The 68,891-nt window shown below is 39.9% G+C and overlaps 10 protein-coding genes across 18 annotated transcripts in view; 1 reads left to right on the top strand and 9 right to left on the bottom strand.

The window, feature by feature from the left end:
• Positions 1-7,974, bottom strand: part of si:ch211-207e14.4 (interleukin-17 receptor D) — a 12,908-nt gene extending 4,934 nt beyond the window's left edge. For 2 of the 3 annotated variants that reach the window (XM_048241326.1, XM_048241327.1), the window contains exon 1: positions 7,451-7,974. In XM_048241326.1, coding sequence (XP_048097283.1) covers positions 7,451-7,657 — 207 coding nt within the window. In that variant the 5' untranslated portion in view covers positions 7,658-7,974. The remainder of the gene's footprint in view (positions 1-7,450) is intronic. The other variant, XM_048241328.1, reaches the window with a different exon arrangement.
• Positions 7,975-8,168: 194 nt separating this feature from the next.
• Positions 8,169-18,958, bottom strand: fam50a (family with sequence similarity 50 member A). 2 transcript variants are annotated; one of them, XM_048241316.1, is made up of 14 exons: positions 18,928-18,958; positions 18,705-18,833; positions 16,965-17,049; positions 16,767-16,866; positions 16,022-16,173; positions 15,845-15,921; positions 15,450-15,516; positions 15,287-15,348; positions 10,010-10,086; positions 9,666-9,720; positions 9,501-9,549; positions 9,307-9,377; positions 8,762-8,872; positions 8,169-8,414 (listed from the first exon to the last, which is right to left on the bottom strand). In XM_048241316.1, the coding sequence occupies exons 2-14, from the start codon at positions 18,813-18,815 to the stop codon at positions 8,406-8,408; spliced, it is 1,026 nt and encodes a 341-aa protein (XP_048097273.1). In that variant the 5' UTR covers positions 18,816-18,833; positions 18,928-18,958; the 3' UTR covers positions 8,169-8,405. The 2 variants fall into 2 exon arrangements, with proteins under 2 accessions (XP_048097273.1, XP_048097272.1); XM_048241315.1 differs by lacking the exon at positions 18,928-18,958 and having other exon boundaries at positions 18,705-18,921.
• Positions 18,959-21,731: 2,773 nt separating this feature from the next.
• Positions 21,732-25,346, top strand: tmed4 (transmembrane p24 trafficking protein 4). The gene is made up of 5 exons (XM_048241780.1): positions 21,732-21,930; positions 22,606-22,706; positions 23,390-23,515; positions 23,629-23,775; positions 23,966-25,346. Exons 1-5 carry the CDS (start codon positions 21,792-21,794, stop codon positions 24,113-24,115), a joined length of 663 nt encoding a protein of 220 aa, XP_048097737.1. The 5' UTR covers positions 21,732-21,791; the 3' UTR covers positions 24,116-25,346.
• A 1,582-nt stretch (positions 25,347-26,928) lies between these two features.
• LOC125293705 (pyridoxal phosphate binding protein) lies at positions 26,929-30,817 on the bottom strand. The gene is made up of 8 exons (XM_048241779.1): positions 30,669-30,817; positions 29,752-29,859; positions 29,603-29,638; positions 29,085-29,160; positions 28,780-28,920; positions 28,506-28,648; positions 27,654-27,752; positions 26,929-27,250 (listed from the first exon to the last, which is right to left on the bottom strand). The coding sequence occupies exons 1-8, from the start codon at positions 30,756-30,758 to the stop codon at positions 27,101-27,103; spliced, it is 843 nt and encodes a 280-aa protein (XP_048097736.1). The 5' UTR covers positions 30,759-30,817; the 3' UTR covers positions 26,929-27,100.
• Positions 30,818-31,744: 927 nt separating this feature from the next.
• Positions 31,745-33,630, bottom strand: snrpg (small nuclear ribonucleoprotein polypeptide G). Its single transcript, XM_048241786.1, has 4 exons — positions 33,498-33,630; positions 33,129-33,151; positions 32,663-32,787; positions 31,745-31,990 (listed from the first exon to the last, which is right to left on the bottom strand). The coding sequence occupies exons 1-4, from the start codon at positions 33,527-33,529 to the stop codon at positions 31,940-31,942; spliced, it is 231 nt and encodes a 76-aa protein (XP_048097743.1). The 5' UTR covers positions 33,530-33,630; the 3' UTR covers positions 31,745-31,939.
• Positions 33,631-33,825: 195 nt separating this feature from the next.
• On the bottom strand, positions 33,826-37,369 carry si:ch211-148l7.4 (uncharacterized protein LOC563603 homolog). Its single transcript, XM_048241785.1, has 2 exons — positions 37,171-37,369; positions 33,826-36,525 (listed from the first exon to the last, which is right to left on the bottom strand). The coding sequence occupies exon 2, from the start codon at positions 36,463-36,465 to the stop codon at positions 34,951-34,953; it is 1,515 nt and encodes a 504-aa protein (XP_048097742.1). The 5' UTR covers positions 36,466-36,525; positions 37,171-37,369; the 3' UTR covers positions 33,826-34,950.
• Positions 37,370-37,614: 245 nt separating this feature from the next.
• On the bottom strand, positions 37,615-46,515 carry mylk2 (myosin light chain kinase 2). 2 transcript variants are annotated; one of them, XM_048241782.1, is made up of 18 exons: positions 46,382-46,515; positions 45,875-46,205; positions 45,417-45,514; positions 45,203-45,293; positions 44,769-45,051; positions 44,551-44,661; positions 43,482-43,684; positions 43,213-43,336; positions 42,839-43,035; positions 42,309-42,414; positions 41,330-41,423; positions 41,056-41,165; positions 40,811-40,952; positions 40,630-40,700; positions 39,751-39,879; positions 39,282-39,434; positions 39,020-39,152; positions 37,615-38,068 (listed from the first exon to the last, which is right to left on the bottom strand). In XM_048241782.1, the coding sequence occupies exons 2-18, from the start codon at positions 46,188-46,190 to the stop codon at positions 37,988-37,990; spliced, it is 2,442 nt and encodes an 813-aa protein (XP_048097739.1). In that variant the 5' UTR covers positions 46,191-46,205; positions 46,382-46,515; the 3' UTR covers positions 37,615-37,987. The 2 variants fall into 2 exon arrangements, with proteins under 2 accessions (XP_048097739.1, XP_048097740.1); XM_048241783.1 differs by having other exon boundaries at positions 43,482-43,681; positions 45,875-46,515.
• Positions 46,516-47,220: 705 nt separating this feature from the next.
• tpx2 (TPX2 microtubule nucleation factor) lies at positions 47,221-61,448 on the bottom strand. 4 transcript variants are annotated; one of them, XM_048241249.1, is made up of 18 exons: positions 61,362-61,448; positions 60,410-60,562; positions 60,214-60,315; positions 59,281-59,383; positions 59,053-59,115; positions 58,927-58,965; positions 58,532-58,654; positions 58,242-58,348; positions 57,767-57,921; positions 57,443-57,620; positions 57,186-57,324; positions 55,866-56,082; positions 55,173-55,268; positions 54,919-55,086; positions 54,654-54,800; positions 54,447-54,558; positions 53,035-53,222; positions 47,221-47,649 (listed from the first exon to the last, which is right to left on the bottom strand). In XM_048241249.1, the coding sequence occupies exons 2-18, from the start codon at positions 60,516-60,518 to the stop codon at positions 47,539-47,541; spliced, it is 2,157 nt and encodes a 718-aa protein (XP_048097206.1). In that variant the 5' UTR covers positions 60,519-60,562; positions 61,362-61,448; the 3' UTR covers positions 47,221-47,538. The 4 variants fall into 4 exon arrangements, with proteins under 4 accessions (XP_048097206.1, XP_048097204.1, XP_048097207.1 ...); XM_048241247.1 differs by having other exon boundaries at positions 53,035-53,201; XM_048241250.1 differs by having other exon boundaries at positions 60,410-60,526; positions 61,362-61,425.
• A 670-nt stretch (positions 61,449-62,118) lies between these two features.
• trappc6b (trafficking protein particle complex subunit 6B) lies at positions 62,119-66,710 on the bottom strand. The gene is made up of 6 exons (XM_048241282.1): positions 66,260-66,710; positions 66,032-66,099; positions 65,630-65,747; positions 65,444-65,527; positions 62,943-63,036; positions 62,119-62,714 (listed from the first exon to the last, which is right to left on the bottom strand). The coding sequence occupies exons 1-6, from the start codon at positions 66,338-66,340 to the stop codon at positions 62,686-62,688; spliced, it is 474 nt and encodes a 157-aa protein (XP_048097239.1). The 5' UTR covers positions 66,341-66,710; the 3' UTR covers positions 62,119-62,685.
• Positions 66,711-67,979: 1,269 nt separating this feature from the next.
• The window catches only part of plagx (pleiomorphic adenoma gene X), a 5,030-nt gene continuing 4,118 nt past the window's right edge, over positions 67,980-68,891 (bottom strand). For both annotated transcript variants that reach the window (XM_048242427.1, XM_048242428.1), the window contains exon 3: positions 67,980-68,891. This exon is cut by the window's right edge and continues 2,429 nt beyond it. The gene's annotated coding sequence lies outside the window, so the exon portion shown is untranslated.

Genomic DNA, 68,891 nt, shown 5'->3' with positions numbered 1-68,891 from the left:
TTGCCATGACGAGATTAAACTCAACATGTCGACATTAAACTTTTCGAGAATAAAGTTAAAATATAATATTGATTTTAATCGACATTTCATCTTGACATGTCTATCAAAACTAGTTGCAGAGAGAACGACCGCTCCAAAGTAGGCCTAGGTTATAGAACAACCGCGACGATTGAAACAGGGACGAATTAAACATTCCAGTTTCCTACGAGTGCAACGACGATAGACAGACATCATTTGGACAAAACAAAGAACATATTAACCTCCGTTGCTCAGCCAAATACTTTCCTGTTACGCCCTTTTATCACGGAGTTACAGGCAATATATTCGATGGTCAAAAATAAACTTCATTAGCAGTTTATTTATTTTTTATTATTAAAGAGTGTTTTTCATCTAAAGGTTCAACTTCATGCTTAGGCCTATTCAGTAGACTATGAAGTGCTCTCCCCAATCCCAGACTTTCACATTGCATGTTTGTTTGTAATGGATGCAAAACAGCCTATGCTGAATGTCTAGGGATGATTGTTTCATTCGTCCCGAGCAGGCAATAAACTCCATGTATTCTAAGTAAATGCACACATAGCTGTGTTTATACTATATTTTATGCAGGTGAGGCATGGAAAAGCAGTTTTAGAAAGATGTTAATATATTTGGGGCTATCAGGTAGGGGGGTCGAGTTTTGCCGTGTTAACCTATGGAGACTAACGGCCTGTGGGTCATGAAGGGCACTTATTTGGATGTGCGGCCTTACCCGTAAAACATTTTGTATAATAGAAAAATTAGTACATTTACTTGATTACTGTACTTAAGTATGATTTTTGAGTATCTGTACTTTATTTGAGGGGAAGATCACGCGGCAACATCAGCAAACATGCGGTTCTCAAAATATAACATTAAAAAAAACTCATATAGAAGTGTTTCTACACTTGTTTCCTATAATATGACCAATGGTCGCACTCCAAAAATCTTTTCTTGCTTTTAATCCATTTTAGCACAGGGGTTAATTGACAAACGTTTCGGCCTGATGGCCTTCGTCAGTGTGTTTCCGTGTGAGAGGAGAGAAGGGTCACCCCATTTGCCCTTGAACTTTAGGGCCCCTATCATGCACTCAAGCGCAATTGACTTTGTATACTGGCGCTTGTGTCTTTCCTATTTTGCATTCAACGCATATTAGAATTTTCCCTCCACAGGCACACGTTGCTAAATTATGAAATGCAATTGCGCCCACGGGGGCGGTTCAGCGAAAAGAGGAGGTGTGTTTCGGCGCAAATGTTCTCTGTTTATATGTTGCAGTTTCAGAAAACAACTCTGCCACAGACCAGGGTCAAAAGTCAGTGGCGCAAATTCAGATGCTATTTTAAGGGGGCATGCATGGCCACAGGGGCGCCTGCAGGAATTAATGCTATGCACACCGATCTACAGACACCCCAATGCACACACAGAAACATTCAAAGCCTTGATAATAAACCGTTTCCCAGTTTTGCATTGGTCACCTAAAAAGTAGCCAGAAACCTAGGAACGCTCTAAATGTGGACTGGACATCCTACTAAATATGAATAAGCTTTTGACTAGTGACCATGCGCTTTAGACTGTCATGATAGGGCCCTTAGAGTGTTGGGCAGAACTTTGGCCTTTAATCTCGAAAAAAAATATGTTCCACTCCATCTATGGCGGTAGACTTTTAGTATATGATTCAGGAGGGTATTAGGACAAATAAAAACTGAGACATTTCTTTTGCAAATGTTTTGTCTTTTTGGGCTAGACTGACTGGCCTATATTGTTAAAACAAGATTTAATTGTGTAAATTATTCCCAAAATGATCATGTATTCATTAGTTATAGTATGTTTTATCATAATGAAAGAAAAAAAAAAGATAAGTAGATGTATCGCATAGTGGTACAAAATATAACCGGTGCTCAGTCCAGCACATTCTCTCCGTAGAAATAGATCAGGTCAATTTGTCTCTATCCTCTACTCTTGCAACTCATGCTGTGTATATAAGTGTGTGTGTGTGTGTGGGGGTAATGGTGCCTGTGTGTGTGAGAGTGAGTGAGTACTGTGCGTCACCATCACCTACCGGCAACCCTTCACTAAACACCACCATCTACAAGCTGATGGGTGTACAGTCACTAGATGTACAGAATTTCACGAAACTTGGCATGTTCAAGACGAACTCTGCTGACACAAATGAGTTTACTGAAGTATCATTGAGTTACATCAATATGCTAACTGATTCCATCATCCCAACTGTAAAGATCCGAAGCTTCCCTAACCAGAAGCCATGGGTGGATAGAGAAGTGAGAACGACATTAAAGACACGCACCATGATTTATAATGCTGGGCTTATTTCAGGGGATATGACGGATTACAAAGCAGCATCTTATAGTTTACGTAGAGCTATTAAAAGATGCTAAGCGGCGCTATAGAGACAAAGTTGAAGCTGATTTCTTGGAGGGTGATCCAGCACGAGTGTGGAAAGGACTCCGAACCATCACTGGCTGTGAAAGAAAGTCCCCTCCTATGATGAATGTGAGTAAAGCCCTCCCTGATGAACTTAATGCTTTTTATGCTCGCTTTGACATGAAAAACACAGACTATCTTGCACTAGCTGCAGCATGTGAAGCAAATGAGGATGCACCTTTCTGCGTCTCTGAGGTCGATGTGAGCAATGCCTTTAGGAGGGTTAATTGTAGAAAAGCTGCTGGACCGGATGGAATTCGTAACAGAGTTTTGAAATCCTGCGCTGCTCAGTTAGCTCCTGTGTTCACTTATATCTTTAACACATCATTGGCTCAAGAGACAGTTCCTACTTGCCTCAAGCAGTGTTATTGTTCCAGTACCGAAAAACAAAAGTCCAAGTGTTCACAAGTGGTTAGAGTGGGGGTCTGACATCTGACTCATTAACCATCAGCACTGGTGCTCCCACCATCAGCACTGGTGTTTTGAGTCCACTGCTGTACAACATCTACACACATGACTGCAAAGCCAACAGTAGTCATACCTCCATCATAAAGTTTGCAGATGACACAGTGATCTTGGGCCTGATTAGACACACACGCATCATCACCTGGTATGGGAACTCCACAGTTAGAGATTGTAGTACTCTGCAGAGAGTAGTGCGCTCAGCTGAACGTACTACAAGAACTCAACTCCCTGCTCTACAAGATATCTATTCCAGAAGAGTACTCCTAAGAGCCCAAAAGATTCTAAAGGACTCTTCTCATCCCAACAATGGATTATTCCTACCGCTGAAATCAAGAAGATGCCTATGTAGTCACAAAGCCAGAACTGAGAGACTCAGGAGAAGTTTTTATCCCCAGGCCATCCGAACTCTGAACTCACACTATACTGACTTTGCACATTCACTCCTCAGCACTCTCAAACATTTCCCAACTCTGAATTCACACTATACTGAATTTGCACTCATTCACTCCTCAGCACTCATGACCCCCACACACACACACACACACACACACACACACACCTACATGACTTTTAGCACTTTTACATCCCTCTCCCTATGATACAGACCTTTTATTTATTTTCTTATTTCATCACACGTCAAAACACACACACACACACACATCTGACTTTCTCCAACTTTTGCACATCTCCATAGAACTTTTTATTTATTATTTTTGATTTCTCCTGCATCTATCTACCCATGTCCTTGATTGCCTAGCCTTTCTGCCCCCCCCCCCCACCCCCAACACACACACACACACACTTACATCATCACTGTCATCACCTCACATACATACAGCACACTGCTTGCTACAGTAAGCCTCCTCTACATACTTGCTGCACACTGCCCCCCCCTACATACACAGCACATTGTCTTCTGGGATCTTCTCCAACACACATCCTCTACATACTTACAGCACACTGCCCCCACCTACCCACACACACACTACACACACACACACACACACACACAGTCACTGCTCCACTCACCTCCCGCCCAGACACACATCTTCACTGTCATCACTCACATACATCATACATACAGTACTCTGCTTGCAATAGTAAGTCCCTTCACCATACTTGCAGTACACTGCCCCCCTCCCCCTCTCCCTACATACACAGCACATTATTTCATCAGGAAGCTTCTCCAACACACATCCCCAACATACTTACAGCACACTGCCCCCCCCCCCCATACACAGCACATTGTCTCATGAGGAAGCTTCACCAACACACATATTGCACACTGCCCTCTCCCCACATACACAGCACACTAACCCATCTCCCCTGTCATCCCCCAACACACACACCAAGACCCTGGCAGTTGGTTAGCCCCTTGAGCCGTGGATCTGCCCAAGGTTTCTTCCTTGGTAAGGGAGTTTTTCCTTGCCCCTGTTGCTCTTGGGTGCTCCTTGTTGGTGCCCCCCTCTTCTACTGCACTTTTTACCCCCCCCCTCCCATAAATGCACAAATAGGCTGACACCAGACATAATTTCACTGCATTTCTTACTTCCAGTAACTATGTGCATGTGACAAACTTCCTTGTAAACTTCCTTGTATCCTTGTAATATATAAATGAAATATACTAAATCAAGTGTCCTACTATGTCCTACTAATAATTTCTTTTGGAAATTATTTTCATCTTTTCGGGATTCATTTTTGGGATTAATGCCATTGAGGGAGTGGGGAAAAACAGCATTTTATGGTAACGGAGTTACAGAGTCTCCTAAAACCCCTTTAGATATTTTTTCTTAATTTCTATGTCAAAACTATATAAAGGGCAATGTGTGCAACATAAAACAAGAATAGAATGAGCAAAAAGTTGGCAATATCTTTCACAATTACTTTCAGATAAATGAGCTTTTCAAGAGCACAAATACTGCCTGACACTCCACTCGTCATTATCTTGCTGTAAGGCACATACAAACAAACTTTAACCTGTTTTGTAAACTCTAAGTGATTGGTAATCATACCAGATGTGTTTTGTAGAGATGTTTAAAGCTTTATTTTTTACCTTAGATGTTAACATGCTGGTGATCTTCCCCCTTGAGTAGGCCTATACTATTTTTGGAAACTTGTGACTTTGACTCCACTACATTTGAAATATGAGCATGAAGTAGGCCTTTGTTACTTTTAACCAGATTTGATTCTAAATACAATAATGCAATAGACCATCTTGAAGTTATTTTTTTCAATAGTTCAATTTTAACTTGGCTGAATTGGCTGTAGTTTTGATGGTGACAACAGATTCTTCATCAGAACATCCTCCATGTAACCTGGGAGAACCCAGACGAACCTGATAGCCCCTGATAGATAAGTGGGTGTTAGGCTATCCTGCATGATCATTGTGAAATTGGGAATGAAATAAGACAATAACCTGACATTCACCACATAGCCTAGCTCAGTGTTTTTCAACCACTGTGCCGGGGCACACTAGTGTGCCGTGAGAGATCATCAGGTGTGCCGCAGAAAATTACCCAAATCTCACTCACTGGTCCAGAAAAGCTGTTGCATCAAATAATTTATAACCACATGCTCTCATTGGGGGCCAAGCAGCGAAGCTGCGAAGGCACCCATTGTGCTTCTACGTTTTCCTATTATTATTATTATTCCGTCATGGAAGTCTATGGCAGCCCATAGAACCGTCTGGTAAAAAAGTTGTAAAATTTGGCACACAAATTAGGCACAGTCCCATGATTAATTTCACCAAGTTTCAAGTTGGCACCTCGAGCACTCTAGCGCCACCAACAGGCCAAAGTTGGACGTGCGTTCATACAAGTAACTTTTGACCCGTTGGCTCGATTGTCAAATATGAGGTATCGTTGGAATCCTTGGACCAAGCCGAGTTCAATGCACCCTATGACGTCATTTTCCGCCATGATGGATTTTCCGCCATATTGGATTTAATCAAAAACACCTAAACATTTTCACAGGTCACAAAGTTTGTCCGATTGATACCAAACTTGACACACATAATCTTTAATCCAAGCCTTAAAAAAGTTATCCCTTTTTGTCTTCAAACCTAAAACCGTTCGCCTGTAACAGCCAATCAAACTTGAACCCGATCCTGAGGACGCACAATACATTTGGTGTACTTTGACCACTAGGGGGCGCTATAATTAGGAAGACTTTCTCGAATTGACACAAAACTTGGTACAATGATTCGTGAACACATCCTAAGGACCCACAATAGATTTGGTGACGTTTGACCACTAGGGGCTCTATGATTAGCAACACTTTCACCTATCGCAACCAAACTTGGTATGTGGACTTGGGACTACATCCTGAGGATGCACAATTAATTTGGTGTGCTTTCACCACTAGGGGTGCTATAATTATCAACATTTTCACCACTTTAAACCAAACCAACAAGTCCAATGCAATCCAATCTAACACATCACAGTCAAGTCCAGTTCAGTCCAATCCAATCCAATCCCAACTCAACTCCTGCTTAACTGCTTGGCCCCCACATTGCTGCTTGCAGCTATTTGATTGTATGATTGCACTATTTGTGGTATGCAGGCATTGTACAACGGGGGCCCCATATCCAGTATTCACAGAATCATCACATATACAGTTCATAACAACAATTAAATTAGATATAGTCACCTACAAATGAAACAGAGGGCGCTTGTTTTATTGAGCAGGTCTTGCATAGAAGCCCTAATAAGGCCATATCTTTGTACTATTTGAAATTTTAGGCTATGGTATGTTTATTTTTTCTTCACACAAGTGTGCAGTGGGACATTTTAAGTGTCAAAAGTGTGCCGTGGCACAAAAAAGGTTGAAAAACACTGGCCTAGCTAGATCTTTAGCATAGATCAAAATAACCTACTCATAATTAAGTCATCTTTTGTATTCGGCAGTGAACATGTTTTAGATGTGTGAACAGAGAATGAATAATTATTTAAATTATAGTATTGCATCCATTTTAACAGTTGCAAAGTTATGAAAAAAGTCAAATGTTTTGGTGTAAGGACGGTCTGTCCATGTCCTATGACCAACCAAAGGATGGCATTGGCTACTTCGTCCACCTGTCCTGGCCAGGATCCGAATCATGAAACTCAACAAAATGTCTTAAGTTAGATGATTTGTTGAAATTGTAGCCCTGAATTGGGTTTCACATCAAATAGGCCTGTAGCCTAACCTAAGAATGTCGAGATTAAAGTCGACATGACATTTCAACTTCATTCTCGACATAGCAAAAACAAAATCTTCATGTGTGGCCCGAATACTCCGTCGTAGTAGCCTAGTCTATACAGAATTTGTGGGAATGGGGACTATTTCTGCTTAGCCTTGACATCTGCGCAGGTCACAATTTAAAAAAAATCCAGAATCAGTTACGAAAACATGAAAACAAACCACACTTGTTATTTAAAGCACTGATAAATATAGCCTAAACGACATGAGCTGGTGAGTTCAGACAGCTGCTCTCTGATCAGCTAGATAAAGTTTAAATAGAAGGATATCTGCTGTAATATTGGCTTACCTTCCGAATGCAGTTCTGTGGGTATATTTGCTCCTGGAGAGATCCAGAATGAAGGAGCAAAGACACATAAAATATTAGTGTGTTCCGCCACATTAGGATTTGCCTCAGTGCCAAGGTGGCGAACAAGGTAAGGCTTCCAAACAAATTCTCAAGGTCACTCCCGCAGCGCATACCATTGAAGTTCACCGTTGTTGGGCGTGTTTGCATGAAAAACGGCAGCGCGCGCCACAAACGGTGAGTTCAGGGAGTGGTGCCTCTGGGCAGTGCGTTCACCGACACTGAAAATGGTGTAGGCTACCTCAAAGCAGCGGAGAAAAAAAGGTGCAGAAAAACAAGCCAGCAGGACGTGGATTGAACTATGAATATTGGTCACACTGACAATTTACTGATGGCATTGCATAATCTCGGCTATTCTACTGGTGTTTTTGCGAAGGCTACACCACAAAATCATCTACATTTCTCAACAGGCTCCGCAGGTATTTTACCTACTTGTAGTGACGTCTAGCCTACTCGACCGAAGAGCCTTGTGGTAGGACTGGTTCGTTACCACGTGGCATATAACCATTTTCGCAACACTGGATAGAATAACTTTGATTTGATAGTCTAGTCAACAACTCAGTTTGACCAGTTCTACAAGATGATCTACATGAAAATTATCTGAATATTAGCCTATCTGTATTTGCAAAGTTATAGATAGAAAGGAAAGAGGACAAATAAACAGCTTGTAATATTTTATTGACAACACCATCAGCTGCAACTAAATACAGTTCAATTAATATAAGAACTCAAAAACTTGGTACTCTGGTTAATGATTATATACATTTTAAAAACAATTCAAGGTCCCCTCAAGAGAAGGCCCCCCTTCTCTGAGCACTGGAGATGGAAAATAAAATGTTTTGATATTGTGAATATGAAATATGCATGTAACACAATGTTGATACTGGAGGGAGATTTATCACCGGATCTGCAAACATAAAAAACATATAATGTCACAATGGGCTTGATATGGTTCCTTTACCCATCAACATTATGGAAATCAATGATTCCCCATGCTCTCACTGCATATTTCAGGGTTATGGAACATATGTCTGAACTAGAATGACCCAGAATCACTGCCAATGACAGCAAGCAGGCACATGCACCGTTTATCAGTATAGTACTACATTCCTGGCCTGAAGCATGGACCAATGTGGTACTTTATCAAACCTCTTTCATCAACGGTCCACTACTATGTGGAGACATACTTTTCATGATACTAACAAAATACCACTTAGCAATTTGTACAACTGCCATGGAACAATAACTGTTTACCGTGTATTTATCCCATTTCTTCTCTGGGTCGTACGGCTCCCATCGACTGGCGGGAAAGATGTGCTTGTTTTTCTCATACCAGCTTCGCAGGACCACTTTACCTGCATGAGACTAATCACAATGGAGTGCAACATGACCCATCATGTTCCACAAATTAAGACAAACATTTGGTTTGGATGACTATATGCTAGGCCAAAGAATATAGAATAAAGAATATGGACATTTATTTGGCAACACTTCATTTTAGCAAACACATGTTAGTCATTAATACATATGTGTTAGTGCTCAATAAGGTCTATAGTACACATACACATGTATTAGGTCTTTATTAAACAACTTCTTATTCTTACTTAATAGGTGAATTATTCTTGGTAAATCCTGAGTAAGCAACTAGTTGGTCCTAATCTAAGGTTATTAATGCGTAGTATGGCTCAAAATAGAAATGTATAGCCAAGTTTATATTTTAGATATACTGTATGCATGGAACGAGCATTCATGAAGAGGACGTGGGCCCTGTTTTACTGCAACACTAAGAGGGACATTACCTCATCCTTCTCTACAGTGGCATCATTTATCAACCGGATGTCATCGTGAACATCAAAGCTGAATAAAGGTCCTGAGGGGGGAAAAATGAAAATGGGTTTGCTGTAACTTAGTATTCAAGACACACAAATTCCATTTTACAGTGAAAAGAGCACCCTCCATAACAAGCACATTTTAATTTCCTAAAGCTACTTACCACTTTTGCCTCTGGCTTTTGTCACTATGAAGTCATAGAAACTGTGGTGCTGTGAAAACATAGATTCATTTATTTGTCTGTTGTACGGAATTCGAACACTTAATGTGCATGTCAAGCACAGACAGCAATACGTGAGGAGAGGGAGGGAGGGCAACTTTCACTCACATGGGGAATGATCAGATCCTCTTTGATGTACATGAGCTGCTCCACTCCAGCTGACCTGAAGAAATCAGACACAAAAGTTAAATTTGTTTCATTTGTCTTAGCTCCAGGGGATACTGCACTTCATAGATTATCAACATTTGCCAAACCTATCCACACTTGCAGTTCTTGATAGTACAGAAAACAAATAATACAGCATACTTGAATGTAAACTATCACTAAAGAATCTGAGAGTTTCATTAAGGGAGTGCTTCATTAGAGACTTATGAATGACTAGATGGATACATTTATGCCTTAAGGCCCAATTCTGAGCAACAGTTGATGGCAACTCAACAGCAGTTATTTACCTTAACTCACTGAAATCTTTCCTCAAGATTTCCAGTGCCTTTTGTAAGAAGTTCTGAATGGTGTTGCCTTTCTTCATCTGTATAAACAAGATAAATTCAGCATGAATCACAACTCAACTCCTATTCTTATCAATGACATCGCTGTTAATCATAAAATATGCATAATGTAATAATTGATGGATGATGCATTAATATAAACACGGAACAGCAAATCACTAACATCAGAGTTTGCTATGGCACTCTGGAATAATGAAACTTCTGATTCCAGTTGCTAACAGTGAGTAACATAACCTAATGAAGAATCACCTCTATTACATGCATATATCTCAATGTACTGTACAATAGTGTCTGTATATTTTAGGGCTGTCAATCGATTAAAAAAATTAATCTAATTAATTACATACTCTGTGATTAATTAATCGCATATATATTTGTTGTGAAAGTATTTCAAAATTTTAAATTCAAATAAATCATTGAATAATCAGCATTAGTGACATTAAAGTTCAAAAACTCTTTTATTATTATTTTAATAATGGCTATAATAATCTATGATATGACCTAATATGCTGAGGAAATAAATTAAAAAGTGCTTCGGTAAGAAGTTGTTTTTCACATACAAGGTAGCTATTTCAGGCCACAGATAACCTAGGGGACACAATGAAAATAAATGAACACTTCCCTCAGTTTCAACACTATTTCTTTGCATTGATGTGTGACTTTAGACAGGGTACCCCCAGAATTGTCAGACCTAAATTTAAGACTTTTTAAGACCTTTTTAATACCACTTCAGATGAAATTTAATACCTACATCGCACCCATTCCGATAGAATAAATAATATTAAAAGGTAAGATTAAACCTCAAATAATTACTATTTACAAGTGTTTGAACATGCCAACATGAACATGACAGCAGTGCAGTGGCAACGCAAAGATTTGTCGCGGTAGTAACGTGAATGAGGCTACGTTTATACGGTGACGATGAAAAGAGAAGACGCAGAAGTGGCGTCTCGTCTTTTTTATCCGCGTTTAGACGAGCATTCTCAGGGGGAAATCTTTGTTTATATGATTGGATATGCATTCCAGACCACTGGGTGGTGGTGTGATAGAACCCCGGTATGTCACGCGCAGACATTCTAATTTGACAGTTTAGCCAGAGAGGGTTCAAGCGGAGCCTGCTAGTAATCAAGGATCTTTGGTTTAGCCAGAGAGGTAATCAAGGATCTTTGGTTTAGCCGTTTAGACGGAGACGCAACCCGGGTCGTCTTCAAAACTCTACACTCTGGAAGGAGTCTTCAGATTTTTGCGTCTTCAAGCCCCGATGGCGGGGTCGCCGTGTAAACGAAAGGCACTTATGATAAAATATTTTGTCGTCTTCCTTCGCAATCGTTCTTGTATAAACGGCCCCTGAATGTCCTGCTTCATGGACAAATTTAGACGGAATAGAACCTAGTTGATTTCAGGGATTAAAGTGAAAAAAAAAAAAAAAAACTTTTTTCAGGCCATAAGTCATACATTGTTCATATCTACCTATAGAGATAGCACCCTATTGGTTTTTAATTAAAAGATGCAAACAGCAAAGTAAAGCACCAAATAAACACCAAAACGAGGCTACAGGGTCTTAAGTTACTATATAATTAATGCCACCTACAGGTGAATGCATAGAACATAACAATCCTATGGTTTATGTACCCTGTAGCCTCGTTTTAGCCGCCAATGGCCGCCATGTGAATAAGGCGAATTGAGAGTGTTCTTGATTGAGATTGAGTTTTCCTGATGAACAAAACAATATTTCAATACCATCCCTGACCATTGCTGATTAGCCATTGCTGTTCTTTTCTACTGCTGCAATATTGTAGCAAGGCTTTAACTTGCACTCTTATTTAATTAGGCTACTTCAGGCCAAAAGTATTTAAAGGGGAGATTTTTTTTTCTTGTTAATATGCAATTCAACACCAAGTAAAATCTATAAAATCAAAGTTTGCAAGACTTCACATTTCCTCATCAAAGTAACGAATCAGAACAGTCTAGACATTGTTCATATTTCCATTTGTTGCCTCATCTGCATTTAATGAAAACATGGTAATTTTGAGTTTTACAGACAACTCAGTTTTCCAATGAGCAGCAATACTGTGTGTGCTCATGCAACAGGTCTGGCGATCTGATAACGACAATCTGGAGAGGGGCTTTTGTCTTCAGCAACAGATTGTATAAGGTTGACAAGAGGTTGCGATATGGTGAGGGACAGGTCGTGGTTGCGCTATGAAAGAACATGCGAGCCTACTTAGCTAAAAAACGGTCAGCCATAGATAAACGTACACAAATCATGACGCTAATGTGCGAGGTTCTGGTAGGCCTACTGGTTATGGGTTTGTGCTATACATTAATAATAGCAAAGTTTTAAGTTGACTATTTTAATTGCATGGTTATTTTTTGTCAACATACGCTCACAACCTACTGTAAGAGGCCTAAGCAAAATAGACTAGGCTACAAGCTGTCTGCGTCATAAAAGACTGACCCCCTTACTCAACATAAAATAATAATGTCGCGAACTGTTCACGCTCTAAAGTGAACACGCTCAGTCAAAACCTTCCGTCTCAAATTGTGAAAAACATTGTTGTACATGTCATAACAGGCGGGAGGCATAGGCTACGGTTTATATTGCGTCGCTTTACACATAATGTTAGTTCCATTGATTAAAAACTGTAACAATAATAGTACATCGGGTGGCATAGCAGGCTATCTGTTCAAGTCATAGGTGACACCCAAAATGAATGACCTCCCCTGACAAGAGTTCGCGATAGTAGAAAATTGTCTACATTGATGCATGGAAAGAACACAGGCTCCGAGTTCGCACATAGAGCTCATCCAAAAAAGTTAAACGGATTGGGCAACCTCATCAGCTGTCTCGATTGTGTCACTATAACAAAGATTGTTAAGGCGGAGCAAGATATTTCATCAGGAGCCACTTCCGGGAACCCGGATCGCACGAGGGGGGGTCAAAATCCCCCTTTATGCAGAGCAGAGGCAGCGACTGCTCCATTGAAGTCTATGGGCATAGCTCAGAATTTCACCACATATGCTAAGGTCTTGGTTCTATAGAGTTAGGAATGTGAATTTCGGGCACATTTTCATGATCCTCAAACCCTTCTGAACATTTCAGGTACATTTTTAGCATTTTTGAGCAATCCAGTCTGGAGAAAATCAACCTTATATCAGGTGTGCGCCGGTTATTTCTGCCGCTGCTGTTGGCCGGTTGCAACTTACGCTCGTCAATACGTCATCGACACGCCTCTTTATGCAGACAGGATTCTATCCCCATTTCGCGCCCATAGACATGAACTACGACGAAGTATCTTGCTCCGCCTTAACAATCTTTGACTATAATCCAACTTTTAGACCGTCCCCCAGACGTGCTCTTTTTTTTTAAGCAACTGCCCCAGGCCAATGAGACAAGCGTGTAGCTACAACATAAACAAAGCTAAACTCATGGCTGACGTAGGCCTATCTTCTTGAGCGATCTCTGATTGAGACACAGAAAGTTCTCAAGAACACTATTAGGTCTTTAACCCTTAAAGGAGTACCGTCACACCGGTGTGACGGGAATGTTGGGAAATTAACATTCTAAAGAATATCTGGGTTCATTGAATTCAACATAGAATTTTAGAACCTTCAATTTAGACTGTTCAAAAACCTACACCTTTAAGGGTTAAACATCTACCATCACACACATTCATTCATCGGACCTAATATTTGTAGTTGCCTTAAAAAAGGAAAAGAAAAGGTGATAGACCCCCCCTCCTATTTTTTTTTCTCACCGGATCTGCATCGATCTCAAATATGACATTTCTAAAATCAAATTGACGGAAACCGTTGTAATGACGGAGAACTTTAATCCCTGTGATTTACGCCACGCGGAGGATATTAGACTAAATCTACTGATCATTTGAAAAATTAAGACCTCCGTGAAAAAATTCCAGACTTTGAGGTGAAATTCAATACTTTTTAAGGCCTTAATTTAGGAAAATGAAATTTAATACTTTTTAATACTTTTAAGACTCCGTGGGTACCCTGTTAGAGTTGATGAACTCCGGTGATATGCAAATTCCTTGCGGCAGACATTGCAAAGGACTTTATTTTAATTAACACTTTATTTTTATCAACACCATCAGGCCGTTGTTTAAAAGTAAATGTTCCAATCAACGATCTAGTCAGCACATTTTCTTCTCTCTCCTTCATTTTACAGTCTAATGGCTACTGACTACAATGGCTTGGGGTCAAAGGTCATACGGAATCGATTAATCTGCGTTTTTTTTTAATCAGTTATTTTTTTCTCAAATTAATTAATCAAAATTAATCAGTTATTTTGACAGCCCTAGTATATTTGTTGCGAGTTGCTCCTTAAGAAGCCATCACTGCTTTATGTATAAGTCATTACATTGGTTACCACCTAAATATAGATCTATAAATATATATATATATACACACACACACACACACATCACTAAAGTTCCCTCAAACTGGATGAAACGTTAATATGTTTGTTAGACACAGCCCAAATAAATTTGCAAAATTGAAATCAGTCCACCATATTATTTCGACTTGTGCACTACCTTCTTACCTTCAGGTATTTAAGATTTCAATTATGCCAGCCCATGTCGGTTACATTTATGTGTAAAACATGGTATATGTGTACATGTACTTTAGTATCAAAAGGGTAGCAGTGGGTGTGGATGCAGCTATGTCCGTTTGCCTGGGAAAGCTCTGTTTGTTTAAGAGAGAGCGTGCTGATTTGGTCCTCTCCATGATGGATTGTTTACATATTGCACTCAGTGTTATTGCGATAAAGACCCCCTTGAAAGTTGATCCTACTAATAAACTGTCAATTTTAACTAAGAGGGGCAAGCCTCCATTGGAGAACAAGGCTAAAATGTGTTCCATAAAACAGTTATTGTGTGCACATCCCACCTTCTGGCAGGTGCAGGACAAAAGAAAACTATACTCAATTGAAAAAATATAATGTCCACAACACTGCTTTTGACTCCCAATTATTTAATGCACAACAGGCAACGTTTCGACCCTGCTGGGTCTTCTTCAGGCAAAATGCCCGTTGCCTGTTGTGCATTAAATAATCAAAAGCAGTGTTGCGGACATTATATTTTTTCAATTAAAATGTGTTCCATCTCTTAAATAGTTTTCATTATATGTATTTACTCACCCTACCATATCTAAAGAGTTGAAATTGTGAGGCTGTTGGAATCTACCACTATAAATATTTACCTTGACAGTCTTTCTGTGACCTGAGCCATCCCAGTAGCTGAAGGTGATTTCAATTTCCTCATCTAAAAGGGAATAATGTACATTAATAGAGATGTGTTTTAGTTTGCATGGTCATGACGGGTCACAGAACTTTCAGCAAGGACACACTTTAAGATGTTTTTACTTTTGATCTTCTCCTGCTTCCCCTCCCACTCCTGTCGTAGTTCCTCTCTCAGACGATTCTCCTCTTCCTGTATGGGAGCACACACACCATACACACACACACACACACAACATACACACACAAACCATACACACACACAGAAGCACACACACACACAAACAAGCACACACACCATACACACACAAACAAGCACACACACCATACACACACACACACCATACACACACAAACAAGCACACACACCATACACACACAAACAAGCACACACACCATACACACACAAACAAGCACACACATAAAACACCTGTACAGCACAGAGACATGAAACAAACATACAAAGCCGAGGACTGCTTTGCACTAACCCCTGAGGGGGGAAAACATGCCTGGTTACTCACCTCTCTGTCTCTATCTGGTAGAAAGCTGGTGTCGACATCCGGATTCTTCCCCAGTTTCTTCTTCTTCACTGGAAAGTCTGACACAAAGCATTGGCAATCAGTGTTTGGTAATGGCCCTTCTAATCTTTGTTCATTTCAGCCTGTGGTACAGACTTTCAAAAAGACTGCTTTACTCACAGTCCTCCTCCTCTTCCCCATCCTCATTGTCGTTGTCGTTGTCATCCTCATCCTCATCCTCATCTTCTCCATCATCAGGGTTAAATGATAAACTAGCGATCTTTCTCTTCTGTTCTTCTTTCCGTTTCTTCTCTTTTTGCTTTTCTAGTTTCCTGGTTTAGGTGCAGAAACAAAGTAGCAATAGGGGTCATAAGTTTCTGTTCTACCATTCAAAATACCATCGGTCGATCAATCATGATTAGGTTCAACATTACGGTCAAAACTATGTTCGTTTAAAGGAGGTAAACTGAATTCAAAACTTGAATAGTAAATTCGTATTATAAAATGCAAACTACATAAGGTTGTGGTCCTATTTAAGTGATTAGGTAAAATCATGAATCAGTAAGAGATTAAAGGTAGGGTAAGCGATGCTGGATGACATCTTGTTTGTGTATGTTTATTTCTTATCAGACGCTTTTGTCCAAAGCAACTTACATTCTATTTGAACCAAAGAGCAAAAAAGCACACCAGAGAGGGAGCTTTGCCCTTCCTCTCAGTGCTCCCCGATAAACCCCAGTGTTGTTATTGTTTCGGGGACAGACTGCCCCCTATTTGTTTGTTTCTAGTTCATAAAGCCAGGGCTGTGTAAGATGATGGTGTACTCAGAGAATGAAATGCTAGCGGATCGTATTAAAAAAACGCTTAGCTTTGCTTACCCTACCTTTAAATAAAATATAGGAAACATGTGGGGGGGACATGCACTTACAGTTGCAATTCCTTGGATTGTTCCTTTTTAGCCAGCTGCTTTTCTCTCTCTTTGACTAAGGCCTCTTGTTTTGCCTTCATGTCATTAAGAGTCACTAGACCTTTAGGCAACAAAAAAAACAACATATTAAAGTTCTGACTTACTATATAATAAAATTGATGACTGTACATCCAAAGTAGTTTGACCAGAGTAACTTACCCACTGTGCTGGATTTGAGTTCTTGTTCCACTGCATCATAATGAGCTGAGAACTTTTTATCAATATTGGCTTTCACCATATTGTCCTGGAGAAAACAAAGCATCAATACAGTCACATTAACATACATTTCAGGCAAAGAACATGGGTCTGATTACTGAGAGTGTATAATTTTTTTTCCAGTTTATAAACAGTAACAGCACTGTCAAAATCACAAATCATTAAGCATGGGACAATCTCAAGGATGTATCTGTGACAAGTTGATTCTTTTGAGAGAATGTTCCCCTTAAAAATATTCAAAGAAGAAAATCAAATGACAAATCCATAAGCATTACAATGGCTTTCTGATTTATATTGAATATCTCATTCATACTAAACTCTGAGCATTCATTTTCAATCAGCAGTCAGTCAGTTTTTCCATCTTCACTTTCACTGTCAGCATGCCTACACTTGAACCACACACTACTGCCTATTTTTAAAATGGGCTATATGCGGTCAAGATCTACAGCATATATGCACCAGGTGAACCAGCACACACCACATTGACATGGCATGATAAACAATCAGCTTAGATACCTGAATTTTACAACTCTTGTTTTGTATTTTATCCTTCTTAATAGCTTAAAGTAATTAAGAAACTGTCAACGAATGTAGGCAAACACAGTAATATGTAATTATTTCCACAATAACGATTTAACTAAAAACAGTCTAGTCAAGTCCTCACATGCATAGGAATAATAAAAAAAAAGATTCCAAAAGGACCAGAGTATTATATTTCAAAAACATGCACAATTGCCCTGTAGGCTAATTGCTTTACAGACACCTGTTTAAGTAGGCTTTGTTTTCACTGCCTTTATCAAACATTCTCTGCAACACATTTTAGAGCATGTTTTGGCCAGATTTTAGACATTAAGATAGTCACAGATCAAAAGGTCAAGCACTTTTCTCTTACATTTTGGAATATCCTGCATAGTGCCTATGTGATTCATTTGTGCAGTGAACGGCCTTGGTCACGATCTTCAGATGTCATTGGCTATATAATCCATAGGTTGTTGATAAAACCCATTTAACCTCACTCGGCAGAAAAGAGACAATTTCTATGAGAAAAAATCTGTTTTAATCAAAAAGTTAAATCAAAATAAGTTTTGTTCATATTTTGAAACCTTTTGTTGAGAATTTTTATCTCCATGAATGTAAAAGGATCTGACGTGCCAAAAAGCCATAGTTACATAGGCCTAAAATCCTCTTTTTGAACATTTCTACACCCCTACTGGTTACTGTACTATTTGGTACTAAATATACTTACATACTCTGTACACTGAATTACTACTAGTAAAATATAGATTTCACTCAACTTACAAACCCATCATTAATCAATGTTCTGCCGCCCAGTAATATCTGCGCATTAAATAGACAAGCCAGAGTTTCATTCACTGCCATTTGAGTAGCCTAGGTTATTTTGTTAACTGCACACAACATGCATGCGAGCTTCTGGATACCCAGATTACCGGTACACACATGCTGCAATTATGATTCAAGATGCATGTTTCCCTAAGGACTCCAGAGGGCGCTGTCAACATTGACCAATCACATCCAGAATCACATCGCAGTCCAAATCATTCTCGTCTCTGCGAACAGCTAATCTTTCCCACTTATCTGCTGACACATTACATGAAGCTTGGTACAACAAGTGTTGTTATCATCAAACCACGGAATTCAACTATTTTGTAAAGAAATATATACCTCTGCAATTTTTTGCTTCAACTGCTCCAGTTGTTCTCGTTCTCTTTCACGCTTTTTCATCAGCTGCATGGCTCGTCCAGCCTCGCTGGCTGCTCCTTTGTATTGCGCCATGACTTTAAATTCAATAACCTTTAAAAAAAATATGTTATTACACGCAACTCACAAGAAGAAAAACGACAAAACGGCCAGACAATAATAAACACTATGGCGACTTCGCACTTACTACTGATGGTACACTTTCAATTCCGGGTCAATCGTTAGCGGAAGATGCCCTGCTTAGACTGATTATGTCTAAATAAAAGTCCATGATTTCAGCCGTGTCTACGGAGCACCAAAGGTAATTTAATGTAGAAAGTTCTAGCCTTAAGTTACCATTGGTTGCTGCTGACATAAAAAAAAAAAACAGTTGATACCTTGTTGTTAGCCTCCCTGTTTTTTGATTCTCCAGCACCAATTGATACCAACCCTCCTAATGCAAGACAAGCTGTTGCAGATGAGTTTGGACCCTGGTGTCCTGGAAGACTATCAGAAAGACTTCAGTTTGTCAGGAGGAGGGACTGCACATTTGAGACTGGTCACAGCAACCCCAAGAAACGGTGCCCTGTCTTGTTCACCCTGTACATTGCTGACTTTAGTTAGCATACACTCTTACATACTCTCTTACACAACATGCCACATGCAGAAGTTCTCTGACAACCCAGTTGTGGCATGTTATAAAGAGTGTAAGAGTAGCCTATAACTGAAGTCAGCAGTGTACAAGGTGAACAAGACAGGGGAACGTAATGTTGCTGCTACACTGCACATATCTGTAGGCCTACATGTTGTTCATACATGCATATCCATGTCTATTCTGCTCTGATGGTAATTTTGATACCACAGATGAAATAGAGACCCAGTCAGACCAATAGTATAAAAAAAATATGGAACAGAGTTTATTTACAATGATGCCCATCAAGGGAGAGACAGCATGACTTCACCTAAAGATCCATCAGCTGCTCTAACTAGACAAGGAAATAGTTAAGTATACTTCCAGGCTGACGGGAGATGGCGTTGGTCATCCCATCTCAAGTGGACTACACTGAATCAGACTCTGATTAGTGGCAACCTGGCAATCCGGAGCAGATAGCTACTGACGCAGCCATGGAGAACAGTGAAACACTGCAAAGTCATAATATTCCCGCTTATCTCTAAATACATAGTCACACACAGATATACACAGGGACAGTACAGATATCAACTTTCGTTGTCTCTCTACTCTGCACAATGACAATAAAGTTTAATGTAATCTAATCAAAAGCCCAGTTTTTTGTGGCTGCTGCTGACCAGAAGTATGCAAGGCGAATGGACAGGCTGGTAAGGAAAGCTGGCTCTGTAGTGGGAGCTGAACTGGAGTGCATCACTTCACTATCTGACAAGAGGACCCTGAACAAACTGATCAACATCTTGGACAATGACCCAAAGTCACCCACTCCACAGCACTATTGTTAAGCAGAAGAGCCTGATCAGCTGGAGACTTCGCTCACTGCCTTGCACAACAGACAGACTGAGAAAGTCATTTGTCCCTAGGGCCATTGAACTGTTCAATGCTTCACTTAAGGGAAGAGGAGAGATAGACTTCTCTGCATAGTCTGTCTGCCTCTTCACCCCCTCCATGTTTGGATACTGTCTGTCCACTAGCCACTTTTACCACTGTCTTTCTGCCTCACTGTTTGTGTGCTATATTAGCACATTAGCACATATGCATAACCCCTCCCTCCATGCCACAGCCGAACTGTGGCCACACTTATACCTTTTCTTAAAATAGTTAAATATATAGATATTAAGACTTTACTTTATTTCTGCATTGTTGCACTTTTGGACTTACTCATTTGCACTATCACCATGACCACTATCACCATTGCACTATCACCATGACACTCATTCACACAGAGCACCTTACCTTACCTTACTATGCACAGAGAATCACAGGCTCAGTCCCAGCCTCAGTCATTGCAAGCGCCTCTGATTGATTAATCACCACTATGTGGATAATGTTTTTAGAATTGATTTAGATTGAGTGTTAGTTTGTATAATTTGTATTTTAGTATATTTAGCATATTCTTTATCTTCTACAGTCTTTATTGCTTAGTTGTGTTTTTATATTATATACTTTAATTACTCTTTCTGCTGTTAAAGAATTTGTGTTGTCTGTATGCTGCTGAGACCTTGAATTTCCCCTGGGGATCAATAAAGTATCTATCTATCTATCTATCTATCTATCTATCTATCTACCAGTCTCCTCCCATCCAAATCTGAGACCAGCAGCAAACTGATGAGGAAAGAGGCTATGATTAGCATCAAGCTTGTCCTAACATCAGTGACAAAAAGAACCCTGAACAAACTGTTGTCAATCATTGACAATGACCACCACCCCTTACATATTCACTAGCCAGAGGAGCAGTGGCAGACTGCCTTCACTGTCATGCTCACAGGGGGTCCTTCCCTGGGCCATACAGTTAACTGTAATGGACTATTTTGTGCAGAGAGTTCTCTGTGTCACTACTATATCATGGCAAACCAGTCTTTCACCAGTTATAAGCCACACACGCACACACTTTTTTCCTTCAGTATTTGTTTATGAAGTGTCTACTTGGTTGGTTGTCACCGGGATGCAGAGCTAGAGTTCAGTAGGGTGACAGCCGCTGGTTGTTTGGTTGGTTGTCACCAGGATGCAGAGCTAGAGTTCAGTAGGGTGACAGCCGCAGGAAAGAAGCTTCCTCTGAACCAGGTTCGGGTGCGGAGAGATGCCACCCAGAGGGGAGTGGGGTGAACAGTCTGTGGTTGGGGCGAGAACAGTCTTTAATGATGCTGCACTCTATCACATCTGCATCACTTCACATCTACCCATCTATGCATCTTCACTCAGACAATGCTATTGGGAGTGGAAGATTTGTGGAATTGGCCTATATTATCGTTGTCGTGGATGAGTTGGTATTTAAGCGACGTTGCCTTTAAGATGACGTCGATCCCAGAAACTGTCCTAGGAATCAATTTTCACAACAGTATTGTTCCCTTAGCTCAGATGATTACAGTGAGGGTGAGTTTGAAATGACGCCTGTGGTGTCTTTCACCGGCTTTTTGGCAGCGTTTGCTTGGCTTTCACTAAGCAACGCTCTTTACTTCCATATTGGTGAAACAGAAAAAAAATGTTTCATAGAAGAAATACCGGATGAAACCATGGTTATAGGTAGGTTCTCTCTTTGGTGCTAGCGGTCTCTGCAACGCTAGCTAGCTTGCTACTTTGCTATTTGGTGTGACAAGATGTGGTCCAACTAGCTAGCTAGGTGGTTTAGGAAATTAACTCTGATCTCCAGGTGCTTTGTGTGTGTGATTGTCATTGTATTGTGAATGTGTCATGTACACCGTCGTCGTTTCAACTGGATGCGGCTAGGAATATGAGTGCCACTGATAAAGGCCATGGCAAATTATTAGCTAGATTATCAGCAGCAGTTGGTGAATGGTAAACAGCGTGCACCACCCAGTATCCTGCTATCCAGGATACTGTTCGTGAGGGACCGGTCTAACCTGTTCTGATGTTTCATAACTTAGTTCATAACTAAGTAATTCATAACTTTGGAGGAAACTGCTGCTTTTTGTGCACCACGATGTTATTATCTAATAGACGCGTGGAAGTCATAACTTAATGGCAATAAAAAAGAAACCAAATTATTCTGCTTTATGTAATACATGTCGTTGGTAGCCTATTAAGTTTAGGAAATATATTATGTGTCATGTGTGGTAGAGGTATGAATGGAATATTTATAATTAAGGTTTATTTTGAGAAGATCATGGTTGTAATATACAGCTAAACCTGTGTGAATTCAAGGTGTTAATATGACTTGCTTTTCTTGCTGCCAAACAGGGAAATACAGGACACAACTATGGGACAAGCAAACTGGATCATTCCTGCCCTCCACCCCAGGGCTTGGGATGCATGTGGAGATCAAGGATCCAGAAACCAAGGTTACTCCTGACTCTCATGAATCAATTTCACCTGTGTATTTTTGACATTGTCACTTATAGGAAGGTCTGTCCTTTACACAGACCTTTAAACCTGCGTTTCTCAAACTTTTTCAGACCAAGGACCACTTGACCAATAAAAACAAAAAAATAAACTGATGGACCACCTTGTTTAAAAAAAAAAAAAGAGTAGACCTACTTCAACAGTATATTACACAATAGGCCTACTCACTGAACCACCTTGCTTATTGTCTTTGCACCTTGCTTATTGTGTCCGAGGATTCATATGATTTAAACTGGCATAGCTTACATAGGCAGCGTTGCAGAACTGTTTGGATTTACATACAAATTGGTTCAATATGGCAAACAACTCATCTATATTATTTTTTACCACGTCTGCTTGCGGACCACTTGGGATAGCTTGCGGACCACACTTTGAAAAACACAGCTCTAAACTAATGGGATAGAATACAACTGGTAAATTCTCAGTAGAGGGCAAAGAGTATTAAATTTCGGTTTCTGTGTATTGTCTCTGTGTCTCAGATCCAGATGTAGGATTTTTCATTATTATTATTATTTTTCACTTTACTGGTCCTATATAGCGGTGAGGGTTTGCAGTTAACTGACTCCCCATGCTAACTGCTGTAACGTCATTCTAATGTCTGCACTCCCTTTGTCTTTTTAAGATCATTCTCTCCCGTCAGTACGGCTCTGAAGGTCGGTTCACTTTTACCTCCCACACTCCTGGAGAGCACCAAATCTGCTTACACTCCAACTCCTCCAAGATGGCTCTGTTTGCGGGGGGCAAATTGGTAAAGGGCATATTAATAAACATGCATATTGTCACATAGATAACAAGTGTGTTAATTGACGTGTCTTGCCTTTTGTTTACTTTAGCTAAACTATTCAAATATTTTCTTTACAGAGAGTTCATCTGGACATTCAAGTGGGTGAACACACTAACAACTACCCAGAGATTGCAGCCAAGGACAAGCTGACTGAACTGCAGTTACGGGTCAGGCAGCTTCTGGATCAGATTGAGCAGATCCAGAAAGAGCAAAATTATCAGAGGGTGAGTTAATTCAGTAAAAAGCAGTGAGCAATCATCCTGGAACATTCATAGGAAAACATAACCTTTTGATGAATACATTGCAGTGATAAGAGTGTAGATTTTGTGCAGCCTTCTGACTTTCAACCATAGATAAGTAACATCAAACTGTAGCCAAAATGTCATATCACAACGATTCCATTTTTCTCCTCAGTATCGCGAGGAGCGTTTCCGCATGACGAGCGAGAGCACCAACCAGCGTGTCCTGTGGTGGTCCATTGCCCAGACTCTCATACTCATCGTCACAGGCATCTGGCAGATGAGGCACTTGAAGAGTTTTTTCGAGGCCAAGAAGCTTGTGTAAAATTAACCACCCAGGACTGATGTGTGTACAAGTTTACAAATGAAGACATTTTCACTCGTTAACCCCCATATATATATACACAGAGGTCTGGCAAACTAATCATTCATAGAATACCCATACAAGTAGACACCTACACAATTAGTTAAATATCCACAATGTATTTCTTGCCCTATGTGTAGTACTTAGTCTTAATACAATGGCATACAAACTGATGTGTAAAGAGCCATGTTGTATGGCATCAGGTTTATACCATCACATTAAGAGTCACTGGCTCTACTAAAGCAGTCATTGGAATTATATGATTAATCATGTTACACTTCCATTACTTTGCAAAACCCAGAAAAAGATAGAATGAAGGATAGAAATACTATATCAAGGTGAAATATAAGAGGCTTATATAATTTTTTTGGTTTTCTTTTGCTGGATGTATGTGTATATATTGATTTCATAAATGCCCCGTCTACTTCTGAAAACATTGTAGTTGTCAAATATGACCTGACTTGTTTTATTTATTTCCTTAAGTATAAAGTAATGGCAACATAACCCAGTGCTATTTTTGGTCGTGTTGACAGTTTCAGGTACCTTCCCATTTGTTGTTTTGAAACTTAGGTAGAATTATGTTTCATATAGAAGTGTACTTACTGGCTATACATGTGATGGCCCATGTGTATATTCTACATGATTTATCAGTACTGCAGCTATTCAGAAAGCAACCTCTCAAAATGTATTCAGTTGTGACACATCTGGTGTGTTTGTGTGTGTGTAAAGTTAAGGCACCATGGTTGGATCAGCATTTTCCTTGCATTGCAGTTCAGCACATTCCTGAATACACCACATAGATGTACTTGGTAACTAAGAAGCTGAATAGCTTAATGTACAAGAACAGCTTCTCAGTCAGCCAGTGTCATACTATGTGAAAACAGTATACTGATGATAAGCATTTTCTATTTTAGTTAGCATGTCCATTTTAAATGAAGTTAGATATGACTTTCTGTTACGTAGTATAATTCAGTCTTGTCTTTGTGTGAGACTAAGCTTAAGGTGTTTCATGGAATCACATTAATCTTGACCCCCATTATGTTGGCCATGGACAAAAGTTAAAGATGACAGTTATAACTGCAGGATGAAAGATTTCATGTTCTTGATGTTTTCGTACAGACTACAAAGATGTGTTTATTTATAAATGTCAAATTGCCTCTCTTAATATGCTGATAATAAATAGCTCAAACTACATGAGTGAAGATAAAAGCATTTGTTTCTCATGTGTGCATCACTGCAACATTAAAGAAACAGCCGTAAAGTGGAATGTATAGTGGTATCTATGAAACACAAAATCAGACAACTTTGCACGGCTGTCTTTTTGTTTATATTCTGCAAATGTGGCTAATTTCATTTCACAATAGTTGGTATAATAAAAATACCAAGGTCATGGACTCAAGTTCAACACATTTAATTACTCAAATGAAGGAAAAGCTCACTCACATCTACAGTAAGTCCTTGTGGTGGTAGATATGTAAGGGATAATGGCTGCCGAGGTGTCCTGTTACCGAATTAATGGACGAGGCAAAGAACTCCCTGACATGAAATACAAGTTTTTAACAATAAATACATTGCTTAGCTTTAATGTTTGATCAATGAGTATTTCCAAAGACTGGAGAAATGTTTGTCATTTATTTTTCCTATGATGTATTTTAAACAGTAGGTAAAAGAACCCTACATGCATAAAAATAAATCCTAATACAAATCCATATGACACTGAATGATACAACTACATATCAGCCTTTTCTCTCACCTATTATGACGTTGCATAGGAAAGTGTTTCACTATGTTTACTATTAGGTTTTGAAAACCCCTGAGGCCCGTGTACATTCCCAAGTGCTTTTACTTGGATCTGTCCGGCCTCTACTTTTGAATCCACCCTCACTGAGCTGCATAGTTCAGTAGAGCTGAATTCAGTACCCCTCTATTTTACTTATTCTCTAAGGAATAGTTAGGGAAATTTGGTCTGCATTTATCCCAATCCGTGAATTAGTGAAACACACTCAGCACACAGTAAACACACAGTGAGGTGAAGCACACTAATCCCGGCGCAGTGAGCTGCCTGCTACAACAGCGGCACTCGGGGAGCAGTGAGGGGTTAGGTGCCTTGCTCAAGGGCACTTCAGCCGTTCCTACTGGTCGGGGTTCGAACCGGCAACCCTCCGGTTACAAGTCCGAAGCGCTAACCAGTAGGCCCCGGCTGCCCCTCATGGCAAGATGAAGACCAGTAGAGAAATGCATAATCTTATAAACTTGACATACAGTATACTGCTGCAGCTGGACTAGTCAGTTACTTTAATGACATTTAAATTCCAGACAAACACATACTATTTCATGTCCTTAACTCTCAAAGCAAAAATTTGTCTGTTTGACAGAACAGTATTATAGTATAAATTTTATATATAAATGTTGACATACATCTTATCAACACCACATATCTTTGACTCAGAAGAATCAAAGCATGTAAGCTGTGACTATCAACTCCTCAGTCAACTCACAGAGAGGACAGGATGCTTCAGAAGTTACCACCACCTGATATACTAGAGTGAATCCATATGTATTTTAAAGTCATTTCGAACAGAAACAGAAACTGAATAACACCTACATACGGTAACGGTAAGGATGTTAGAATTGCAACTATTACTGGCACAAAAGGGAAATTATTCAGAGGCAATTATGTTGTTATTTACAATGTATGGGGCATCATTTTTTTGAAGAATGCAACCTTCCTGTGGACCTCAGATGTTGCTGAGGTTTTTGAACAAATAAACTGGTTAAGTTGAAGGTTTAAGCTTTATTTGTTTTAAAGTTCAAAAATGGATTGTATAGTGAAATATAAATCAATTTTAAGACACAAGATGGGTGCATTTTGTTGGTGGTGGTTGTCTTTGTTTTTGATGAGTTTCAGTCTGTGTGTAAGTGTGTGTTGGGCTCTTTATGGCATGATCATTGCTCTGTCACTGTCAGGTGCTCCAACTTCTTGGCAGCTTCTTCCGTCACAGCCTTTGTCCTCTTCTCTGGACTTGGAGTGTTAGGGTATTCTCGATTACCGAAAATAATACTACCCACACGCACATTTGTGGAGCCCACTTCAATCTGTGAAACCAAAAGTGTTTCACCATAATTACTTAGCAATATGTAGTCAAAGAGGGAGGTAATTAGTGGATGATTACATAATTTGATGAGAGCATCATTTATGAGGGGTGAACCATAGCCAGAAATATACTGCTCATAAAAATTAAGGGAACACCTCAATCATACACTGGATTGGTACTCTTGACACTGTTTGGTTCTGAGCACAAGTAAAACTTTTGAGGCTAGTGTTTTATTTTGCAACAACTGTCAGACATTCTGTGAATGTAGTTTGAGAATGGAGAAAAGGGTGGAAGGTTTCAAAAAATGTTTTCTAACAATTGTGGAAAACTGTAAGTGTTCCCTTAATTTTTTTTGAGCAGTGTAGATTGTCCAATGTAGATAGGATTTCAAATGTTGAACTCACCGCATGTTCGAAATCAGTTGACATGCCCATACTAAGCTCTACTTCCTCAACTGGCATCTGAAGATTCTCACATATTTGCTGTCGACATTTCAGCAGCATCTACAGGTAAATAACAACTGCAAAATGTAATCCTGCGGGTGATCAAATCCTATCTGTCAATAGAATTCAATTCAAATATCAATACCTCTCAAACAAAACCATATGTTACCCAATCTGACAACATGTGTTGGAAGTTGTACATTCTAATTTTGAGATACAGGCCGATTACTTCAAAAAACATTTTCATTTTTGGAGTGATATGAAAGACGAGGCAGAGATTCATAGTTAAGATATTCAAGTAGGCTTATAACTTGCAAATCCTACCTGTACCTGCCTGTAACCTGTAACTTCAAACACTATTTCCTCAGTTTTTCAATTGGAAAAAGATGGCGGGAGGCCATATTTCAAAATGCTGTATCTTCACAACTATCCAAGACATGCTTTTAACCAGGATATCTCTCTTATATATATATATATATTTGGGGTTTTTTGCCTTTAATTGGACAGGACAGTGGAGAGTGACAGGAAGCAAGTGGGAGAGAGAGATGGCGTGGGATCAGGAAATGACCGCAGGTCGGATTCGAACCTGGGTCCCCATGGGCACTCGGACCCGTATACGGTACAAACGCTGTAGCCTGCTGCGCCACAGCGCTCCCCTAACCAGGATATCATTTTAAAGCTCATCGTGTCCTCCGTCCATTGATCATAAAATCTCAATTTAGAAATGTGGGTCACTGTGACTCATTTTGCCAGATCGGGTCACATATGATCTCAATTTGACCTGTGTGTTATGTGGAATGTGAAAAACTATACCTGAAAGTCTGGATTGGGGCCTTCACTTAGGTCATACCCATATCTCCCAATTGTCATAAGTCCAGCGAAGTGGAGGGTGGGACAGTTGGAAACAATATGTTTGACTGTATTCACTGTATCTGCAGGTGGTAGCCCATGTTTGCCTACATGAAGATTACGAAAGTACAGCATTTGTATAACATGTATATTTCAATGAACATACACAATAAATCAAAAGAACTACAAAGCATCACATTACATTTAAATGAATGGCTAAAAAGCAACAATGACTTACTATCTTCACCACTGGTATTAATCTGGACCATGATCTTTAACCTCTGAGTGTTCGCTGCCCGTATCCTTTGCCAGGAACTGTTAACTTTGTCTGCTAACTTCGCAGAGTCTACCGTCTCCACCATAAAAAGATTAGGGACACCTAAAGATACAATAAGTTTAAGTAAGAGAAATGCAGTGATCTAATTTGCTGTCATGAGTATAATGTGACCCCCCCATGCACACTTACACATCAGCCCAGGATCCTGGTGCATTTAGAAGCAGTAAGATAACAGAGATCATGTAATACATGAGAATACTCAGTACCTAAAAGTTTGTTGACATTATTCTTCTGTAAGTGGCCAATGAAATGCCACTTAATTTCCGGGCAAGATGACAAAATCTGAAACAGATAAACACATATATTTCCCTCATACATGCTATCTGATCAACAAAGGGCCAGGGTTTACCCAACCAGTTCTCAACAACAACAACAAAAACAATATAACTATTATAAATAAATTACTTGGCTAGATTAGATTTAGAATGGATTAAAGAATTTCTCAGATTTTTATCCAAATGTGTAGCTTAGGTATGGCTGAGAATGCTGGAAGCATATAAACTACTTTGAGCAAAAGCTGTTATGCACGCTTGTTTTCCCACAGTCATACCTTACAAACTTATGATCTCTATTTTTCCCAAACTGCATATATTTAGATTGTGTGTAAAGATAACTCTCTGGACTAACCCACTGATAAGCACAGACAGAAGAACACATAAATCCAATTCATAGCCAAGAGTTGTTCCCTTAATTAGTTTTAGATCACCTTTACAAAACACCTTACCTGGGGATGAGAAGCTTTGTCCACAAGTTCATTTACCTAACAAACAAAGTCAAGACTGTTAAAAAATAATCTTTACGTAAACTGATCGTTTAGACATCAGGCTTTGTTTCACAAAAATGAACACAAAGGCAGTCAAGGACTTCACTTACATAATTTTCTCCAAAGTTCCGCTGGCCCTGTTGGTAAGCCTGTACCACCATCTCAGGTGGTTTTGTCTTGCTCACAGCAACAAGACGTGGTGGCACACATGGCAGTGTCTGTAATATGATATGAATTTTACATATTTTTTTAATACTCTGGATTTGGCTTCAATGCCTTGCTTCCACACCACCCAGCAGAGGTTTCAGTGTTAACAGTGACCTGTTCCGTCAGTTAGAACGTTAATAAAATCGAGGGATTACACAGACTTTTATTATGAAACATCTGGGTTTATGAGTGTTGCGTTTATTTTAAGATTAGCTTCAGTGGAAAGTGTTGATTTGAGATTATTCTGAAAACCAAATTAATCCAGCCTTTGGGGGGACAGTAATCGCAAATGTCTCGATATTACTGTGACTCACACACACAATATGGCTCGTGACTGGTGTGCCAGTGCCACACTGCTAGCTAGCATACGTCTTTATCGTAACTTCGGATATAATTTCATATGATCCCCATTTCTAGAGACCCCCACCCGCACCCCCATAACAGAAACGAAAAAGCCAGCTAACGTTGCATGGCATTGCCATGGTAAAATGGCTAGCGAAGCGAACTAGCCTAGGGCATTTCGATAGTATCAGCAGAAGCAGCAGTAAGTGTTCCTCCTCACGTCAGACGTGATAACAACATGGACATGCAACATGATTTAGAGATATATTGTTAACACTCAAATGAGTTCACTGGTAATTATTTTACTATTGCAGAAATGGCTATAATTCTTGTCAGTAACTGAGCAAAGGTTGCCTTACGTAATCGTTAGGTAAAGCCCACACAGCTCAAAAATGGTGCAATTAATATCGTTGGACCATTCGCAAGAACAATACTCTGCCAATCTCACTTCTAATCTCGCTAATTTTGCGGAACTAACCTTCGGGCGACGGGCAGCCGCCTGGTTTACCCTGTCCACAACGGACTGCACCGCCTTTGCAATCTCCTCCGACATTACTACTTTCCACATAGCCTCAGTACATCTACATCGACCAATAACAAACACAGGTCGTTGACGCAGCGCGGACGATGTGGATCCGGCCAATTATATCACAATAAAAGTGTGCGGCTTGAATTTTGTAACCTATATACTCAACTTTTCTATTGAATGTTTTCATTGGTCTGCCAGAGGTGGTGTTAACCTTCACGACCCGATTTTTTCCCCGTTGAGCAAAATATATATACAGCTGCTGTGCATACATTAAGCCACTCAAGTTGACTACATTTTTTTAAATCACATTTTTTCTTTTTCTTTGTAAATGAATCATGTATCGTAAATAAATAAATGGTATTCCTTAAAATACAGGGGGGCATAAGTAAGAACACCCCTATGTGAATTTTATTTATTTATAAATGCCAGTTATTTCATGGATCAAGCCTACTATATGCATCGTGATAAAGTTCCCTTGATGGTCACGAATGAGATCCTTTGAGAAGACGAGAAGCATCTGGGGTCGCAAAACGTCTGCATTTCAGACTTCGTCCCTGCGAGAATTTAACAGGCGCGAAAATTCAAGATCCCCATGTTATTTTTTCATAGGAAAAATCGCAGAAAAAATACCGGATCTCAAAGATGGCAGCTTTTTTAGTAGGCGGACTTCAGGGGTTGGTCTGAAAGTTAGTGAATTTTGACACAATGCGTGCAAATATCTTAGTCTAGATACCTTACGTCTTAGAAAAAACTTTCTTTCATAGACAGGACATTCAGAAAGAGCCTCTTGTTTTTAGTCTACTTTAATAAAGAAATGTGGATTAATGTGGCATTTCCAAAATAAATGCTAATGGCCTATTTAGGCTACTCTTTCTGGTTATGCCTAGATTATTTCATTTAGTGATATGCATCACAGCAGATGCACTCTTTAAACTTGGTTCTGATATCTATCTAACCAGTCAGGATAGAGTTGCAGAGGTAGACAATGCATTGTCCTCTGGTTCCTGACATGATGAAACACTTGATAGATCAAAAAGACATTTTATTTTTCTCTCATTCAAACATAAACTTACAAAAACACCATTTCCATTCTGATTCCCAGAGTTACTGTTCATAACACTTGACTAACAAATATCAACAAAAAATAACTGAACAATACAGAAAAAAAAAAAGTTCTCCATGGTTCTTTGTCATGCACCGATGCAAGGTCCCAAAATTCATCATACTCTTTCCAGCGCCTCCAACATAATAATGCTGTTTCCTCTGATCACCTGTTGGGTGAAAGAAAAGGATTGACTGTTCAGAACAAGATCCAAACCTCTATATACATGAACAAAAACATTAAGCTCATATGCTTCTGAGAGGGTAGGAGTGTGAAAATGGCTTGAGGCACCATAAAATATGGTTGATTGGCATTGTGCAAACAAAGATCATGAATGAGACATCATTAGATAGGCAATTATTACTCCTAGGACATTTTGCCCATCAATGCATGTACACTGAATAAAATTGATTGCTATAAGAACTACAGTCTGTTGCATATTACAGTGACAGCTACAAGAACTACAGTCTGTTGTATATTACAGCAACGATAAATTCTGATTTGCTTAGGATAACCACATCGATCCAGCTCTAAAAAGTGGTTAAGTATGCTTGTCCTGTGTATGCACCACCTATCTATTCTTTGAATAGGACATTGCACTTTTCTGCTTTGCATTGCGTTTCTGGTTAGACAGAAACTGCATTACGTTGTCTTTGTACTTGTACTCTGCACATGACAATAAAGTTGAATCTAATCTAGACACAGACCAAGTCTGTTTTAGTGTTGGTGACTTGCTTACATAAAAATCTAAGACATAATTCTGAAATAGAATTGGAACTATAATGCCTTTCTCAAGTTATATTTGACTTCACATTTGTTTGACTCTATAACCTATACGCACCACCATGCCAATGTTGTTCTGTTGTCCCCCTGGTGCCATTTCCAAGCTATCGTCCACCACCAAGTTCATGAATGGGTCAAATCCACGCAATATGCCCTGAACATGGCGTCCTCCATTCAGCTTGACTATAAAATAAAGGACATCATCCATGCCGTAAGGAATTGAGACAATAAAAAGAGAGAAGATGTCACTGCATATAATGGCAGGCAAACCATTAAGGAAACTAGACATTTGAAAGTGAAGGGTTAGCTAACATTGTGTAGCAGGTAAGTTTGGTGAGCTAAGATGTAACTACAGAGTTATACATTAACAAAATTAACATGAACATTTTCTGCTCTATTGAATGTGATTAATACATTAAAGAACGTAATTAAAGTCATATGTAGGCATCCACAACATCCTGAAAGTATATGCCAAAACAAACTGAAAGGAAACAATGCTGAAAATTGTATGCAAAGTAACTCACGTGAAAGCTTCTTGTCCATGAATCTAAAAGGATAAAATAGAGTTTAGTTAATTTCAGCCTAGCACACGTAGTTTTCTAGATAATAAACATCGTATTTAACCTGCTGACTCAAATAGACTACAAGTTACTCAGATACTACTAGTATCTGCCCATAAATTTGTGGTACGTCCAACGACAAAGGGGCAGGTTATGATGATTCTGTGTTAAACACATGAATTAACGTTAGCAGGCTAGAAAATTAGCATTTTAACAATTTTGCCATTACCAGTAATAACCTAAGATACACAAATAGCAAACGCAACAAAACGTAGCAAAAACTGTACATATGGCATAAGGTGAACGTGCTTGCTGAAACAGGGAGAAACTTACTTTTTCAACTCGGGTGGATGTGCTTTACTCATTTTCACGTTGTCTTCTCAACCTCGAAACGCTCACAAATCGTAATCCCACGCCAGTAGTGGTATCCGGTCTACCTTTCCCCACTTCCGGAGCTTTGAAAGAGCGGGTAAGGGTATTTGTGTCCTATTAGTTATACTGCCACCTGCAGTGCTGGTATGGAAATCCTGATGCTTGGGGGAAACACACAGTAGATATATACTGACAGTATATCTATGGGGCAAACAAGCACCACCCCACTTCAGCCCTACTGTAGCTGCATTCCTATCAGAAGACCACTTAAACAAACTGCAAAAATTCAAGCACATTCAATGACTGCCGACCCAGTTGGACAGAGGCAAGACAACATCTTTCCAGACACTTGATTAGTAATGGTGTCACCAGATCATATATGATTTATTTAAGCTGATGAATACTGAAATCATTCTGCTGAAGGGGTACACTCACAAACAAAACATTCATTTTACAGACAGTGATGAACATACAAGTGCTTTCAATGCTGAGACTGAATATCCCTGAATATAACAAATCACTTTTGGTTTAGGGTAATGTGGGGGACACACAGCAGCAATGATTGTGCAGTTTCGAAGCCAAATTATTCAATAAGGTTACTTTAAAGAATAAGTTATTTTTCTACTATCCAAGCAGAATTCTTACAAGAATCAATGTCAGTGCTGGACCTCTGCATGAAAATCAAATTTTGTCAAGTATAATAGTTTGGCACAAACTGATTCAAGAAATGATAGAAAAAGTAAACACATATAAACTAAAGGATGAACAGAACTTTCATCTTATAAGCATTATTTTTGAGACTTACCATGTTAGACATTCAATACCACCACAAAGGTTTTTATGTTATCCTTGCATGAAATCTTCACACAGCACAGCTTGATGCCTTATTATGTTAAGTAGAACCTTGCATAATGCACACATGAAGCAAATAATTCCAAAGCAAACATATCCAAAATACAAAAAATGTCTGATATTTCATTTTAATGTCCTGCCATTTTGTACCTGTACCATCTTTTTGTACAATTCTGAATGAAAAACAATCACAGTGTCGATTATACTTGATGCAGTATATTTTACATCACCCCAATATATCATCAATAAAATACATTTAAGCACAGTTTGGTTCAATGTAAGGCTCAGGTGTAAGTCTTTTAAAAAACAAAAATAGACCCTAATAGAAAATGTAAACTGAGGGAGGAGGAAAAATAATCAGTTACACAACACAAATAGTTTTCCACAAACCTGAAAAAGTCTGCCAACCCTTATTGCTGGTGATAGCGGGTGATAGCTAAGAGTCATCATATCAATCTAGTCATCAATAACTCACTTCACCTCTATTCGTGTATTCAGTTCCATCACCATGACCTAGCCCAGGAACGGCACAGAGGGTGGCTTCACAAAAGCATTAAAGAACTTAGTCATCACCATCACATCCTTCCTCGTCATTGTCACTGGGGAGATGCATCTGGCAATGCTGCAAGAAGCTGCTCAGTGTGGAGAAAGCCTGCCTGCATGGCACACAATGGTATAATAGTTCAGGCAGATTGGCTCTTCCTTCAACAGGGGTCATTTCTTCCTTGCAAACACTGCAATTCTTGGTTATTTCTGCCGGCTGATGAACCTCTTGGTGCTTGCAGAGGTCAGCTGGGGAGCTGAAAACCTCAAGACAAGATGGGCATGGGAACTCGCCCTCCTCCTCATGGCTCTCTCGCTTTCGCCTTTGTTTTTTTGTGTCTGCTTTCGCTGTGGAGCTGCACTTAGTCTTTTTGGCTTTCCGGGTGGGGTTCTTTTCAGCTGCCTTTGTTTCCTTGGTGATCTTTGATGGCTTCACTCCTTGCGCAACCTTTCGCATCTGGTTCTGCTGCTGGGCGCTGTGCGTGCGGAGATGAGCCCAGCGCGTCAGGTGATGGAGGAACACTTTGCCACAGACGAGGCATGGGTATGTTTCGCCTTTCTTCCTCTGCCTGGTGCTCTTAGCTGATGGCCTGTGCTCGCGCCATGGTCTCTTCTCTCGTCGGTGCACCTCTTTCCTGTGCTGGTGCAGCATGGAGGTCTGGGAGAACACCCGGTCACAGGAGCGGCAGGGGAACTGCTGGCCCTTCTTCTGGCTCGCATTGCTTTTCTTTGCAGAGTCTGGTGCACTTTTACATTCTGATTCCGCCGTTTTCTCCAACGTTTTGCCATTCATTTTCCCTGCAGATTTCTGTGGAAGTTTAGTTGAATTCTTTGCCCACTGGCTTGGATGCCAGACCCGTTGATGATTAGCCAGTCCTGCAGGTGAGCGGAAAACCCTTCTACAAAGCAGGCATGCTCCTGGCCCGGGGGGTGATGGGGGAAGAGAAGCATATGAGGGCGTTGGTGTGGGAACAGGGGTATAAGATGGCACAGTAGAAGATTTGAGAGCTTTGGGACTAAGTGGAGCTGGCTGACATCCACCTGCCTGCTGGTGGTACAGCAACTCCTGTTTGTGGCTGAAAGCACGACCGCAGGGAGCACATGCATAGGGGCTGTTGTCATGGTGATGGCGGTAGAGGTGGGACTGCTCCTGTGGGCCCTTGGGGTCTGCCAGCTCAGAGGAGCATGCGGAACAAGGGGCACCGCGCTGGGCTTTTCCATGGCACAGCTGGCAGACTGGGCCTGAGCTGAGGCACTTGTGCAACTGGAGAGTAGAAAGGAGCGCAAACTCTTGGCCACACGCCTTGCAGCGGTGAGGCTTCCGCAAGACATGGAGTTTCTGTTGGTGACGAACAAGTCCTGCCAAATCTGGGAAATCCTGGTGGCACTCTTCACAAGTGGATACACCTGACTGGTGAGACTTTTGGTTGCGACCATCTTGCTTTTGCTCTGACTGAGCCATCAGTTCAGCCAACTTAGAAAAAGCATCTCCTGCATCTTTCCCTGCACCCCGGTTGTGTGAGGCCACATCCATCCTTGATCAACAAAATGCATCTGGTGATTTTAGGAGGATAAAGACGCTGCTCAAGCAATGCTGCAAGAAAAATAACATGTCACTAACTGATCAGTCATTAACAATACCTGAAGCACAGTTAATAAATAAATGCTTTGTAACCCCAAAAGTAGCCTATGGTGTGATTTAGAAGTAGAATCTATCCTCTGCGGCAACGTTATCCTTTTCCATTTGGAAAGTAATCTTTGCGTTGGTTTATGTTGACGATGTTAGGGTATGTAACCAAACGCATTAGAAACAACGAATACAACTGAACAGAATTTACTCTAACACTAACATTAGGCTATTTTAGTAATTTCCTTAGTGCTAGGCCTTTCACAAAACGCTACATCATTATTTGAGAGGCGCTGGAAATACTCATGGCAAAGACATCGGGTATGTTTGAACGGGATTGAGTGAATAAGGAAACAAGCATGAACCTCATTGGCCTTGGAAAGTGCCCAAACTACAATCGCAGTTGGTGCAAGGGACGCTGTGCGACTATGCACGTAGTTTTGTTTCGGAGCCTTGAGCAAAGTATTATAGAAGAGGCTACTGTCAATATTACATTTTAACATAATGTTAGGCTACTTGTAGCAACAAGTAGCTAACAAGATAACATTAGCCAGCCAGCTAGCTAGCTATTATGCTAACCTGTGAACTACAAACACGCGGAGCACAACTCACCAATGGAAGAAGACACTTCTGAACCAGAGGTGCACGAATTTCAGACAGAACCATGAAACTGACCACTGCAACTCCGTAGTGGGCGCACGTTGACGGAAACCAACTCAGAAATGTGCGGCTCTGAATGGTTCGATGTGTGTGTATGCTGCCTGTAGCACTTTGGTTTCAGTTTCATGAGGCTGATTCGCCTGCATGTAGATCTATCGGATCTAAACAGCAAGTTCTAGCAGCCACTAAGAACTACATTAACCACAATGCCTCTGTCTGGCTGCTTGGAATTTTAAAGGAATATATTTCCCAAAACAAATGCTTAACAATAATGTATTTCTGGAACTATCTATTAGATCAACGTATTTTTTTTAGGTTACTCCTCAGACATAATGCGTTCAATTTTATTTGACCATGTCTGAAAATTGGGCTACATAAAGAACATACGTTCTCATACACAGACATAGGTTGTTTATTCATTAAATTACTTGATTGACAACAATACCTAAAAAATAATAATAATAATAATAAAACCTTGAAGAAATAATAATAATAATAACAAATATCACAGATTAATCATACATTTAATGTAAAGAGAAACAGTGCAAATAGTTTTTTTGTCTATTGATATTGGAGACCATTTCGGCTATTAACTGGCCCTAAACAGAAAACAAGGTTATAAAAATAATGACACATTGACAAATTTGCCAAAGACTGAGGATGAAATGTAATTTTCGTCTAAACTGACATCTAAAATGACAAAACATGCAGACATTTTTACTGCACGCCTAACTCAGGTCCCAGGTGTTATTTTTATAAAATGGTGAAATCAGATTCCAAGGGATGTAAGAGAGCCTGAACTGGCAATCTTCTTAAACCTGTTGGCTGCAACAACAGCAATGTAGTTTTTCTGTGGAAGAAAACATACAGACATTATGCATTCATATAAAAGTATAAATGTGATTTAATCTTATTTAAGTGTATGGGACATTCTACCAGAAACATACATTTCCTGTCCTGGAATCGTTTCAATTAATTAAACTTTTAGAATGCAAAAAATTCGTAAACTGACTGACAGATGGTTGAATTCTAGGAGTTGTTGGGCTTTAAGATAAAAAAAAAAAATATTATTATTAAAAACACTTTTGAAAATTACAAATCCTGAAAAATGAGGCATCCCCAGCCAAACCTGAGCTACATCTTTCACAGTTTTGTTGTGATAAAGACTGATAAATTCTAGAAATGAGTGGAGATTTACAACTGACTCCAAGTTTTCGTCATGCCCCATCACGTTTAAATAAAACACTACATAAAAATTGTACAATACGCTTTTAAAGTTATGACTCAAAGGCTGTGACATTTGACCAAGGTGATGCTGAAATTGATCAATGGTCAGTCCTGTCATTAAATTATTTGATTTTAAACAGTTGCGTGCTTTTTCCCCCTCGGGGGAATGATCTAAAGGGTCTGGCCCCGAATGGAATTGTTGTATATCTGAAATGGAATTGTTGCATTTCAGTATGTCTGAAAAGGTTACTGAAATCCCTGCTAAACCGTTAAAATAATAAAATAAAACCGTTTTTATTCTAGCATGTTCACAAACAGACAAACGACCATTAAATTGACTGACCGTCAGGTCCTGTCACGTCAGGCCTATTAGTTATTTTCAAAAATGCATCTAAAAATGCATATATTCAAAATTAGAAACATCCTGAGATGGCACAACGTTCTTCACAGTTTAAGATTACCTCCATATGACTCAATGTTCAGATTCAAGAATAATATATTTTTTAAATTATTTTTTTAAGTGAAAATGTAAGGTTCTGGTAGGATGTCCCGTATGTGTATGGCAGCACAAGACCTTCCACATCCTTCTGGCCATGTACTTCTTCAATGAAACCTGTGACTTCAGAACAATATTGCTGTACTTTGCTTTCTCTGAAATGTTGTTGAGCCATGGGTGTTTGAGACACTGGGCAGCACTAAATCGTCCACTGTAGACAAGGAACAAAAAGCTTGCATTTTTTCAGTTAAGTAAACACTCAATACTCATTTATTCATTTTTAATGAATAACACCAACATATGGCCCATACATTCCACAGCATCTCCAACAAAAAATCACCTTTTTTCTTTGATGAGCAGGTTGGATATGAAGTCTTTTGCTTCTGCAGAGATGTGCTCAAACGCATCCTCATCAAAGTACCAGTTGACCATGACAACATTGTTGAGAGTCTGTGTGTCATCATCACCCAAGAATGGGGACAGGCCACTGAGACTATTGAGAGGAAAAAGGTAAAGCAAAGATGGCCAGGATTGTAAAAACAAACTCATTTTCAAAAAGGTTGTGATGCTGGGTAAAATGCAAATAACAGAGTGCAATTTAATCAGACTGCACATTTTGAAACCGATAAATCATGCTATTTTATATTGAAAAAAATATGTTTATATAGCAGAAGGCACTTCAAGCAGGACTATGAAAAATATTACATTTTTAAACTATGTGTAACGTGAAATACGTTGAAATAAAATGCATTAACTGACGACCATAATCAAAACCAAACTGTCTTGCATATCCCAAAAATGTGACTCACAGCATATAGGTAATAACCCCTAGAGACCACATGTCTGTGGGGAAGGAGACAAAGTCAAAGTTCACAATCTCTGGGGCCAGAAATTCTGGTGTCCCAAATGATACACGAAGCTTCTCCCTGGGCTTGTATCTAGGACAAAAGGGGAAGACACAAAGAAGACCACAGACTGCCATTTTACTATGGAGCAGTAAACATAACCTCTGATACTACTTCAAACCCATTGCAATATATTCTGAAGAGTTTCAGTGATGTAAGAAAGCTTTTATTAGTGAGAAAAAGTGTTTCCTAATTGCTGGAAGTAAACCTCATTTTCTTAATAAACTGTTTGTTTATTCCAGAAGCATGTAAAAAAAATGTATACCCACTAAGTTGACCTACAACCAATACATTGAATGCTAGCTCTCTCTCTCCATTTTAATCCTCCAGTAATTCAGCACTTATCCTTCTTTATGTATGTATGTATCAGGTGAGTATCTTGTATAATTTGCTTATCCTAATGTGTACATACTCATCTCTCTACCCAGCTGGCTTCAGCCAGATAGCCAGACAGCTTGTTCAACACACATTGCCAAATATATGGTCAGAAATACATTAGTTAGCACCATACAATAGTAGTATTATCTGGTTGCTAGTTGGAGAAGCAAACCAAGAGATGCCTTTTATAGATCCCTTTCATTCTAATGGTAGGCCATGTTCCCAAGGCCCACTAATGTTGTGGTAAATGATGAGACTGTATTAATTCTTCACCTACAGAGATGTGCTTTTATGCCTGGCAGCACAAACTTAGAGGCGAGTGAATTCATACTGTATTCACCACGTTAACTCATTAAGACATGTTGAGGAGGAGGTGATAGAGGCACAAACTCATTCAAGACATACCTCCTGGCCAGCCCAAAGTCAATGATCTTCACTTGATGACCTGTGTGATTCACACAGAGGATGTTCTCAGGCTGTGAGTATCAGAAAGAAAGATTCCGTCCATCAGTATTTAGACAATGACACAAAGCATTGAGAAAGACAATGTAATGTAATAATATAATATTAGTATAAGACATCTCACCTTCAGGTCAAGGTGGAGAACATACATCTGGTGCATGTATTGGACACCTTCGCAGATTTGTTTCACAAACACCATTGCATCCACCTCTGTCAGCGGTGAACTCTCATCCACAATTCTCTCAAACAGCTCCCCACCCTCAACACTGGGAATTAATCACAAGTGTCAGTGCCATTGGTTATGATGAACTAAAAAAGAATAAAAAGAGCTATCATGACGGTAAAAGGATAGTGAAAGGTTTTACTCACTACTCAATAATGAGGATGGCCTGGTTTTTAACCTCAAAAGCTGCATACAACTGTAGGATGTTTGCATGATTTAACTGGTTCATCACTTGTATCTCATTCATAGTCAATTCCTGCCAAACAGACAGGACACTATTAAGTCATCTCGACTCAAGTTAACAGAATTCATTTTACAAGTGCAAGACGATTCAAATCCAATACAACCCCCCCCAAATGTAATTGACACCAACTGGTAATGCACTTCTTGAGCAGTGTGTTCAGTATTAGGTTAATATACCTTTTCTTTAGCAGTTCGTGTGCTGATGATCTTGGCTGCTAGCCTCAGGCCAGTGGTAATTTCAGTACATTTATGCACTTTGCCAAAACGTCCACTGTAACGACACAGTGCATTTTTACAATGACCAGTTCAGATTTATTCATAAGAGTATGGCTAATAACAAGGCCACCATGTATGCTACATATGCAAAGTCACACAATACACACTACCTTTCTACACACAACACTAACTTTCCTTGTCATGAAATGTATTATAAATCTTCTGGCTTTGAGTTAAAGATGCATTTTGGCATAGATTATGTAACCTGCATTTCAGCAGAATGTCAGCAGGTGGCAGATTGTTCACTGCTACACCGCTATTCTGTAGAGTAGAGAATTTAAAGTGAGTAAAAAGTGTTCCAACAAGTTGTTGGAACCACTAGAACAGCCATTATTTGAAGCACATATTTCCAGGACACGAAGTTAAACTGAAGTTTAGCTGGTATGCTATGTGTTCACCAAAACCAATATGCTAGGGAAAGGACCGAAAGGACCTGCCAAAACGCAGGTTGTCTTACAGGGGAGAATTTATGTCTTGTAGGGCTGCCTAGGTTGACCTAAACACAGTGTTATTTTTTCATGACATTTCATTCAAATGCAGTAACACCTTGTTTCATTTTTCTGATTACTGTTAGTATAACCTGCTGAATGATAACTGTCTCAATAGAAAAATATGTTTCCAAGTGCACTGATGAAAGCATATTCATGCAAGTTTTCAAGTGTGTACACACATTCATTTACCTCACTTAAAACCATTGACTAAAGCAACTAGTTCACTATAACGTTACCAGATTTGTGAGCAACAAGGAAGGGATGGTCCACTGTGCTCTCTGGATGGGCTATTTGGAACTAAATGCCTAAAGCCATTGTAAGGCTCTGGGCATTGTGTGCCCAATAAGAATATGCACAGGATATTTAGAAAAAGGGAGTATTAAACTCACCCGCCCAGGACCTCTTTGGTGTGCACAGTGAAGAGATCGTATGGAGGACTGGAGTTCAAAGCAACAAACCGGTGGGAGAAGGGGGCAGGTTGAGGAGCAACATCATCTTAATGGCAAAAGGGAGACAAAACTGATTTAATGGCCCAGAATTGAGCCAATACCGACATATTGGTCCATAATGTGGTGATAAGTCTTGCTTACAAGACCCTTCAAAACTACAACTGGCCTATAATGACCATCGGCATAACATCACACCTGTGATTATATTTATACTTAAAATACATTCCTTGTTGGGCAATGAAGGAACAGGTGCTGGTGAAGGGCAGGGGTTGCAGGCAACAAAGGGAAAAAGGATTAAAGCGCTCCAGATACTTCACAACAGGTCAAACCAAACTCGCGCTGCCTCAGCCTGTCACTCCACATCAATCAGCATTATAACCACTCACACAGGCCATCCACAGCCAGCCTCTGACTTACACTCACCACTGCAATCAGCATTACTTGCATAGCTTACTCAAATGTACACTTACCAACGACTTTCAGTGCTGTTTTGGGGGGGTCCTTTGTTGTGGTGGTCTTTTCGTCCACAGCTGGAACCACTCTGATCTGTATGTCACTGGCTGGGACTTTATCAGCAGGAGCTAAGACAGGAGCTGTTGCTGGGGTCTTCGGCAGCAGTGGCAACTTATCAGGCACCGGGTCAGTGTTTGGTTGCAAACTCTGTAATCTAACATCAGTGCAAAATTTTATATAAAACAAACACATTCAATCTGTAAACTCATTAATTTTTTTTGAATGTGTTGAGACAAATTCAAAATGTTCATCTTCTGCCTCTGAAACAACAGCTTGTAAACTTATGAGAATCATCATGGGCCTCTGTATGGATATTTCCAAACTTTCTAACCTCTGCAAGGATTCTGGACAGCTTTGGACATGTCTGAGGGACAGCACATCTGCCATGAATGACGGAACAGCCAGTTGTGTCTTCTTAGAAGGGGCAAGACTCAACGGAGATGCTGCTGCATTTTCTGTCATTATAACCAAGACAATGAAATAAATATCACTTATAAAACACCACCTCTTCTAATATACTGAAGTCAAAATCTGTCGTACAAGAGACATTCACTGACAAAGATAAAGAAATTAACATGATGTGCATATGTGACAATTTACCAGCTTCTTTTGGGAATGTTGTAGGGGGTGATTTGACAGAGACTGTCGGTTGGGCAGGGCTAGATTGGATCTGTTTGTCCATACTGGAGTCCTTATCAGGTGGAGCTGCAGCCGGTTCCTCAGTGCAGGTATCTGTTGTCTTCACCAGGGGAGGTGTGCATTTAGAAGCAGGCTCTGGTGCTGGCTTTGAATTCTGCAGTCTGCTGTGAAATAGAAAAGACCATTCCTGCATGAATGACAAAGTTGTCTCAATTGAAATACAACAAAAGGTCAATGCCAAGTGACCGTCTTAACCAAATCAACATCAAAAGTTACAGTTTGAAATTAAATCAATTTCTTGAAATTATACCCCACACTTCCCAGAACTCCAACCACAAATCCTCTCCATAGTAGCATGGATGTTTCATGATTGATGATGTTTCATGAGCTTAGTTAATTTGCTTTAAAAAACAATTTACTTTGACGTAGCAAAGTTGCCCCCAAAGGCTATGCCAAATGCAGTTCAGCATTAAATGCATATTCCAGTCACCGACTGACATTGTTTTGGTCTCAAACTAAAAATGACACTCCCCAAATGGACTATAGGTTGTTGTTAGACCGGAGTTTCCATTTAAGCGCAAAGAGTACTGTTATTGTGCAGCAAACACAATATGGGGGGTTCATTCATTTAAAGAGTGCAGAATGTATTTGCTTGTTTGTTGCATACTGGCTGCAATGTCTGCAGTCTTCTTTTGAACAGAAGACACTTAGAGGCAAACAAGTTGTTGGATTTCGCAAGAAGCAGTCAGGTTGGTGTATCTTGACCCTTTGGCAACAGGCTTAACCTGATTTAATCAATCGATCAAATACAGGGAATGAAGCAAAAATGCAGACTTTTTTGCATTTTTTCTTTTCTATAGGCCAAAGTGAACAAGCCACAACCTGGGCTCTTTGGGGGTGCTGTGTGTGTGTGTGTGTGTGTGTGTGTGTGTGGGGGTGGATATAAGACATGTTTATGTCTTATATCCATCCCCTGCATCATTCACCCTCAGACACAATGCACTTGCACACAGCATGAAGAGCACCTGACCTCTGGCCCAGTTCATTCTTGGCTGAAGCAGTCCCTGGACCGTCCCCCACACTACCCGTCTGCGGCTGGGGTGAGAGAGCCATGGGGGGAAGCCCCGGCTTTGGCTCATACCTGCATCACACAGGGTGGTGAATCAAACGGTAAACATGCATTTATATTCAAACTCGTAGTAAACTGCTGAAATTGTGCCTTTTGCGCCTAATGAGTGAAAAACTGACCCGCTCTGAGAGTCTGAAGTCTTTTGCTCTTTGGAACCAGGGCTGCCCACGGGTGGTGAAACACTGGCCACAGCTGTCTTTGATGCAGGTGTGACCTTTATTACTTTTCCCTCTGACATTGCATTCTTTGACACGGTGTTAGCCTTCCCAGATGAGGAGGTGGCAGGCACATTTTGCTTTACAGAGATACTTTTAACATCACTTTGATCTGGTGACTGATGTCCTCTCTCCTGTTTTGTCCTGGGCACTGCAGCCGCTTCTGTTTCCTTATGACCACTTGTGTCTGCAAGGAAGAGAGAAAGAATCCATAGGACATAATGATCCTTATCATTTTTTTCCTTTTAAAATGTATTATTATTACATTATTGCTTATGGTTGTTGCATTCCGGAAGGTTCCCACTGAGGAATCAACAGTTAAAACTGTTTAAAAGCACCTGTGAGGCTGTTAGAATCAACATTACTATGAAGGCCCGTCAGGACTCTCTGCTCATGTCTGTTCGCTTCAAGCTGTACATAAACTTCATCCTGAAATAGATTATCCACATGGTAATCAGTAAATCATTAGTCACTGGCTAAATTTGGCAGCTACATGGTCATAAAACAATTTCAGACAAAAACAGACAAATAAAATCACTGGTTTCCACTCACCGCAAGCATCCTCATAGGAAGGGACTTTCTCCTTTGCTGTATCCCCATCGGTACAGATACATTTTCAGCAATAGTGTGCAAGCCCCTCTCTTCCAGGCCTTTAATTTGACATGAATTAAAATGGTCTATTTGTACATAACTGCTAGTGTTATAATGACAATATTATACAATATCCACCACAAGATATCCAAGGCAGAAATAATTGGTTTACACATCCAGCTCACAGAATTATCACCCAACAGAATTAATTCAACCTGTACTGCTTAAAATAAATGTTTTAATGATATTATGCTTTGCACCATTGCTTGTCAGATTTCCTAATGATTTTGTCACACTTAATTCTTAGCCCTCTGTGTTTAGAGTGGGTTTTTGTTATGATTGAGCTGATTGTCATGCTTGTCTTGATACAGAATGCAACTCAGTTTGTACTGCATATTTAACATCCTGGACACGCTCACCTCGCATCAGAGTTTCCAAGGTCCTCTGAATATCCAGAACATTCTTCTGGAGTGAGTCTAGTACTCTGGCTTGAGTAGAGAGCATGCTGGTCATGGCTTCTTGCTGGTTTGTGTGTTTGCTGCATGTCCTACACATGATACAGTCCCTGCTAGGCTGAGGCAATGGCACAGTGGGTTTAGCCTCGAAATTATCCAGCCTAGCCTTCAGGTTTGCCAGGATAGCTGGCGGGGTGGCTGGACACTTTCCTGGACCCGTGGCTCCAGTACTTACAGTCCGCCATGGATATGTGGGAGTAGCAGACTGCTTCTTATCCATTTAGTCGGTTTAAGCCTGTTGGAGGGTTAATTTTCTGCTTGTAAATCAAAGTCAGACCAGCATAAACCGACATACAATGCACTTTGCACAAAATGTCAGCAAGAAATATCATGGAAGTGAATTCAGTCCTGCTACCCAAAGACAACCATTGAACGTTTGGATTCAGCAATAATTTCTGGTGTTATCCATACCAGATACTGGTGAGCAGTCAGAGGAAAAGATCAACCTTTTCTTCATAGCAAAGGCCCAGGCACAGAAGAGGGAAGTGGAGAGAATGAGCCTCATGCAGTCCTCTCTGGAGTGAACAGGAGCAGTCAAGCTTAGATTCCACCTTTATCTGCTGGTGCTGGGGCCAGTGCACCAGAAATAGGCAACTCTGGAAAGGAGGGGCTTGCAAGGGTCTGGAGTCTTGAATAGTAACCGATAACAGAAATATGTGAAGCAGGCAGTGGACACGTCAAACAGGCAGTGTTTTTTTCCAATATACTAATTTATAACCACACAAATAATGATCCATGTATTGTAAATTGTGAGTGACGTTAAGGAGACATTCCCCTTCTATACCAACTAAATATGTGTATCTGGTGCAGACCTTGCAAGCACAAGCCAAACAGTAACTTCTATGTATACTAATCCTACATTGATATACCTTTAAACCCCCACTGAGAGTTCCCCAAAATAAAACTATATTATATATATATATATACCAAGAACACCACTATGTTTCCTTCAAGATAATGTTCAACAGACTGGCATGAGGTCATGTCAGAATTTTCTGTTTTAAAAAGATAACTATCCAACATGAAAATCCTTCAATCACTGCACTTTCGGTGTCGGCCATTTTACATTTTAAACACGGCAAGTGTGAACGGCTGTCCATAGAGAGCAGACAGAAACACCTCTATTATTTAACTACTCTACATTGCATCTAGGTAGTATAGAAAAGTTATCCCAGTTCTGTTTGGCATTCCTCATGACTGTAGGACGCAAGTTGTAGCTTCTATAAAAGACCTACATCAGAAACAGAAAATGGTATTTGTAGCCCTTTTATTGCAAAGAACACATTGATCATCAGAATGGGCGCCAGACAGGCCTTTTCACTACATACACAGTGAAGAAACTCAAAGAAAATGAGATGTGTGCATTTCCTTTATTTTGAAAGCAAAAAGACAAATAGAGGAAATATGGGGGGACAGTAAAACAGCATTAAAATTGAAATTGAAAAGATGTTCAGCCATCTGAAAAGACTGCTGAGGCTAATGTCTAAAACAGAGAATGTAAAAGTATATACAATTTATAAAAAAGAAGTACACACGCAATAGTTAAGACAGTCGTAGTTTAAGTCAATTTACATGCGGAATCGGTCCGAAAAATTAGGAGATTGTGGAACAGTCAGTGGAAGCTCACTTTTCTTCACCTCCAATTGTTTGTAATGCCTGACTGGTTGTGCCTTGTGAACCTTTGGAAAAAAGAAAAGAAAAGACGCTTACTTTAGAAATGAACACATTTTGCATTGCAAGAAGAATTCAGTCATTTTCAGTTACTTTGAATGCTTCAACATGTGATTAATTTTGTGACTCAAGAAATGGATCAACGTCATCAGCAACAAGAAGTCCACTAAGAATAAATGGTCTCTAGGGCCGTTTACAGGCCGGGGAAGTTTGCTTACATTTTCTTTAGACGACATTCATAGCATGTAAGCCTTATAATACCGTAAGCTATACCAGGCACTAAGACATTATGCGCTCACCCTATGCTACCACTCTAAATTACGTATGCGCTTACTGCTCTACAGTAATTTAGCGTCTCGATCCCTCTCAAAAGTTTAGACAAAAATTAGCCTAGATTTCATGTTTGTGGATTGAAGTGTGGACTAATATATATATATATATATATATATATATATAAAAATATATATATATCCAGAAATATATAACCATATTTTAGCAAAAATGAGACAGCAAAAATGAGACATGACGAGTAATCTGGATGTCATGAAATATTCAGTTTATCCAATAGGCTAAAGGTGGGCAAACTTTTTGGCTCAAGGGAAAAAATACATTTTTATAGCCTATAATTTAGTATTAAAAATATTTGTTTTAAAATATTAATTGCTTAAAAATACTGCTAATTTTATGCTGTTTAACAAATGTATAAATTGTGCACTGTCGCTTTAAGACAGTCGCTTTAATTCACGTTTATTTCTCAATGATCTTCTGCCTGCTCCGCTATGGCTAGTGCTGTACCTATGGCTGGGCCCTCTCAGTTTATAAATGGTCAGTAGTGGGAACTACTGTTGCCTTCATGATTTCCTTTTAAAACTTTCTTATAAGGAGATATCAATTATCAACAATCACATGCCAGCTGGAACCTGCGGCTCTCTCCCTCTTGTGAGTGCAGACGTGTTCCCAATTAAATGGATTGCATAATGTTCACGTTAGATCTGCTGCAAAGGAGATAACTAAGAGTTAACTTAGTTTAACATGATGTTATCTCTATTTATCATGATGTTTTGACATTGACATTGTAAACGTTATCTAAGGAGAGTGAAAAGCAGTTTGCAGTAAAGCTAACCAACGTCGTCTCTATCGCAGGAAAAAAATAGGGAGCAGCCTGATAACTAAATGAAATGCTCGGCGGGCCGGATGAAAGTGCTTGGCGGGCCGGATCCGGCCCGCGGGCCGCAGTTTGCCCACCCCTGCTGTAGAGACTCGTATGCTAGTGCCACTGCAACCATGCAAACACATCTATGGATGACACTAGGATTAGGCCATTTAAACTTCCTGGAGATTTGATTTGTTCATAATAAAAATGCCAGGCCATTACTCCCCATATTTTGGGGGAAGGCTACAGCAAAATTAATTACAAGTTAGGCTATTAGCTGAATGAGTTGAGGTAGCCTTCACTGAATGAACAACTCCACTAAAAATAGGCTTTAACTGGTTAAATTTCAATGGTATATTAATTTATCAAGTAGATGTTAATAATTACAAATGAAACCTACATAATGCAACATTTGATTTGTAACAGCTATTCAAATGTAGTGTATGGTCTCTATCTGAGGAGGATAGATTCATTTAGGTAGTGTGAATGTTTACGTTACCTTCTCTGCACACAAGTAAAACAAAGGATTTAGCAAAGGTGTATCACTGTGGGGAGAGTATTTGCTGCAGCCGCTATGCCATTTTAATTAAACTAATTAGTGTTGCGATCGTGCTGCAAAAAAAGACTGCATATGGGTAGACGCTTTAGGTCCTGTAAACAAACTTCCAGAGGACGGCGAGATTGACCAGGGTCCTTCAATTCGAACGGAAACGCAAGGACTGAGAGGATCGAGTGAGAGCAGGTTCCGGAGGCCTCCTAGGTTTTACCCCGAATGCCCATAATGGAAACTAGCTAGAGTTTCACCTGCTAATAACGATTTTAGCGGATTCCATTTTTTCGAACCACTTTACAGCACATAGGGATGTAACGATTACCGGTATAATGGTAAACCGCGATAAAAATGTTGACGATAATAATAACCGTTTTCATTTCAAACATCATGATTATCACTGTTGATTACCGCAGTGTGGAAACCGTGTGTTTAATCCTTCCCAGCTTCATCCGAGCCTGCTTTTGACATACAGTAGGCCTGGTACAATGGAACAAAACTGGTACCCTACTAATTCTGTTGTCTAATTGATGGTTTTTAACTACGATTTGGATTAGGCTACACCTGATTTTAAAAGGCGGAACTTTTTCACTGCAAAATGTGCACTGCATCATGTAGCCACTCTGCGTCTTTTTTATGTTCGCGTCCACATTAAATCCATTCCACTCACGTTATCAGGAGAATACAGTAGCCTAAAGTTTTATTTTGAAAGCTTACTTTGGTCTCACTCATTGCACTCCAAGTTATGGTAGGGTAAGTTAAGCTATAAGCACATAGCCAATTGACCTGTCGCTAAACGCCACCCTTAGAACGCTGATGAGCCAATGACAGTCCAGCCTCAACAGGACTCGGACATCAGCTCGGAAAACTCCATAGGAAACAACAGGGAGCAGGCATAAAATGTCAAATTAATGGTTATTTATGGAGTTTATTAACTCAAAAAACCCCGACGGATAACCATGGTCAAACGTTTTGCATGGGGGACGTGTAATACCAGAGAATGTCTAATAAGGGGAGAACCTTCACTCTCGGAACGCTTCCGGTGTGGTACTGCATCTAGGGGCGCTCGCGGGCGAGTCCAGAATGAATGGAGGTCTATGGAGCTGTACCCCTCAAAATCCACTTTTCTCGGGATATAATTTTTTAACAATAAATGTAGCCATGTAGCTCCATAGGACCCCATGTATTTTGGACTCGCCCGCGATCGCCATCTAGGTGAACTCTGGTGAACTGCAGCCAAGTTCAGATTGTATGGTATTAATAGAGAGTGGGGAGGCTCTCCGTAGACGGGCTCTGGTAATACTGATAGCCGGTACCCCGAGATGCTAGAAAACGGGGTATATTTTCATCAACAGTAGCCTACAGGACGTCTCTCGCGTTTGCAACAGCTCGACATAATGTAGGCTACTAAGCCAACAACGTGGGCACAGGTTCCCTGTTAAATCCCAAGATGAAAATGCTCATTAACCAACTATATTCTTACATCAAATATTACCGTAACCTAACATATCTTAGTATCAATCTTCCACAACTAGCATTAACGTCAGTGGTTTTTGCAGGTGATTTGCACGGCTACTCGCCACAACTGCTTGTCACCTTGTATGTATTCTAAAGTTTTGAAAACACCCCTCCATAGCATAATTAAGTCCCTTTTGATAGCTTCTGGAGGAAAGTAAATCCTTTTATCGACCAAAACGTCCTCAAAGCCTGCTTTCATATACTGTCAGCTGTCATTGTCCGCAATGTATTTCTATTCAAGTCTGGTTTGTTTGTCCGAGTTCACACCGTAACAATGGGGGGCGGGGCTTAGCGACAGGTCAATTAAACATGAACACTTTTTGAAACTATTCCAGCTTGTGTACGCCTATCAGTGCTTTCTGAACATATTGAACACACTTTTAGAAATACCGTGATAATACCGAAAACCGTGATAATTTTGGTCACTATAACCATGAGGTTACATTTTCATACCGTTACATCCCTAACAGCACACAAAGACTTATTTTCCATCTTTTCTTTAATAGAATATTTTAACATAGAAATGTCCACTTCCCAATCTGCTAGACTAGGGTATTAAACCATAGCCCTAGTGTAGCCTACATGCAGTAAATAGTTTGAATATTTTTTTTTTTTTTTTTTTTTTTTTTTTTTTTTTAAGTGGAGTAAAACTACTAGGCCTACTCTATACGTCACTGCTTGTTGACATCTTATCAGGCATGTTTGCTAAACTTTGATTCTTTTTAATGTTGCAATCAGTTAACTCCATTCAACTGTGCTTGTTGTTCAGCTCTGGGCACGCAATTACAGCAGGCGTAGAGACTGGCGGTAATGAACGCTGTTACTGTAATGAAATGACATCTTAGTAAATTCCATGCAATATGGCAAAGCACAGCACATAGAAAAACTCTGTATTAGCGCTTTCTTTGTACATCCAGCCCTGAGTGTTGGCCTTTGTTAGCTTCTTCAGACTTTGCAAACTCAGCTGGGGGATGTTGTGCGGCGCGAGAGTGCATTTGACTGGCATAAAAACGGCAAATCTCAGACTGACCGACCGATTGCATGGCCGATCACGTGAAAAACGTCCGATCAATCAGTGCATCTCTAAAACTCGCCTTTTGACAATTTCGGGACAAACTGCCTCTGGACTCTGGACCAAATCTGAAGGCATGATTAGGTTTTTGTGCAGTTTTAGTTTCATGTGAGCGAATGCATAAACTAAGCATAAATATACATGTCAGGCTCCACAAAACATGTCACATAACTGAAGAACCATACAACTTACAGAAACAAATGTCAATCATTATAATCAGGCATGTAAGGCGTTCTACATACTCGACGCACCCGACCGGTAGCGCAACACCGTGACGTCAAAATGACGTAGATCTTGCTGGCGCGCCAGGATTTTAGCCAGGTAGCACGACACCGTGACGTCAAAATGACGTAGATCTTGCTGGCGCGCCAGGATTTTAGCCAGGTAGCGCGAGGTAGCGCACCACTCATTTTATTTTTTCAGGACGTAGCGACAAAGCGGAAACAGGAAGATGGACTAGTTCGAGGGCAAGCGAGAGTTGCAGTGTTTAGTTACAGTCATTGAATTTGTAATAGTTTGCTGGATAAGTTAATAAAGTTACCAGCGAGGAGTTACTAAAACACATGGAATTAAGAGGAAAGAATAGAAGCGATTTATTTTCAAACAAAGGATATCTATTAAGGCCTGAATAAAATCTCTTTCCACTTCAGGAAATTACAAACTCAGCCAGCTGCTAGCTAGCTAGCCAGCTAACTAAACTGTTTAAATTATTAAAATTTCCCTCGTGATGACTAAAGTATCTATCTACCTGTGTGCACACCTTGGAAACTAGATGATTATGATGGTGGTAGTTGTGAATAGTAGCAACCAAAGTCCGAAGTACCATCACAGAGGCTAGCTAATAGCAGAGCCCGTTTACATTCTCTGCTACTAGTGTTTCTTAATGCAGCTTCTTCTGCTGTGTAACGTAGTTAGCGTTAATCTTTTCACAACAGCGACACCTCTGTTCATATATACGCGAGTATAAATGGTTACGGCGCTTCTGTGACGTCACATTGTCGCGCTACAGGTCGGGTGCGTCGAGTATGTGGCGCACTTAACGTTTCTCCCAACAAAAACACTGGCGGCACGCTTTGAAGGATTCAATCTGGAAAGCTCACCAATTCATGCCGCAGACGAGCCACCCGCTCGCGCTCCTGTTCTTCCTGCTCTCGGAGCTGCTCCTGCTCCTGGAGGGCTCGGAGCGCCTCCCTCTCACTCTTCTCTCGTTCAAAGTCCTCCCGCTCCTTGGCCCGTCGCTCGGTGCTCAGTTGAAATCCCTCAGTAGCTACAGAATTAGTGGTATTGTCTTCAGAAAATGGTAATAGTAGAATGAGAAGGATTGAAAAGGAGGCAAGGAAGCAGGAGCGTGGCAAGGTGGGTGGATAAAGATTGAAATTAAAGGGGGGGGGGAGTAAAAAAAAAATGACAGAGCATGGCGAGCGTTAACAGAGCATTTGAGGAAACCATGGTGGATTTGGTGCCTCTTAAAGTGTAAGTTCAGTGTAAATTGACCCATAGTCCTGTTGTTCAAGCTCATCACATGCAGTCCATAGAAAAAAGAATGAGACAATGTGGGACAACATAGACCAAGTTTTAGGCAGCTTAAAGCAGACCCATGGGGCAGTGGGGAGTTACTTTCAGTTTCCGTTTTGATGCCCTATGGGTCTGCTTTAAGCTGCATGTCCATAACTTGGCCTACGTTGTTCCAAATTCTCATTCTTTTTTCGATGGGCTGCATGTGGTGAGGTTATACAACAAGGCTATGGGTCAATTTACACTGAACTTACACTTTAAATACCAACACTGACACTGGAATACCCTGAGGTCCATTACATGCAAGTGTACTTTAGCATTGATTATTTAACGATTGATATCGATATCAACCGACAAAGATGTGCCTGGATATCCACTTACAATTTAACTCCAGAAATGGCCAACTTTTAATTTATGTACAACATGCAATTGTTGCAGGCTTCATGCATTATCTACCCACAAATTATGCCAACTACAACTACCATTTTTTACAACTTGTAAGTGTAAATCAAGTTTCTCAGCCAAGTATACTTGCGTATACAAGGAATTTGGTCTCTGCATTTATCCCATCCGTGAAGTAGTGAACACACAGAGCACACAGTGAACACACCGTGAGGTAGAGCACACAGAACACAAAGTGAGGTGAAGCACACACACTAACCTGGAGCAGTGAGCTGCCTTGCTACAACGGTGCTGGGGGAGCAGTGAGGGGTTAAGTGCCTTGCTCAAGGGCATTTCAGCCGTTCCTACTGGTCGGGGATCGAACCAGTAACCCTCCAGTTACAAGCCCAAAGCCCTAACCAGTAGGCCACGACTGCCCCTAACTTGATGCTAGTGCCTGCATTTAGCATCCTCTAGCTCAATTTGTCAAATTCAAAACAACAAAAACTAAATTTTGTTTTGCTTTTAATCACAGTTGGCTAATCATTCCAGGCACTAAGCACGTGAGGGGGGGTGAGGGTTGAGATTTGTGCTTCTGCTAGCAGGTGCTACTTACCCAAGATGCTTCTGTTCTCCTTCTTGGGGACAAATGGCTCTTTATGTGTAACTGTGTTTGGTCGTGCCTTAAAGCTGGCAGCCTCAGCCTGTTGTTTCAGCTCTTCCTTCATCTACCATAAAGTGGGTAGTGGTCAGAGGCCTGAGCAAATTATCTTTTTACAGGAGAAACAATGCAGAAAGCAGTGTACACATAATGGCACCTCACCATTCTCTCCCAACGGTCACTCTTGGTTGCTCCCCGCTCATCGATCTGAAGCCTGAAGGGCTCGGGTTTAGTGGGCTCCACCACCTTCTTCTCAGGAAGGCTGATCTCACTGAAGTCTGGAAGTGGTGTGGCCTTGAACTCATGACACTGCAAAATACAACTAAAGTCAAGCTCAACCTGAAGCCCGTTTCGTAAGGACTGCACCAAGTAAACCATTTTCCATGTGAACTTCTGAAAAATTCTTTAAATCAACATTTAACAGTACCTCCTCCTTACGAAGCTCTTCAAGTTTTTTCTCCTTCATTGCCCTCCTTTCACGTTCCCGCTCCTCAAAAGAAAAGGGGCACATCTCTACAGCACTTTTTGCAGTAAGCTTAGGCTGGAAAGGTACAGAATGTGGCACAGGGACAGCCTTGATGCGTACCGGTTTAACCTATAAAAGAAGAATTGATCTATTTTAGTCACTGAAAAATGCTGGGAATAAGCCTTGAGATGGCACTGCAAACCAGGTGTTCCCACCTCTTCAATTTGGCGCTCCACACGGACACGGTTTTTCAGAGCAAAAGCTGGAGATTCTGGTACTGTTGGAGCTGCCACTCGCTTCTCTGGGACACCCTAAAAATAAAATGCAGAGGACATTTCAGAGGTAGAAGTTTCCACTTTGAATATCTCAATTTAAAACCCCATGACCGTTCTGCCCAGGTCTGCTTGAGACTATAAACAAAAGTTTCATTTGACTTTATCAAAGGAAATAAAAAAAATTAGAAAAAAGCTAGATATAGAAAGGGCTGTCGCAGTTAGTCACTGCTTAGAATGCGGTCAACATGGTTAGATACCAGACTGTTGGAAAGCATAACTTACCTAACTACCTAACTTTATCATTGTTCATTTTCGTTGCGTTTTGTTATTGCTTGGTGCAGACATGCATCGATGTAGTCACCTCAACCCAACATAATTCTGTCTCATCCTTGGATACCTTTTTTTGGGTGTGCATAGTGTGACTCAACTAAATGCATTGTGATGTGCGTGTGTGTGGTGAAAAAAAAAGAAAAAAAGAAAAAAGTGTAACACAATCAATCCCCCAAAATAAAACTCTTCGCATCTCAATCTTCGATTTACACAAGTTAGCAAAACCGAAGTGAAAACAAGCGGGAGGCAGCCGAAAAGCACGCCGTTTGCATCCCTGTGCCAACTGAGACGTATAATACATACCACCACCTCCTCCAGGATTTTCACTGGCAGAGGTTTGGAGTGAAAGGTGTGGTCTTCAGCTTCCTTTGGCTTTTTACTGGCCTGCCTCTCCTGCAGGCGTTTCTCAATCTCCAAATGGAACCCCTCCGGTTGGGTGACTCCCTTAGCTGATGGCTTCTTGGGCACCACAGCAGCCTCCAGTATTTTCCGATTGAGCTCAAGGGCTTTGAACTTAAACCTGAAAGAAATGGTGAAAGCGAAAGTAAGGATCATTCCCACAATATGCAAATTCTTCAGGAGGACTCCTGGCAATTTTCCATGTTCCAGTAGTTGCTTTCAGACATACCGTAAATCCTCAAATTATGGCCGAGATTCTATTTGTAGCCGGGCCTCAGATAATTAGCGGGAGTGTCGTCGATTCAGACAAATAAAGGCCGGCCACCAAATACAAGCCAGGGAAATAATTGCCTACCAGTAGGGCTATCAGTCCACGAGAACTATGAGACATTGTTTCAATTTAACTCAATGAAATAAAAGAGCTCTTCTTAATATTTGATATTGTTGGTTGGTTTAATAGTCTATTGTCTCCAACACGTCGATCTAAAGCCCGTCTCAAGCCGCCCCCTTTTGAGCTTGCCAGAGGCTGAGGCAGTACTACATTTAAACACAATTGTTGCCTCGAGGCATTCCAGCCTACGAATGTAATAAAAAGTAAATCATGCATAATTAAAACATAACTATTTAGGCTACTTGGGTTTGCATTAGAGCACAGCGCACATGAATGAAAGCGGCTGCCTTGTCTTGCAATAAGAAGCGGTTGGAAATCCCAACACTCTTTCAACGACATGAACCTTAATAGTGAACCATCAAATACCCCGCAGATTTCAGTGCCCATCAGTCCCAAGATTTAGCAATATAATTAAACAGTCCAAAAGTAAATTAAATCCCAAACCAAATCGAAAATCTTCTGCTTTTGATAGCCTACCGGTATGTCTCACAATAAAACGCACAATGCAAGATATAAAGGCCTGCCTCAAATACAATCCTGCCCCAATAAGTAAATAAGAGAATAAAATTTGGATTTACGGTAGGTGTAAGTCCACATGTTCTACTCATGTGCGTGTTCAACCACATTCAACCTGTTCCAACCACGCGGAGATTCTGTTCATGTGCGTCGTTGTCATTCACACATAACGTCTGCATGTTTGCATCATATCTGAATCACCCAAAGGGTCGGAACTCTGTTCGACAAAGAGCTGCATATACTGCGGACGACATGTCTGAAGGCAGCTAATGAGAAAAAAAAAAAGACTAATGAAAGTGTGTGACTGATTCACATACTGCTGAATCTTCTCTAGCTCTTCAGCCTCAATCTCAGCTGTACTCTTCATAACCTGGGGACGACTCCTCGAGCGGGTCATCAGCTGAGGGGTCATTGGGTGCGTAACCTTTGGCCGCTCAGCCTTCACTGGTGAGGGACCTGGGAGTCAGGAAAGAGTTCATAGACAAAAGTGAGTCTTCATACGGAGATGCGCAACCTGAAGGACTAGTGTAATATATGGCAAACAGAGGGCTTTAGCAACAACTTAATGAAATACCTCTCTCTTGACTTTGGCGACTGCGTAAGTGATAGCGCACTGGTGTGCGTTTCTGGAACTGTTCAATCTGCTGTGCTATTGACACATAACTAGCAGACTCCTCATGCTTTCGTTTGCCACCACGAGATAGATTGAATGGTTTGGGAACAGTCGTCCCCCCCTTTGGTGGTGCCTTTACCTATGATAAGGACAACCAAATAGTATAGATTACCAATTCTCTCATATATATATATATATATATATATATATATATATATATATATATATATAAAATAATAACATTACAGGACAAGTACAATAATGTTAATAAAGAGTTGCATTTACAGGTGAAGTTTGGTGCTTCCGGAGCTGGGAATTGAAATCCACCTCTGTGTAGGTGGAAGTGGAAACTGTGGCGCTGCGTTTTGACCGTGCATCTGAGCGGAAGTGGAACTCTTTTGGTATTGTAGTAGATAGAACTTGTTTCTTCACGGGCTGACCTATGGGAACCAACAAAACACTGTTTATACCTCAGTGGTCTCATATACCAGTGTAGTGGACACACGCACATGTGGAGGTAGACAGAATTGCTGATATGCAGCTTGATAACAAAGAAAGGGGGGAACTCGAGAATGCCTTACACGTGGTACCCTAACAGGAGTGAATTTGTACAGCTATTTCAGCATGATAGGCCAAGCAAAACCAAAAAGGGAAAATCAGATGTCATTGGAAGACTGGGTTAGGTCCCCCTGCCATTCAAACCCCTGTCCCGTCTCAAATATTCAGATTTTAGATAAGGGGGAAAAGACATTGTACTCACTGCCAGCCAGGGCTGCTTTGTAGCTGGCCTCGTTCCGGCGTCGCTGCTCAGCCACCTCATGTTGGAGAGCTTCAATGCGTTCCATCTCCTGTTGCTCAGTGCTCCTCCTAACACGGAAATAGTCCAACAAGCAGTTATCTTATATTATTTATTTGTGCTTTTGTACAATGTCTCAGATTAGGCCATGTTGACAGCATCATGCTTTGATTTGAAAAATAAAAAAATAAACAAACTCTGGCTGTTAGCATAATGAAGGAATAATGAAAAGGAATAAATAATGCTTTGCTCACTGCTTGGCAGAAGTAGCGGAGGCAGCAGAAGTCTGGGCCTTAGCTGTGGAAGCTGCAGACTTTTGACTAAGTCTGTGACTGCTCCTTACAACTCGTCTCTGCCTCTGTGTGTAGGAGGAGCTCCTGTCAAAATACCAAGTGAGGTCAAACACAACAGGTAGCATGTTAATATCAGTATCCTTAAATCAAGCTGGTCCTTCCCAAAGTGTTTAAACAGCTCACCTCACCCACCAAACACCTTGAAAAAAGATGGTCTTTAAAGAATGCACAAGCAACCTTAATGGTTAAATGTGACCATCACCTTGGTGAACCTTTTGAACCCTTCCTACGCAATTGAACTTTCGATCATGTGCCCAACAAAACATCCAGATATATTTTTCAAACACACATTTTACCTCCAGTGATGAAACGTTCTTTTAGGTGTTGGTACAACTCTGCAAAGCAGTATACTTATTCACATCTCTAAAACTGAAAATGGTGCTATATAAAACACATTTCTGAAATTAAAACTGATAACTGACCTTCTCTGTTTCTTAACTGGTGGAGTTGCAACCTTCACCTCTGCTACAGGTCGCTTGGACACTCTGTTGAGCAATGGTGTCAAATTTTAGATAACAGACAACTACATGTTTGAACTTTGAAACATAAAAAAAAAAAAAAAAAAAAACTCATCATGCAATGACACAGTTCAATATATTGTAATATAGGCCAGTAATACATAGAAGTAGTGTTTTGAATCTCAACTGTACCTGCGTGGTTGAGCCTTTGTTTGTGTGGGAGCAGCTGCTGCTGGCTTACCCATGCCCCATGAAAGAACAATGTTTGATGGTGCAATGTTCTCAACTGCATCCTCTGCAAGCAAAGCAATCAGCACATTACTATTCAGTAGTCATTTAGTTCTCGCCCCATGCGCTCACTGCATTTTGTACAGTACTTGCTACCTTATCTCACTAGCACCTCTTGAGGTATTAAGTAGTACTGTGCATCTCTTGCTAATTAAGTTTTATTGATATCTGGGTAACACAGTGCATAGCAGGAGTTGGCATGAGTAGGGTTGTAATATGCATTATTTTGAAACAATAGCGCAATCAGCAAATGTGAAAGCTACAATTAATTGTGCAACGTGTGACTACTTTGTGAGTATTTCCAGTTTACCAGAAGTAATGTACAAGCAAACAAATGGACGATCACTAAGTATTTGTTATGTCATGAAACAATAATGAAGAGGTAGTAACATTTGAAAAAGCACCACAGGTATCTGTATCATGAATGTACTGCAAAAAAGGCCAGAAGAAGTAATGCCGTCTTGGCCTTATAGAACTGAAGCGTGACTTTCAAAAGTTAAATAGCAAATGAAATCGCAATATCTATCAACAACAACAAAAATCACAATGAGATTTTCCTTAAATCCTCCAGCAGCCCTACACATGAGGTCAAAACTTCACAAAACAAACATTATTTATTCACCTTATGTCATTTGCATTCAATTTTTCAAAATACACAATGATTTGCACTAAAATGGTTAGGAACCAGGAAAATGGTTATGAACCATAGGCCTAAAGGGCCCCCACATTACTCACTGTGGCAATTGAGTGAATCATTGGATGGATTTAACTTCATATTTTAACAAGAATTTCAAGCAACTGGACAGGTCATTTTTTTGAAAATGGGACAGGGCACACCTTTATCAGAGCTCCCCTCTTTTTCCTTGGGTGGAGGAGAAGTCAGATCTTGTATGATCTCTCCATCTTCCTGTTGTTCGACAGTAGAGTCCTTAGAGCAATCTAGTAGAAGGAAATGGCAAACAAAACACTATTAATATGCATAACATCCTACAGTTAATAATCACCGAGTTACTTCCATTATTCAAGCACTCACCAAACCACTGGTCAGCCTGATCATCCGGTTGAAGGGATTTGAAATCCAAAATATGCGTGGGAGCATCAAATTCATAAAGGTCCGTAGAGCCAGCAGGCTGCACGTCCATCTCGGAACCTAATGTAGTCTAAAGTTATTCCAGATGGCGATTTCCTAGGTTGTAATCAACATGTAATATTATTGAAAAATAAACAAGTGAGGTACAAATATTATCTTTTTCAAAAATCAACTTCATGTCGTGTCCACAGAACCACAATGTATAAAAGCTAACGTTAAAGACTCGCGACTGTGTTCAGAAAGAATGTTTGTTTCCACATATTTCACGTTAAAACCTCGTAAAGAATTCCAATCCTAACTTTAGCTTCAACGGAGTGGTTCAAACGGCTCCAAATACCGTAATGATGGTCGTTAACGTTTCAGTTTATATATGTTGTTATTTCAGACTTGTAGGCTAAACAGTTATGCGTCATCATCAACGTTAACGATAATATATAAAACGATGTAGTTATTCATCATTATGCTAACGTTAACGTTAGCTATCTTTAGCTGTGTGTTAGCCATTTCAGCAACATGCAACGCACAACCTATTCGCTAAGAAGTTAACGTTAACAACACAACACGTTAGCCATTAAATACAAATGGACTGCTACAGAGGAAACTAACAGTAAATTAAACCGACTAGCTAGATTAAACCTTAATAACTAAGATTCACAGCTCATGTTAAAGATTATGTTGAAAAGAGTAAACAACGTTAAGTTAACATTACGTTAACGTCACTGGTCGACTAGCGAGGTCTTCCTAATCGCATTGCTAGCCAAATTCATCTAACTATCAACTAACGTTACTCAACATAAACTGTACTTATTTTTCAAAGCTAGCGTCTTCTTTCTTACTAGTTACCCAAATTCACTCATAGAACTCGTAAACTATTGATAATATATCCAGTACTTACGGATAATTAAACTGGAGATGTCCTCCCTCTTACAGACACAACTGATACGTTGTTGACGGAGAACTCTGCAAAATCCAAATTGCAGCGCCGTTGCATTGACGTTTAAAATTCTTCAAATTATCCAATGGCATCGTACTTGGAAAATTCTTTCATTTTTCATTGGACGTCATTTGGTGACGTACCCGGATGATGCATAGATCATGTGACCACTAGGCACCAAGGCCAGGGCTGTAAAATATAGCACATTTTCAGAAGTGTGTTTGTTTTTTTTGCACTGTCGGACCGGTGTTAGTTGATATTGTCAAATTTTTATTAACTTTAACTGTCTCGTTTACTTCATATTTTCAGAAGAACCGACATCATCAATAAGTTTGGGACTTTCACTGTAGGCTATTCTCAAACAGCCAAGATTCACAATTCCAACTTAATCTTCAAGAAAGTCCTGTAACACTGTTCATAAGTCTCTGATCTTTAACCCTAATCTGCATCATCCATATAGACTGTATAAAATAGGCACCATCAAACCCATTCTCATGCAATCTCACTGCAGTGGACACATGCCACCCCCTGTCAACTCCTCTCAGATGTGCAGTCTGCCTCATCTAACACCTGACACTGTTTGGCTCTGAGCACAAGTAAAACTTTTGAGGCGAGTGTTTTATTTTGCAAGAACTGTCAGACATTCTGTGAATGTAGCTTGAAAATGGAGAAAAGGGAGGAAAGTTTCAAAAAATGTGTTTTAACAATTGTGGAAAACTGTGTTCCTTATTTTTTTTTTGAGCAGTTTAATACATATAAATAAATGTCACAACATCATGGGCTTTTCTGGTCTGGAATGGGTTCTATTAACACATGCAATGCATTGCAACTGCACAAATCAACACAGAGCATACAGTGCATTCTGGTAAAATAAGGATTATCAGGATGAACCTTAGCACCACATAATAGCACACAAACAGAAATGCATAATTATTTAATTACATGATGAAAGAATGAATATGCTGTATATGAATGTGTACATTATTAAGACCATTAAAATAACATAATTCCTAACGTTGTGCAATCATAGGCCTTTAGTGGATACTCAGTGCAAACATAATTACACATGTCGATAATCAGTTGACTGTAATCCTAACAATAAACTTCATGATCCATAATTGATTACAGTTAATGTAACAAGAAAACATACTGAAAGACAGACACTTAACTGATCATAACATTAATTTCATGCAGGGATACTTCAAGTTTCCCTTTTAAAATCAACAGAAAAGGCAACAAGGATGATCAATATATCTGTGGATATTGGATGGAGTGTCCACTTTGTTTACTTCTGAATCATGACCTGAAATTTACCTGAAAAAAAAAAGAAAAAGACAGACTGTCAGTAGTGCTGAAGCTGAAACTAGCAGCTTTCCATCTGCAGTTTGTAATTTATGACAGAAGCATTTTTAGTGTTTATTTTTTGCCTTCCTAAAAACGGTTTCTTGCGAATTTGTATAGCAAACGTCTTAGTGACCACACCACACAGCACTGATATATGATAAATCACTGACAACACAAGGGAACAAGAGAAACACTTACATGCAGGCATGATAGAGACTTCCGCTGTGACAATACTTTTCACTCCAAGGTTGGAGAGCCCCCCTCTCACCAGGCCACAAGTGAATGCTAGATACTGTAAGGGTAAGATCAGAGTATTCAGGACAAGACCGCCGATGCGAGGTCCCTTAAAAAATATAAACTTTCCTTTCATATTTGGTCTTTAAATATACTTATGTTCACAACATTGTAACTAATGCTTTAGGCATTAATGAAAGAGATACATATGACCGTAGTCGTAAAACATTCAGAGCTTCATTTGAAAATACATTACACCATGTTTGCATTTATCATTTATTCACATGTATGGAATAAAATGACGGGAGCTTCCTACACCCTCAGAACTGCAAGGTCCTAGACGTCATTATTTAAAAAACGTAGACACATGAGTATGGAACACTCAGTGATGAACTAAACATAAAATGTCTCGGAGGACTTCAGTAGCAGCATCAACCAACCAATTATATGAACTTGAATAGTGTGTGCTGAGGCATGCAAAAACCACCCAGAAACTGAATGTATGGAAGGAGAATGGTATGAATGTAAGAAAAGTTAGATTTCAGATATTCACAGGAGAGGTGTTAATTTCTTTGTGCTGTATGTAGGGGATTTCCCACAGTGAACAATCAACAACCAAACCTATTTGACATTACATAACATGACGCAGAGTAAAACCACAATGCACAGTTGGCGAGCGACAGTTGCAAACGTGCCGCATTTTGTACCCAGGATCCGTAACAGGCCTCGTTCACGGTACCACGCTGCTGGTAGTCTGAATGCCCAACGAAAGAACTAAAGCAAAGCAAGTACCAACAAATTCTTCAGTCAAACTGGCGACTCACGATTAGGAAATGTTGTGACGGATGTAGACTTTGTGATAACTTTGAAATCATTGGTCCAGCCTAACCAATCACATTGATCAGGGATTTCTAATGTTATTTCCTACTTTGCCTAAACTTTACAAACTGACAATAAACAGCATGTGCAGTCAGGAAACAATGTATGCAGGCCTACCTTAGCTCTACATACATTTACACATTCTTCCATATGACATAGGAGACCAACCTCTTTGCCACAATGCTAAAGAACATCCTGCTTTAGTGACTTGATATTAAATAGTTAATCTTAGTTTACAACATCCTTTAGGTCAGTGGTTCTCAAATGGGGATACGCGTACCCCTGGGGGTACGTGAAGCCACTCCAGTGGGGTATACTACGAAGCACGTTATACATATCTAGGCTATGTAGACATATCGAGGCTTGACAAAGCCTTGACTCAGGGGTATACGTTAAGTGATACTACGATTGCAGTTATGTGATATATTTGTCAAACTAGGCTTTCAGCTCAGATCTGTGGCGTTCTCGGTGTTGGGATGACTTTGGCCAATCGCGGTAACGTGGAGACGCACAAGACCGCCTCATTTTAAAACAATTACTTTCGTGATTCATGAGCATTGCTTAATCTACACTGCGGTCATTTTTTTGTGTCTAACCTATAACATCAAATAAATCAATTGCCATCAGTTGTTGTATGGTATGCACGCCCATAGTGGGATATTTGCACGCTACAGCACTATTAAAGCGCATTCGAGATCCAAAATGTTAGTAGAGGCGGAGCTCCACCTGTAGGATATATGACAGAATCCTACACGTGGAGATAACTTCGTTTTAAGACAATTGATTGATCAGTATGTAGATTACACGATTTGAGCTATAACTTAGCACATAACCTCCTCCCGACCAGGTTTGGTTGACAGCATAAGATGCCATGGTGATATAGCGACACTAAAACAAATTCACTTTCGTGTCACAGCATACCCTAGCTTTGAGCGCAACATACCTCGCTAACCCACTAATCGAGATTCGTAGTACACCCCACAGGGGGTACGTGAGATTTTAAAATACATATATTTAAAAAGTGGAATCCATGCGAAAATACTTAAAAAACAATTATTTTATTTCAGGAAAATATAAGTTCATAAAATTAATTTTATATTTCAGTAGGCTATGGTCACCGTTTTCACTACATTAGTTTGAATCATTTGCAATAAATTTAAGTCATGGATTATTAAAATTTAAAATGTTAAAAATATTTTTTTTTCCAAATTTTGTATGTGTTTATCAGTTCCAAAGTTTAATAAATTAGACACTGATGGCACAGTGCTCTGTTTTAAGTCTTTTTTTTCTAAACTAAAAATGCTTTGTGCTGGTTAGGGGGTACTTGGCTGAAAAAAAATTTCACAGGGGGTACATCACTGAAAAAAGGTTGAGAACCACTGCTTTAGGTTGATCTTTAACTTGATCAGCTCATAAGAGGCATTTTCCACACAAACCACAGCCTCTCTGTGGCCATATTGGCTTTGACAAGGTCTCAGGAAAGCAACACTAAATGTTCAGAATCAGTATACAATCTGAACATACTTTTTCTGTACACTTTCAATAGGCCTAGATGTTAGTTTTTAACACATTGTTCAACTCCTCACCTTTGGAGCATGTTCCAGATGCTGTTTACCTGCAGACAACTGTGTAAGTAGACGGAATTTGTTGTCTTGAAGTACATAAATACCCTAACAAAAAACAAAAACTGTCAACAGGGTAAAGAATCAATTTTTAACCTGAAGGTGTACTGAAGGTACACAAGTAAGAGTGAAAGGATGTTTGATCCATACCTGGTGGTTTGTCCTCAGGTTGTCAATTTGCTTTTTAAAAACACTGGTCCAAAAGTCCTTGCAAATGAACTTCATGATGTCAAGTTCATCTTTGAAGCGTGCAGTATCTTTTGTAAATCTGAAATAAGACAGTTTTGTCACTTTGCCTTGCCTACATCTATGAAATTTAATATGAAGCAAGTAAAAGTTTTGTAAGAAAGTAGACTGCAACTCCTACAGCATATTCAATTGAGTCAGAGGTCAGAAGGAATAGATAGTCCTTGTTGCGTTTCAACTAATTCTCATTGTGTAACGAGGTAAACACGTTTATTTTTCAATTCCTAGTCCCCTCTTCACATTCGCAGCTGCCTCACTTCAGTAGGCCATTAGACATAAACTGTTGCTACTGGTCTGTCATGATACCTTTCTATGAGTCCTTGTCCGACTCTAAATCCCATGTTTTCCAGTTTGGTAATGCATCTCCCATTTTCCTGCAGAACGCAAAGTTTCAAACATAGTTTAAAATTATTATAATTATTACCAGGGAGCATTATGATTCGTTTAGTTTGCACAAATCATACTTTCATCATGAAATACAAGTAATCTACAGGAATGTCCTAAATAGCAGAAATGTTTTAATATCAACCTTACCATCTCTCCACTCTCGGCTGATTTGTACACATATTGAATGACTTCATTGTGAAGAAACTGGAATAGAGCTTCGTCTGCCATTCCGAAAGAACACCAAACAACAACGCTTTTCTAAACTATTCATAAATAATATGTTTTCTGAGTATACCTTTCTACTCTTTTCTACATAGCAAACTTAATCAATGACATGTCGTTAGCGGATAATTCTGGAAATGGCTAGCTAACGTTATGTATCAGTTGACATTCTTGACAATACCGATTTAAAAGAGTACATCGACGGCACAGCTTAATAAGTCTACCAGTTAAAACAGCACTTTAGGAAAAAAAATGTTAACGACCTGTAAAACGAGCAAATGCTATGCTATCATATTTGCCACTGCCACAAATCATTTGACAACACAGGCCCTTCGCAGTTTCCGTAAATGTTTTAGCTGCCTATGTCGTTGCCTGTCTGTATATAAGTGCGGATCATGTTCAAACCTGAATGAAAGTGAGCTATTTTATATTGTGGATTGATGATGTGATTGTGCATCACTTGCCTGAATAGTAGTAGGCCTACCATTTGAATTATACTATAATCGATCAATTTATGTAGACAAAGCGGAAGTAGCTAAAATACCCCTGAGCCTAAAACAGAAAAAAGGAAGACATGGTAAAACCAGACCATAAACAATAAAAGGGTAAAACAGTAGTTGTAAATTACAATAAAATGGTTGAAGTGATAAAAAGTTTCAATCATTGTTTTTCATGGCTTTTAGTGCGTAAACTAGGCTATGCCATTATTTCCTGTTAGTGCATAGACCTTTTATCAAACTTGAGAGGTCTCCAAGGTGTAGCATTAGCAACTTAATATGCAAAATAGGACAGGGTTGCCCCCCCGTGCTTTATGTTGACCCTTGGTCCTGGATACATTCTATAAACTATATTATATTGTGATGACAACATTGTAACCTAGTGCAAAATAAAGCCTTATTAGGCCACAGCCTAAAACTAAACATAACACAAAATGATGTGGGCACACATGAGAAATAAGTGACTGGTGGGGCTGTTGACAAGAATAATTGATTGGATGACTATCCTTAAAGGTGTAGGTTTTTGAACATTCTAAGTTCCGCAACAATTGAAGGTTCTAAAATTCTATGTTGAATTCAATGAACCCAGATATTCCTTAGAACGTTCATTTCCCAACATTCCCGTCACATCGGGTTAAAAACGTGCAGCCTTATCTATGAAAACCATATCTCCTATTATCAGTCTGTATGCAGCCCATTTCTTGTAGCCCTAATGTAGATGTAAAATGTTGCATCGCTTCATTATTTGCTGATTTGGATTTAACAAATCTCAGAACTATTAAGTCACATGTATATAAGCAGATGGTAGTCTAGAGGCTGTGCGGAGTAACTATACAGTCGTATTCCGGGCTGCTTGAGAAAGGCATTTCACCTGAATTGTTCTGGGGAGACTTGCCCTTGTAATAATTGGCATAATGTAAGTCACCCTGGATAAAAGCATCAGCCAAATGTATAAGTAAAATAAGTGCGATGGTCATCACGCCAACGTAGAGAATGGCCCACAGGGGGCCTCGCGGTGCCTCTCCAGGTTCAGTACAGATAGTCATTTTGTAGTCTGGCAACATGAACAAACAAATGCAAAAGATTAACATTTATCAACAACAAATGAGATACAAATGAGATGCTAGTAATCACAAAGAGACCAAAGATATTCTGCTTTTCACTTTAATTCTCTTTTAAAAAGGATTGATAAAACATCAGTATTGTCAATGCCCGTGCTGGGCTTGTACAGATACACAACCATTTTCCTAAAAGGTATACATTTCTCTAAACACAGTTCTCTCATCATGAGGTACAATGTGTAGCACCAAAGTGCTATTGTCTGAGGTAGTCAGCCAGTATCAAAATATCACAGTAACTACACAGATCTAACTACAAAACTGAATACCAGGGAATGTACAGCTATGGGCCTAACAGAATATTGTTAGTTAAGTGCACAAGTACTGATATCCCTGCATTTGTGTGACTGGCACAATGTTGGGTGAGGTATATAAGTAGTCCAAACAAAATGTCTCTTGTGTGTTCATTTAGTCAATGAACGTCTTTCAAATAGCATCATGATGCAAAAAGTTGGTAGGTGCAGCATACTCATTTGAGTATCACTCCCTGAATAACATATGTCTGATGTCTATAGGGAGTAATCTGCACAATTATATGATCATGTCCATCACATATGTCTAATTAGCCCCAAGAATGATTTCTTCTGAAATCAATTTGTAACAGCCTAGATAACAATTTTGATATCATCCACTGTACATTACTTGCAATCTGACCTTCCATTTTAAGTTTCAAGTGATACTGTTACACTGCAAAAAGCAGATTCAGGTAGCAGGATTGATAATGAGGTATGTTGTGTTAAAAAAAAGTAGAATTTACAATGCTAACAAATAACAAATCAAAATAAGCAGTTCATGTTATTGGTCACATAAAAGCTACACAGCATCATTTCCCTGGAACACCGAGTTCCCACAGAAGTGCTCAGTTAATCTGAGGTCAAACAGTTTAAAGGGCCCAAATTTCTTAAAATCCTTGGAAATTATATCTGGGACAGATATTCAGGC

This window comes from Alosa alosa, chromosome 4 (assembly GCF_017589495.1).
Source record: "Alosa alosa isolate M-15738 ecotype Scorff River chromosome 4, AALO_Geno_1.1, whole genome shotgun sequence".
Lineage (NCBI taxonomy): Eukaryota > Metazoa > Chordata > Actinopteri > Clupeiformes > Clupeidae > Alosa > Alosa alosa.
This window is presented reverse-complemented; position numbering and strand designations above follow the sequence as displayed.

Excerpts from the sequence above, each read along its gene's own strand:
- fam50a (XM_048241316.1), bottom strand. The coding sequence starts at position 18,815 with ATGGCGCAATACAAAGGAGCAGCCAGCGAGGCTGGACGAGCCATGCAG. Across the intron at positions 9,721-10,009 it reads AAAGATTTCAGTGAGTTAAG|GTCAGCTGGAGTGGAGCAGC; the intron begins GTAAATAACTGC and ends TGATTTCTTCAG. Across the intron at positions 8,873-9,306 it reads CCACTGTAGAGAAGGATGAG|TCTCATGCAGGTAAAGTGGT; the intron begins GTAATGTCCCTC and ends CATTGTGATTAG.
- tmed4 (XM_048241780.1), top strand. The coding sequence starts at position 21,792 with ATGACGCCTGTGGTGTCTTTCACCGGCTTTTTGGCAGCGTTTGCTTGG. Across the intron at positions 21,931-22,605 it reads GGATGAAACCATGGTTATAG|GGAAATACAGGACACAACTA; the intron begins GTAGGTTCTCTC and ends GCTGCCAAACAG. Across the intron at positions 23,516-23,628 it reads TGTTTGCGGGGGGCAAATTG|AGAGTTCATCTGGACATTCA; the intron begins GTAAAGGGCATA and ends TTTTCTTTACAG.
- LOC125293705 (XM_048241779.1), bottom strand. The coding sequence starts at position 30,758 with ATGTGGAAAGTAGTAATGTCGGAGGAGATTGCAAAGGCGGTGCAGTCC. Across the intron at positions 29,860-30,668 it reads CGGCTGCCCGTCGCCCGAAG|ACACTGCCATGTGTGCCACC; the intron begins GTTAGTTCCGCA and ends ATCATATTACAG. Across the intron at positions 28,921-29,084 it reads TAATGTCAACAAACTTTTAG|GTGTCCCTAATCTTTTTATG; the intron begins GTACTGAGTATT and ends TTGTATCTTTAG.
- snrpg (XM_048241786.1), bottom strand. The coding sequence starts at position 33,529 with ATGAGTAAAGCACATCCACCCGAGTTGAAAAA. Across the intron at positions 33,152-33,497 it reads CATCCACCCGAGTTGAAAAA|ATTCATGGACAAGAAGCTTT; the intron begins GTAAGTTTCTCC and ends TTATCCTTTTAG. Across the intron at positions 32,788-33,128 it reads CATGGACAAGAAGCTTTCAC|TCAAGCTGAATGGAGGACGC; the intron begins GTGAGTTACTTT and ends TTTATTTTATAG.
- si:ch211-148l7.4 (XM_048241785.1), bottom strand. The coding sequence starts at position 36,465 with ATGGATGTGGCCTCACACAACCGGGGTGCAGGGAAAGATGCAGGAGAT.
- mylk2 (XM_048241782.1), bottom strand. The coding sequence starts at position 46,190 with ATGGATAAGAAGCAGTCTGCTACTCCCACATATCCATGGCGGACTGTA. Across the intron at positions 41,166-41,329 it reads CACGAACTGCTAAAGAAAAG|GAATTGACTATGAATGAGAT; the intron begins GTATATTAACCT and ends TCTGTTTGGCAG. Across the intron at positions 39,880-40,629 it reads GACTTTGGGCTGGCCAGGAG|ATACAAGCCCAGGGAGAAGC; the intron begins GTATGTCTTGAA and ends CTTTTGTCCTAG.
- tpx2 (XM_048241249.1), bottom strand. The coding sequence starts at position 60,518 with ATGGACGTGCAGCCTGCTGGCTCTACGGACCTTTATGAATTTGATGCT. Across the intron at positions 58,966-59,052 it reads CCAGTTAAGAAACAGAGAAG|AGTTGTACCAACACCTAAAA; the intron begins GTCAGTTATCAG and ends ACTGCTTTGCAG. Across the intron at positions 47,650-53,034 it reads CTCGTCTGCGGCATGAATTG|GTTCACAAGGCACAACCAGT; the intron begins GTGAGCTTTCCA and ends TTTTTTCCAAAG.
- trappc6b (XM_048241282.1), bottom strand. The coding sequence starts at position 66,340 with ATGGCAGACGAAGCTCTATTCCAGTTTCTTCACAATGAAGTCATTCAA. Across the intron at positions 66,100-66,259 it reads CAGCCGAGAGTGGAGAGATG|GAAAATGGGAGATGCATTAC; the intron begins GTAAGGTTGATA and ends TGCGTTCTGCAG. Across the intron at positions 63,037-65,443 it reads ATCTGGAACATGCTCCAAAG|TATCTAGCATTCACTTGTGG; the intron begins GTGAGGAGTTGA and ends TTACCCTTACAG.